General features: G+C 43.6%; 4 protein-coding genes across 9 annotated transcripts; 1 reads left to right on the plus strand and 3 right to left on the minus strand.

Annotated features, from left to right (window-relative positions):
- Positions 1-647: 647 nt before the first annotated feature.
- LOC118079423 (SLAM family member 5-like) lies at positions 648-19357 on the minus strand. Its single transcript, XM_060269727.1, has 6 exons — positions 19011-19357; positions 16469-16819; positions 15577-15876; positions 12500-12631; positions 10671-10762; positions 648-3605 (listed from the first exon to the last, which is right to left on the minus strand). Exons 1-6 carry the CDS (start codon positions 19138-19140, stop codon positions 3600-3602), a joined length of 1011 nt encoding a protein of 336 aa, XP_060125710.1. The 5' UTR covers positions 19141-19357; the 3' UTR covers positions 648-3599.
- Positions 19358-23263: 3906 nt separating this feature from the next.
- LOC132591361 (SLAM family member 9-like) lies at positions 23264-31388 on the minus strand. 2 transcript variants are annotated; one of them, XR_009556929.1, is made up of 7 exons: positions 30322-31388; positions 28786-29136; positions 27889-28188; positions 25933-26067; positions 25112-25203; positions 23850-23979; positions 23264-23648 (listed from the first exon to the last, which is right to left on the minus strand). XR_009556929.1 is itself a non-coding variant. In XM_060269747.1 (6 exons), exons 1-6 carry the CDS (start codon positions 30449-30451, stop codon positions 23625-23627), a joined length of 1032 nt encoding a protein of 343 aa, XP_060125730.1. In that variant the 5' UTR covers positions 30452-31387; the 3' UTR covers positions 23264-23624. The 2 variants fall into 2 exon arrangements, 1 of the variants encoding a protein (XP_060125730.1); XM_060269747.1 differs by lacking the exon at positions 23850-23979 and having other exon boundaries at positions 30322-31387.
- A 1057-nt stretch (positions 31389-32445) lies between these two features.
- On the minus strand, positions 32446-52055 carry LOC132591362 (SLAM family member 9-like). Of its 4 annotated transcripts, XM_060269749.1 has the most exons (7): positions 51732-52055; positions 47693-47856; positions 45776-46126; positions 45267-45566; positions 39325-39459; positions 38535-38626; positions 32448-35520 (listed from the first exon to the last, which is right to left on the minus strand). In XM_060269749.1, the coding sequence occupies exons 2-6, from the start codon at positions 47823-47825 to the stop codon at positions 38574-38576; spliced, it is 972 nt and encodes a 323-aa protein (XP_060125732.1). In that variant the 5' UTR covers positions 47826-47856; positions 51732-52055; the 3' UTR covers positions 32448-35520; positions 38535-38573. The 4 variants fall into 4 exon arrangements, with proteins under 4 accessions (XP_060125734.1, XP_060125732.1, XP_060125731.1 ...); XM_060269751.1 differs by lacking the exons at positions 47693-47856; positions 51732-52055 and adding an exon at positions 46271-47136 and having other exon boundaries at positions 32446-35520; XM_060269748.1 differs by lacking the exon at positions 51732-52055 and having other exon boundaries at positions 32449-35520; positions 47693-47958.
- LOC118079422 (SLAM family member 5-like) lies at positions 49569-57638 on the plus strand. Of its 2 annotated transcripts, XM_060269754.1 has the most exons (5): positions 49569-50024; positions 51110-51460; positions 52053-52352; positions 55290-55421; positions 57164-57638. In XM_060269754.1, exons 2-5 carry the CDS (start codon positions 51280-51282, stop codon positions 57295-57297), a joined length of 747 nt encoding a protein of 248 aa, XP_060125737.1. In that variant the 5' UTR covers positions 49569-50024; positions 51110-51279; the 3' UTR covers positions 57298-57638. The 2 variants fall into 2 exon arrangements, with proteins under 2 accessions (XP_060125737.1, XP_060125736.1); XM_060269753.1 differs by lacking the exon at positions 49569-50024 and having other exon boundaries at positions 50032-51460.
- Positions 57639-69996: the final 12358 nt, after the last annotated feature.

The raw sequence follows: 69996 nt of genomic DNA on the forward strand, positions 1-69996 counted from the left end.
GCAGCGTGGCATTTTCTTTGCTGTCCAAAATGGTTGTGTGGCTGCCACCACTGTGCAAGAAACACACAGAGAGGCAGTATTTTCATGCAGGAGAAGGCTATGGCTACCAGCCAGGATGGCTAAGCTCTGTCTCCACAGCCAGAGGCAGTGTTGCTTCTGAATACCAGTTGCTGGACAACACAGGAGGGGAAGAGCTGCTCTTGTGCCCAGATCCTGGTTGGCCACTGTGAGAATAGGATGCTGGGCTAGGCGGGTCACTTTTATTGGCTATTATCTGGAGGATCCTGTTGGCCAAAGGCCAACTGAACTGAACTTTGATTCCCCCTTGAGTCCTTCCGGTGAGAGCCGCAGGGCAATCACTTTATTAGATGGTAGTCTGATTGCTTTAGCTGGCATATGCCATAAAATATCCTAATGACCGGATAGCTGCCTCCAACGTTGGAGGAAAAATGTACAGCTGTTGTGCATCAAAGGGGAAGGAGGCTCTTTTAGTAAGGCTGCTATGACAACTCTGCTAGCGTGTAATCTCTGCCCACCCAAGTCGCCTCCAGGATGAAGTCTACTCTTTCAGTAAACTGGGGACCACACAGGCCTGGAATGAGATGCAGCTTGGCAGAGCCCCCACCTCCAGATCAGAAGGCACCAGATAATTAAACAAATGAGTTTATTAACCAATACAAAGTACAACAGCATTACATTTAAACATAAATAAAAAGAGCAAAAGACTTGGTTCATGTTTCAGGTAGGTTGTATTTTGCATGGCTTGGGGTGTCCATGTGGTTCTCTCCAGATGTTACTGAATGATTCCAATGCTTTAAATATGCTTTTCATTTTAAATAAAAAAATGTATTATTTTGCTATGTTGTTGTCTACCATCCTGGGCTCCTTTGGGAGGAAGGGTGAGAGAGGATCACGACAGATAACAATAGGAGCAACTCCTCCCATTAGACTCAGGAGCCAGTTTGACCAACCACCAGGGATAATGGGATGGGGAGCCTAACATCTGGAGGGCAGGGCAACACACTGCCTGCCCCTTTGATGCAGTTAGAGAGACCCACAGCAAAAGGCAGTAATTTTGACTCAGAAGCCAAAAGCTTCTCTCTCCTCCCTTCTTTGGCAGCCTCCGTATCCGGGCTGGACTGAAGACTTCCTCTTGGACTCGCCTCCAACATTAACACAATAGCACAACCTTGATTGAGGATGTAGGTAGGGCCAGAGGGTGGGTGACTATGGTGAACCCGTTGCTCACATGCATGTTTGCTTCCTTTGCAGTGCCATATTTACGTATAAGCTAAACAAGTTATAGCTTAGGGCTCTTGGGCCTCCCAAAAAAAATTCAAAGGGAAAAAACCCTGGATGTACATTTCCAAAATATAAGATAAAAAACTAATAAAATAAAACCTACATCATTTTAAGTTAGAGCTTAATAATTATTTCACTATTAATATACTTCTTCATAATTGCATTTCAGTCCAACAATTACTTTGACAAAATACATATTTTGTTACGTGCAAATGGCTTTGGATACCTATTAGGTCCATAAATTACCATGCAGGATATATTCAACACAAAGAACAGCGACAATTTGTGGTTGCCAAAGGACAGCTGGACATATAAAGGGCCCCATTATAAAGGGCTTAGCGCTTCATCAAACCTAAATTGGTCCCTGTTCATTTGAAGGGGCTAATCCTTGCCACACCCCCACACCCCACCTACAGCTACTTACAGAGGTGGACCAATGGCATTAAGGCAGCTTTGCAAGAATAAATACATATATCACACTCCCTTTCAAAAATGGGAACACAAACTATAGTACAAAATACACTCATGTAACTCCCAAGACAACAGCAAATAATAAACAAAAGTGAGAATTGGAACAATATGTTGCAGAAGTAGTCCCGCCTTCGTTTCCAACAAGTCCATTTCAGAGGCCTCCAACTCCCAACTTTTGTCTAGAATACTGTGCCAATGAACACACCAAGGCCCCTAAACCAGCCATTTCCCCTATATCTATCCATCCATCTATCTACAGTTGAACGGAATCTGTTCCGGAAGTCCGTTCGACTTCCAAAATGTTTGAAAGCCAAATTGGGGCTTCTGATTGGCTGCAGGAAGTTCCTGCAGCCAATCGGAAGCATCGTCAGACGTTCAGGTTCCAATAACTTCCAGGGTTGCAGCGTTCGGGATCCAAAACGTCCGGGTTCCAGGGCGTTTGACAACCAAGGTATGACTGTATCTGTCTGTCTGTCTGTCTGTCTTTTCTGTGAACTTTGGTTCCCCTTAGCCCAGCTGTGTCTCCCTCTTTGGTGTGGTTGCAACAGAAGCCACTCATTATGATGTCTGTGTATTAAAAATGGAGAAAAGGAGGAAAAACAGTAGCATGGAAAAGCAAACCCATGGTCCACAGTCCTCATGACAAGGCTTAAGTCGATAGCTGTTTGAAAGAAGAGAAATCTTTTTTTCCTCTTCAAAAACAGAGAATCGGAAGGTAAAGCAGCCATTAGCAAGGCTCTTCTCAAAAGTTTTCTCCTCTTCCAATCAAAGAGGTTTCCATTTTTCTTCCTGATTCTCAGAGCTCTTTCAGAAGTTCTTAGAAATTTGGTGGCTTTGAGGCTGATCTTATCACTGCCAGGTGACTGAGGGCTTTTTCTGAGTAAAAGTTTCCCTGGAACTTCAGAGGCCCCCAAGCTGTCAGCACTTCTGGACCTCAGACACGCCTTGTGATGCCTTGATCTGCAAAAATACCATGAGAATGGTGGTTTTTGCTATGTGTGGGACTATTTATGAGGCTCTATCACCATGGGCAAATCCGCTTGGTTTTTGTTGTCATCGTCCCCAGGAAAATGCCTCTGTGAATTGAACTTCTGTTGCAGAAACTGTTCCCCCCAGATTGACCCTCTCTGGCAGAGGAAGTAGGAACAATTCTCTTTCGTTCTTAGCGAAGTACATTTCTAATGATAAATCATATGCTATGATAGAAGGTCTGATGATGTATTGTCAATAAAATAAAAAAAGAGAAACAGAAAAGGGAAGTTACTTTAAAAAAGAAGCTTTGCCCTGTTCTCAAACAAAAGGGAATCGGAATTAGACAGATATAATTCATGCCTGCATCTTCCCTAGAAATCTGCAGTACTAACATAATGATTGTACATAATATAAAAATGGAACACTTAAGTGGTTTATAAGCTCCATATGGTGCCTATATGTCTGCCTTTCTGACAATTCATTAATGGTTCCCTTTTTCTTGCGGGGGGACCAGAAATTGCCTTTGCACAGACTTCCTCTTGGCCCAGCACACCTAGTGAGCTGTTTAAAATAAATAAATAAACAGGTAATTTGGAATGTCTGCAAATACGTATTTGATTCAAGACGGCAAATGGACCAAATTTAAAACAGAGTAAGATGCTCTGATTCGGGATGGAGAAAGGGCTGGATTTTACAGACGGTGGGAAAAGCAAGCAAGCAAGCTCTTTAACCAATTGCAAAAATGTACTTGGCAAGGAGTGGAGTAAATACAGCAGCGATTCCTGATATTTCCAACAGCCCAGGCCTCCGTGGTAATGGAAAAATGCCTTGAAAATTTGGAATTCCCCATTTTATCAGACCTGCAGGGAAAAGGAAAACAGAAAGAAATGTACAATCTTTCAGAATGACCTCAGTTTTCTGTTTCCTAGGCTAGAACCATTAAGCTTTAATATCTCGTGTCCACAGTTGTTCCATCATGTAATGGAGAGCAGAGTTAGCAAACAAATAAGAAATATAGCAATTCATTTTTGATTGCTCTGTTAGCCCCTCAGTAAAGCAAACATCAAGGGAGTAATGCCCATTTTAACATGTTTTCTTGCTCCCTCATCAGCAAGTTTTCACCATCACCACCAATAATTTCCTTAAAATGCAAATTTAATAAGCAGTTTACGAAGGAGGAAAAATCGAAAAATAAAAATGTGTATACAGAATTTGAAACCAGAAATACATAGCTAAAAACAGAGAAGCCATTGATAAAAACATTCAGTAAATATCAATGAATACCAAAACACAACAATGCGATGAATCTTATGAGCCCCAGAATGCCTGCTTAAATAGAAGCGTCTTTAAGAGGTGTTTAAAGCTTGCCACTTTTCTCCTGTTGGGGCTCAATAAGAGCAACTTAGCATGTACCCTCCAACATTTCTCTGATGAAAATAGGGACGTTCCATTCCATAATGATAATTTTACTATTTATATCTGGGTTGCCCCAGCCGCTCTGGGTGGCTCCAACATACTGTATATAAAAACATAATAAAACATTAAACATTAAAAAACCTTCCCTAGACAGCTGTATCTTGGAAATTGAATGGAATCCATTCCGGAAGTCCATTCGACTTCCAAAACGTTTGGAAACCAAAGCACGGCTTCTGATTGGCTGCAGGAAGCCAATGTTCGCAAACTGGAACACTCACTTCTGGGGTTTAAGGCGTTCGGGAGCCAAAACATCCGAGTACCCAAGGCGTTCGGGATCCAAGGTACGACTGTACAGGATTGCTTTCAGACGGCTTGGAGTAGGATAACTCCATACCATCCAACATTTCTCCAGTGAAATGTCCTAAGTCTCCCAATAGACTGCAATCTACGCAGAGAGTTAAAAACTGGCAGTGATCTACCCCCATTTCTGGGGTGCAGGGCTAAGATGTGTTTTTTTAGGAAGGAAAGTGGTGTTTTTTGGGGTGCAGGTCAAAGTTGTTGAGCTTTTTTTAGGGAGGAGGAAAGCCCTGGGTTGAGCTTCTTTGGGGGAGCCGGTAATCTACTACTGTTGGACATGCCTGTCCTAAGGGAAAGTGGGACATTCCAGGATCAAATCAGAAACCAGGACTGCTTCTCTAAATCATGGACGTCTCTGGAAAATAGGGACACTTGGAGGGTCTGTTAGCATGAATTTCCTCTGTTCCAAATTGCAGCCTCACCTTGCTCACGTGACCTGTTCAGAATGACGTGCGGGAAGCTGCAGCATTGCATATACTGTGGTATCGTGCAGATGAGCATGTTCCTGAAAGAGGGAAACAAAATAATATCCTTTACAGGCCCTGTGCTAAAACCACTTGGATGATGCACATTGAATGGCCAAGATTCACATGTGTGATTCTCTTCTTATATCATTTATAGTAGCCTTTGGGAGCCACTGAGAATGGAGGCATGGCGGCTATGCAAGACTTTGGATCTTGCAAACGCTGCTCATCTTTCCCAGTCCTTGCATGAGATTTTGAGAAGTGGACCTGGGACCTTCTTTCAGGCAACGTGTGGGCTCTGCCATTTAGATGTGGCATGCCCCCTGAAGATACGTCTGCAGTCGTCTAAGATGCTCCAAACCAGTGATGGCCAAACTTGGCCTTCCAGCTGTTTCGGGACTACAACTCCCATCAGCCCTAGCTAACAGGACCAGTGGTCAGGGATGATGGGAATTGTAGTCCCAAAACAGCTAGAGGGCCGAGTTTGGCCATCACTGCTCTAAATCAAGAAAGGACAGGCAGAGTATTCTAGGCAAGGTGGAGTGCAAAAAGGAAAGAGGTCTACAAAAGCAAGGATGAACAGAGGGTGTGCGATGATGGACAGGAAGAAAACTGGCTTGCTGATAGCAGCTTCCAGAGAGGGAGCAAGGGGTTTATATTGAGGAACCGAACAGGGGAAAGTGTTGAATTGGGTTTGGGCAACCTGTGGCCCTCTAGAAGTTGTTGAATGAGACCTCTCATCCTCCCAGACCACTAGCCGCACTGTCTCGGGTGACAGGAGCTGCAGTCCAGCAACACCAGGGGACCAGAGGTTTTAGGAATAAAGGAGGGATGGGGAACTGGTGACCTTCCAGATGTTGTTGGACAGCTCCCAGCAGCATCTGGACATGGTCCACAGATGTTCCCCATTCATGCTTCGCTGCCTAGACCTGTGATGGCCAAACTTGGCCCTCCAGCTGTTTTGGGACTACAATTCCCATCATCCCTGACTAATGGTCCTGTTAGCTAGGGATGATGGGAGTTGTAGTCCCAAAACAGCTGGAGGGCCAGGTTTGGCCATCACTGGCCTAGACAATTGCCTCCGGGCTCTCTGCTCTCCTACTTTCATTGCTCGCCGTGTTCTGGGAGAAGGGGGGCCTGGAATGCTCTCTAGTGATAACATGTCAGCCAGCTGTTCCTGTTCTGCTTCTCCCATTTCTTCTCAGCTTTTAACCTCTTCTGTCTCTGAGCTGTGACCCTCTGCAAACCACCATTGTAAATCTATACTGTCCTCCTCTTCTCGGGAAGGTTCAGGAGGAGGGGGAGGCGCTCTCCACCATTCCTCCTCAGTTCAGTCCCTGATATCAGGATAATGAGGAGCCATGGAAACTAGCAACTTCTGCAGGGTTATAGACATTCCCCATCCCTGCATCAAGCGGTCCTTCCCTAGGACCAGTGCTCAGTGTAAACTGTGGGGCGTAGTGGCTGCTTCTTATGAAACACAAAGCCACTCTTGGTCTTGTCCACTCAGTCTGCCAGAACCTGTTTTCACATGCAGAGGAAGTCCCTGACTCACCGAGGGTTTGAGATCCATCGGCTCCTCTCGCTTGGTTTAGCTGGCCAGTCAAAGCCATTTCCCAGGATTGTGGCCGCTGTCGCATTCTGACAGCTTCTGGGAGCCACAGGCGAGAGCTGAGTGCAGGACAAAGTACCCCGGAAAGAGCATGACATGTCCCCCACCAGAAGTACTACCTCTCCCATGCTACCCTCAAGGTTGCATATATTTGAAAATAAAATCATATATCCCAAAGACTCCACAGTCTCCATTCACCTTCATTCGCAAGGAAACTGAACCCCTGAAATCCCCCCACCCGTTTGGAGACTGGGGTGTATGCAACACCAAGCCTTCAAGACTCACCCTGCCAGCAACCTACCCCCTAAGCTATTATTACATGTTTTCCCATCCTAGTGTTTATATAGTACATAAAAAATGGGTCGTATCCAATGTTGGTTCTACTCAAAGTAGATCCACTGAAACTAAAAGGTGTGATGCAACCCAGTGAGTGCTGCTCTGTGTATGCCTAACAATGGATTTATATCCAGCAGCTGCTAAGGGGTCATTTCCGGATATATTCAGGTGCTCTTAAGGCATTGTGCAAATATCATTTTCCTACGCAAACATAATTGCCTGGAGGAAGTTGAATGTTTTCCATCTGTCCACCGGTTTGCAGCATAAATAAGCAAAGTGTGTTTCTAAGCCACGCTCAATAAGGTGATTACCGACTTAGAAAGAACCAGCTGTTATCTCGTTACTTCCTCGTTACTTTATTTTCACAACAGCGAATATATTTCCCCTGTTTCTTTTCAGAAGTGCCAAACCTCTGCTACAACCTCAAAGGCCCCTAAATGGGAAGCCTTGCAGTATTTGAAACTTTCACTTTTGTACAAATAGATGTGCAGTTTAGCATTAGCTGAAAAAATAGCTTATAAATTATGTGTTGCCTAAGGCTTGGAGGGACCTGAAAAGTTCTAGGCTGCTTAACAGGATTTAATATTACAGTGGTGCCTCGACTTACGAATTTAATCCGTTCCGAAGGCACCTTTGTAGGTAGAAAAATTCGTAAGTCAAAAAGCGCCACTGGAAACGCGATTTCCCATAGGAATGCATTGGAAACGAAAAAATTCGCAAGCCGAAAAAACCCTATCTAAAACCGCCGCGGTTTCCGTTCGGACGTCGAGAAATTTGTAAGCGTTCGCCCATTTGCCCCATTCGTAAGTCGAAAAATTCGGTTGTCGAGTCGTTCGTAAGTCGAAGTACCACTGTATATACAACGAATACATACCCGGAAAAGCATTTATTAGGAGAAATGCGTACTAAGATTGTGGTGAATTTTCATGGGGACTTTAAAAAACAAAACAAAATCACAAGTGGATGCAGAAATGTGTTGAAATAACCTTGAGATTGGCAAAATCAGAAATCGGAAGAAACAGAATTTAATCTATCCATTGCTAATTCTCGTGCCAAGCTTGCAAGATACACCCCAACTGTAGCTTTATAAGGGGTCAAAGTTAAGGTTAGATATATAATCCTGCTTAATATTTTGATGCTTGCCTTTAGCACAGACTCACTTAAAAGCATAGGGAAGAAGATATTAACAGTAGGCCCCAAGTTTGACTCCATCTATATTTTAATAGAAGAGAAGAAAAGACTCCCTGGAAAAGACCCTGATGTTGGGAAAGATTGAGGGCACAAGGAGAAGGGGACGACAGAGGACGAGATAGTTGGACAGTGTTCTCGAAGCTACGAACATGAGTTTGACCAAACTGCGGGAGGCAGTGGAAGACGGGAGTGCCTGGTGTGCTCTGGTCCCATGGGGTCACAAAGAGTTGGACACGACTAAACGACTAAACAACAAACAATATTTTAATAGAAGAGAAGACAAGACTTCCTGGAAGACCCTGATGTTGGGAAAGATGGAGGTCACAAGGAGAAGGGGACGACAGAGGACAAGATGGTTGGACAGTGTTCTCGAAGCTATGAACATGAGTCTGACCAAACTGCGGGAGGCAGTGGAAGACGGGAGTGCCTGGCTTGCTCTGGTCCATGGGGTCACGAAGAGTCGGACACGACTAAACGACTAAACAACAACAACAACAATTTTAAGAAAAGTTAACCTAAGCTGATAGGACGCTCTCAGCACCTGTGAGTGAGGGTTTGCAGTCTTCTATTCCAAGAGACTGGGCTTCCTGTGAGTTTCCTCCGAGCCAGAAAGTAGCTCTGAACAATGTTTGGGGAGATGGGTAAGTGCTGTGGTTATTTATTTTAAATTTGTGGAAGCTTCCTCTGAATCGCATTGTTTTCAAGGCAGCCCTCACTTCCAAAACAGAAACAAACACGCAAATTACAAACGAAGGAAGAGAGAAAAGAAAACAACTATAAACAGAAATGTTTATTCTAAGCAACTGTAGAACAACAACAGACTGAAAGAGCCAGTCGATTCCTGTCCTGTGATTCAACAAGTTGGGGGGGGGCCTTGTTTTCGTTTGGCAACCTGCATTCATGAGGACAGACTGCAGGTGCAGAGAGGCAGGGAAGGACGAGGGTTTCAGTACTGAGACATCTTCATCCTCAACTACCACCTGCAACCTCAGCATAGGGGCATTAAAACAAGCATCTCTCCTGATGACCAGTGTACAGAGCAGGTTGGAATGGGGTGGGGAGGCAGGGGTGTAAGGCAAAAGGCTCTGGTTCAGATCTCTGGACCTCTTGAACGAGGAGCAGCCGCCAGAACGAGCACCCACACAGCAGAAATGACATTTCCCATCTCTTCCTGCTTTGCATTTGCTGCTGCTATCTTCGCAAGGGAGGAGAGCTGATGGCCTGCTTGTGGGAGAGGGCTCAGCTGGCGGGAGGGAGAGTGCAGAATGGCTTGCTGAACACGAGCAAAGATGGCAAGGAGATTTAAACGTACATAATTTTGCCACCTCAATTGTGACTTCACTAGTGGAGTCTGGCGAAATGAGGGAGAAGTGTAAAAGTTACCAGGGACTCCCTAGAGTTGCCAGACTCAGTAGAGGACAGGACTTCTGTGCCTTTAATTGTCCTGCTCTCTTTTGAGTCTGGAAACCTTAAAGAGGAACCAGCAGACCCTTTGTTTAATTTCCAAGCAAAGGGTCTGCTGGTTTCTCTTTAAGGTTTCCAGGCTCAAAAGAGAGCAGGACAATTAAAGGCACAGAAGTCCTGTCCTCTATTGAGTCTGGCAACCCTACCAGGGACTAGGAAATTCCCAGGTGTCAAAAAAGATTATTTATGTATGCCACCACCGTGGCCTATGTTTCCTTAGCCCAAAAATGGAAAACGAGCGAGGTCCCAACTAAAGAAGGATGGCAACTTAAGCTGATGGAATATGCACAGCTTGCGGACCTAATTTATAGAATAAGAGAACAAGAAGAACATAAATTTAAAGAAGTTCGGAAAATGTTTGTTGAATATGGGGGGGGAATTGTGTACATTTAAAATCGTGGGCAGCATGAAGACAAATTCAACAATGTAAATAAGTTTTGATGGATGTAAGAATGGAATACTGAATGGTTTAGCTTATGTAAAATATGCAGGGATTTATGATATTCAAAATGAACCATGGAAAGAGAAGAAGGGAAGTCATTGATACTTTAAGGTTGTTTAAATGAATATTCTAAAGTGTGAAACAAACAATTTAATTAAAATTAAAAATTAAAAATAGGTAGACATTTATATCTCTATATCTCTATATTGATATTGATAGAGATATATAGCTATGTATATGTATAGTCACCAGGGACTCAGCTACATTGGTTAAAAAAAGGGGTTTAAATGAATTGTAACTGTGACACCAGATGGCGTTGTAGAGCTCCATCTTTAGACAACGTGATTTCTCCTTACGAGGTTTACAACACATTTTCCTGAAACGTTTTTTTTGATGTGTCTAGATCCAGCTCAGATCTGCCCAAAACATTAATTAAAATGGGTGCCATATATAAGGAGTGAACGCCCAATAATATGAACAGTACAGTAATACATGCTCAAGTGTTTTAACGCAGAGCAGACACATAGAAGTGGAGTGTAAATATTTCGCTTCCAATAGTGAAGATGGTAGGGGGTTAAAGGGGGGTCTTACGAACAAGGTCATATCACCACCACCACCATTCTATTCTGCAAGAAGTTCTCACCTGGTCATCATTGCCTTCCGGGGGGCTCCTCTTTACAACCTCTGAGTACTGAGGCTCAGGAAGTGCCTCCTCTGTTGGCATCATGGAGGTAGCTGCAGTGGAGAACGTAAGACATTTATACTCCATGGGGTCACCCACACCTGCCTCAAAGGTTCAGGTAGTAGCCGTGTTGGTCTGACGGAGTCGAAATAAATAAATAATAATAAAAATAATAAAATTGTCCATTAGCACCTTAGAGACCAACCAAGTTTGTTCTTGGTATAAGCTTTCGTGTGCATGCATACTTCTTCAGGTACACTGAAATAGAAGTCACCAGACCCTGATATATAGTGGAAGGGTGGGGTGTAGGGTTGCCAGACTCAATAGAGGACAGGACTTCTGTGCCTTTAATTGCCCTGCTCTCTTTTGAGTCTGGAAACCTTAAAGAGAAACCAGCAGACCCTTTGCTTGGAAATTAAACAAAGGGTCTGCTGGTTCCTCTTTAAGGTTTCCAGACTCAAAAGAGAGCAGAAGTCCTGTCCTCTATTGAGTCTGGCAACCCTAGTGGGGTGGAGTATTTCTCAGAAGGGTAGTAGGAGATGGGTGGATGACTCAATGGGTATGGTAAACCTGTTGACGACTGTTAACGACTGCAATTAGTCATAGGGAAAAAGCAAGGGATAGGATGCAGATGACCAAAAATAGCTTTAGCATATGTAATGAGATATTTAGCATTTTTAGCAATTTTAGTGTACAGTGGACCCTCTGGATATGAACTTAATTCGTTCCGGGGGTCCTTACATACCCCGAAAAAGTCCACATGAGGTGCCGCTTCTGCGCATGCGCGCGACACTTCCGGGTTTGCAACCCCAAAATTATGATACCCGAAGGTGTGCATGCACACGCAAGCTTATACCCAGAACAAACTTGGTTGGTCTCTAAGGTGGTACTGGACAATTTTTTTATTTTTTTTATTTATTACGACTGCCTCTAAGGGTACAGAACCATGTATTGGAACCCTAAACCCCCACTGAAAGGTACTCAAGTTTCAGAGATAAACTGTGGGGGGCAGGATGGCCATCCCAATGGATCATAGAATCATAGAATTGGAAGAGACCACAAGGGCCATCCAGTCCAACCCCCTGCCAAGCAGGAAACACCATCAAAGCCTTCCTGACAGATGCCTGTCAAGCCTCTGCTTAAAGACCTCCAAAGAAGGAAACTCCACCACACTCCTTGGCAGCAAATTCCACTGCCGAACAACTCTTACTGTCAGGAAGTTCTTCCTAATGTTTAGGTGGTATCTTCTTGTAGTTTGAATCCATTGTGCTGTGTCCGCTTCTCTGGAGCAGCAGAAAACAACCTTTCTCCCTCCTCTATATGACATCCTTTTATATCATAGCTGCCAAGTTTTCCCTTTTCTCACGAGGAAGCCTATTCAGCATAAGGGAATTTCCCTTAAAAAAGGGATAACTTGGCAGCTATGTTTTATATATTTGAACATGGCTATCATATGACCCCTTAACCCCTTCTCTTCTCCAGGCCAAAATATGCCCATCTCCGTAAGCCGTTCCTCATAAGGCATCATTTCCAGGCCTTTGACCATTTTGGTTGCCCTCCTCTGGACACGTTCCAGCTTGTCAGTATCCTTCTTGAACTGTGGTGCCCAGAACTGGACACAGTACTCCAGGTGAGGTCTGACCAGAGCAGAATACAGAATACAGAATACCTCCCTTGATCTAGATGCTATACTCCTATTGATGCTGCCCAGAATTGCATTGGCTTTTTTAGCTGATGCTTTGGTTGGTTCCCTCAAGACTTTCCTTCTGCTCTTACAAAAAGATTCCTACCTCTGTTGGGCGGCATCTTTCTTCTTTTCTTCCAGGTCTTTATCCCAAATCCAGCCAAGAGGAGCAAAATTATAAAGAAAATGATGAGAAAACTCCAGCTCCCACTCCAATGCAGTCCGAATGGTTTGCCACCTGTAAAGATTGGATAAATAATAGGTTTTTGTTGTCGTTGTTATTGTTTTAAATAAGGTGCAAGATATTGGAAGACCACCAAAATGTTGGGCAATACGTGTTCTGAAGGGAGAACCCATGGCTTATTGGTGGGTTGCAGGGACAAGGGTCTCAGCCAGAGCTATGCTCAAACAGCTTCTTGAAAGCCTCCACTTATCTGATGGGATCAGAGCTATCTCAGCACTATAGAAACTTATTTCTGTAGACAACTACAGCCACAAGAAAGCCACATATATTTTTCCTTTTTATGTTTGTATTTGTGTATTTTGTGCTGCATTGTGTTGTATTTTGTTTATGGTTTTATTATGTGTTATTATCAAATGCAATAAATTTTTTTAAAGAAAGGAAGAAAGATCTTTGCCTAAAATGGAAAGAAGAAGTAGTTCCAACGGGAAAAGAATGGTTACAGAAAATAATGGAATGTGCAGAAATGGCGAAACTTATCAGAAGAAGTAGAAATCAAGACAACAAACTTTTTATTATTATTAAGGAACAAAAATGCTTTATTGAATGTTCACAAACAAATTGCAAACAGGTCATTAAGACATTAGCAGGACTACTGTGAAAACTTTCAGTTTTTAAAACAGATATAGAGGAATAAATAGTATATTGCGGGGTAAAATAGTTTCACCCAGTGGTCGTCTATTCCTGATCACTTCACCTGGTTCCTATTTCTGTCCTTGCTGCTTTCTCATTATTATATGTACTTGGAGATTATTATTACTACTACTACTACTATTATGTGGTTTATAAGATGTGCTGAGAGTGCTCGAACGGCTGTGAAATCCTTTCATTGTTAGAGAACTCAATTCATTGCCAAAGCTGCTGTTTTCCATGGAAAGAAAACCCATATGTCGTAATCCCCAAATGTTTTCTCATGCCAGATGTTGGCTTGATGGCTGCCAATGAACGACCTTCTTTCTGCTCTGAGAAAGCAAGCTCAAATAATGGTTAGTCCCAATGCATTTTAGACTTGGAGACAAAAACACAGCTGAGTCTGTGAAGTGGAAAAGAAGTTGAATGTTTTGGACTTTGTAGGGAAATCTGTCCCACAGCTAGCTTGTTGGGCTACACTATCTCTGGATTTAATAGAACAACAATAAAATTTATTGTGAAGACCAAGCCTTTACACAAATATCTACACAACAATATTAAAATTCATTGCATGCAGCCCCAGCAGTGACCTCATCCCACAAAACAAAAAGAAGGTACAACAAAAATGAATTATGGAGACGTTAAAGGGATCTTTTCCTTGGCAGCCAAAAATGTTTCCCTAGCTTTCATGGCCTTAATCACATAGACCACTACCACGTGGGAAATCTGTGGGTTGGCATCAACTAATAAAAATTTTATGCGATCTTCGGGGTTATTTATTGAATTGGGTATGATTTGCAGAATCCCACCTCTAAAGCTCGAGTAAAGAGGACAGCTAAGAAGGTAATGTATAAGGTCCTCTTTAGTTCTCATGGGGCAAGGGCACAGGTGGTCCTCTACTAGAATTATGGCAAATCTGCCAGCCAAGTATGCGGTAGGTATTGTTTGAAGCCGAGCCATAGTAAAAGCTCTCTGAAGACTGGGATCAGAAAGTAGTTGGCACAAACTTTAACTGCTTTTTAGCCGGGGAAACCAAACTCTGGGTTTAATATATACGTATCCAGGGAGACTTTCAGATAACCACTGTTATAAATGTGCTTTTAACTATAATGCCGTTATCTGGATGAGAAGAGCCACATAAATTACGGTGCAGACAAAGAGGCCTGTGTTTAAAGTGTCTGTTATAGCTTTTGAAGCTTGTGAAAGCTGCAATTTTCGGATGATAAAATGCAGCTGGAGAGGGGATTCTTTTCCCACAAGTTTCTCTGTTAAAAAATGTCCACAAGGCTTAAACGGAGAGATACTGGACCACCTGTCCATATTTTTGGGTGGGGGGGAATATGGGAAAATGTTGTAAGGTAAAAAGGAAGGAAGGAAGGAAGGAAGGCAGGGCGGAAGGTAGGTAGGTAGGTCCTGGTGTTCTTGTTAAAGTCGCCAGATAATTTTAAATCACCAGAGAATGCACTTTCTAACATGCAATTTTAGTAACAATGATTGTTTTAAAATTACAGTCGTACCTTGGAAGTTGAACAGAATCCGTTCCGGAAGTCCATTTGACATCCAAAACTTTCGGAAACCAAAGTGCGGCTTCTGAAGCTCCTGTAGCCAATCAGAAGCCACAGAAGTCGCGTTGGATGTTCAGGTTCCAAAAATCGTTCAAAAACAGGAACATTCACTTCCTGGTTTCGATCGTTCGGGAGCCAAGGCATTTGAGATTCAAGGCACTACTGTACTGGTTTTAGTTTTATCTGAAAATTTTATGTAACTTGCTTTTGAGGGCTGCTTTTAAAAGTATGTTTTAATGAATATTCTAGATTCCTTTGTAAACCACTAGCATAAAGAGAGAGAGAGAAGAAACGGATAAGACAATGCCCTGAATTCCACCTCTTGGCTTTCGGCAGGAATCGTGCCATTGTCCCCAACTGACCTCGGCTTCCACCTCCTTCTCAGTTCTTTGTGACCTTCTTGAATCCAATTGTAGCTTTATTGATTTGTTTGTTAGAACTCTGTTAGAATTTTGCAAGCTAGTTATGAGGATCGATTCCTAAGTTTGCACTGGTTCATGAATCTCTCTAGATTTCCATTTGAAAAATTTAAAATCTTTCCATTTCGTTAAGGCTCATTTTGAAATTAACACGGAAGGGAAGTGTTACACCCCAGTCTACTACCCAGCTAATGCATAATGAGGAAGGGGAGGAGGGCAAATAACTGTTCAGCTTACACAGTGTTTTAGGCGCTTTTAAAGATTAACTTAATGGTTTTTTAATTAAGTGGTTTCTGCAGTTTTCTAAATAAAATGGAGAGTTGCTCACCTTCAGTTTGGCAGATGTGCTGCAAGTTGAAGGAGATGCTTTTCTGATCAGCTGGATTGGTGACCAGGCAGGTGATGTTGGGATCTGAGGAGTTGAGCTTCCAGAACAAGTGGAGATCTTTGCCATTGCCAGAGAGGTGGTATGACTTTGAACCATCTCCGAAGTCTCTCAAGGCGTCCCCTCTTTCCCAGGAGATGTTGATTTCCCCCTTTTCAGCCACCTGACACTGCAGGGTCACGTTACAGCCATCTGGGCTGTTGGAGACAATTTGGGAGAGGATTTTTGGTTCTGGGACTGGTTCTGTGGAAAAACAGATAAAAAGCTCATGTGTTTCCCAGCACAATTCAAAGTGTTGCTGCTGACCTTTAAAGCCCTAAACGGCCTCAGCCTTGTAAACCTGAAGGAGCATCTCCACCCCCATCATTTAGCCCAGACACTGAGGTTCAGCTCCAAGGGTCTTCTGGCGGTTCCCTCACTGCGAGAAGCGAAGTTACAGGGAACCAGGCAGAGGGCCTTCTCGGTAGTGGCGCCCACCCTTTGGAACGTGCCCCCCCATCAAATGTCAAGGAAATGAACAACTATCTGACTTTTAGAAGACATGTGAAGGTAGCTCTGTTTTGGGTAAGCTTTTAATGTTTTAGCGTGTTTTTAATATTCTGTTTGGAGCCGCCCAAAGTGGCTGGGAATAAATTATTATAATATTATTGTTATTATTTATTTAATCATTATTAATTATTTAATTCATTATTCTTATTATTGTTATTGTTATCTGTGCCCACCACGGGTGTCAGCGACTGCCCAGCAACAACACTGCTGAATGAGAAAAAGACTGGCTCCTTTTCCAGGCTCTATTGCACAATAAATAGACACAGGTGAATAAAGAACTACTTACCATACACAGAGAGGTGGAAGGTGTAATCTTCATACTGTGCAGAAATAAACCTCACTTTAATGGAATATTTCCCACTGTCATCCATTTCCAAGTCTTTGATCCTCAGGGTGGTCTCATTGGCCATCTCCAATCTTGAACCAAACCTGTCCCTTGGATTGAGCCTCTGCAGTTTTCCTTCCATCAATTCAGCCAGCTGAATTCCCGAACCATTTCTCCCCTGGAAATCCCACTCAATCTTTTTCAGTGTTTTCTCGGGGGGAATACTTACAGGGAGCAACACAGAGCCTCCCAGGATCCCATTCAGCCTCTCCCTCTCCTGGTGAGGATTCTGCACTCTGAAACTTGCAGTACCTTAAAAAGTTCAGGGAGGTGGAAAAGAAGGGAGGAAAAGGGAGAAACAAAGTCAAAGAAAGGGACAATGGATGGAAAAGTCTGTCAGAATCATTGATTTAAAGCTTTGCTTTTAATGTGTGGATTTATTTGTTATTTTTACATAACAAAATGTATAAACCTCTTGATTTTAAATTAAACCAGGGCTGGCCAACTCCCAATAGACTGTGATCTACTCACAGAGTTAAAAACTGGCAGTGATCTACCCCCTTTTGGGGGTTAAGTTGTTAAGCTTTTTTTAGGGAAGAGGAAAGCCCTGTTTTTTTGGGTGCAGGCAATGTTGTAAGCTATTTTACAGAGGAGGAAAGCCCCATTTTTTAGGAGGGCACTATCTACCCATAGATCACTATCTACCTGTTGGACATGCCTGAATTAAACAAACAAACAACCTGCCAAAAAGGACAAAACTTAAAAACAGGTGTTTTAAAACTTCAAGATATAATTAAAACAAAGACTTAAGCTAATAGCAGTTTTAAAAAGATTTCTGGAATGTAGTATTTCATGAAACTGAGAATATAAATAATCAATATATAGAAATGGATTGTGTTATGCAGTTTCTCAAACAGCAATAAAAATATGAGAAGTAAAGTGTTGATCAGTCAACTTTTAAAGGAAGGCAAAGTGAAGAACTATCTGTTTTTGGAGGATTTAGAAGAAGCTACACCAGAATACTGGTATATTAAATGGTTGAGGAGACAGCTTCAATTGAAAGGGTGATCAATAAATTGAAATTGCCTGGGAGGGCTAAACAGAGGGTACGTTTTGGATTAGAATAGTTTAATTCTGCAATATATATGAACAGAAGAGTGAGCAATGTAATGCCACCATCTCGGTCTGTGACTTTGTGGAACTCATTATAGTTTAATTGATTGATTAATTAATTAATTGTAATTTACTGTACACCCTTCACTCTAAGGTCCCAGGGTGACTTGTTATGATTCTCTGTATTTCATTCCTACACAATGATTAAAACACATTATTAACATTAAAACATAATATTGCACAATATCTTTTGTGATTTCTGCTTGCCTAATAATTTCAGGAACTGACCTTTACTCAAGCTTTTAAGTTATGCTCTTTGTATGTCTCTGTGGATAAAAAGACAACAACAATAAAAAAGGTTTCTGAATCCTGGGAGCCCCTGCCCTCGATTAAAGCACATGCCAAATTCTGTATGTCTGGTTAGAATTGCCTGGACAGAAAGGTTTTAAGCAGGCGCCACAAAGAGCGCCTTTAGGAGGCAAGGAGTTCCAATGTGCAGGGGCTGCTACAATAAAAGACTGATTTCATGCAGGTGTGAAATGAATATTATGTGGCACTTGTAAGCAGTGCCAATTCCAGAGCATATATGGGTTAAGGTGATCCTTCAAATAAACTGGTCAGCTGTTGAGTGAGGGCTTTTTGTACAAGTCTTAAATTTGTACCATGCCTTAAATTTGTACCAGTCTTAAATTTGTACCATGCCTTAAATTTAGCCCTGCAACAGACCGCCAGCCAATGTAGATCTCTGAGGAGATGTGTTAAATGGGGTCAGGGTCTCACTCACACCAATAATTATGCAGCAGCTTCCTGCACTCACTGCAGCTTTTCGTTCAAGTGCAAGAGGAGACCCACTCAGAGTGCATTGGATATCCTTATTCAATTCTGAAAGGTGCTTTGTCAGACTGCAGAAGCATCATTGCAACCTGCCTTTTTGAACACAAAGCAGCCAGATATTTGCCTTCAAGAATTAACCCAGGACGGAGTCTTTGAAGAATCGCTTGCGGGACCAGCTTTCCCCGGCTAAAACGGAAATGAAATTTCCTGCAAAGAAGATTCAATCCCTCCACCTCCATTCTGAGAGGAAGAAAACCGAGGTATCTCACTGTATTCCAACCCTAAAATGCACTTGCTTGAGAAGGAAGTCGTACCGTTTCAAACGATTTAATAGACGGCGGCCTCTGCATCCATCCTTTACAGCACGGCGAGTCTCCTGGCTTCATCTCCTCTGTTGTTTACGCTCTGCTCGTATTGTAGCTTATTTTAGATATTCCCAGAACAGAACCATGGCGGCATTGTGAGGCCGCTTCAGCAGACAGAGAGCCCTTCTACACGAACGTCTTTTCCTGCAAAAACACCCGCATATCACCTTATCAAGCCTTGGAGGACTTACCAGTGAGAGAAGAAAGCAAAGACAGAGTCAGAAGAAAGAGCTCCAGGCTTCTTTTGGAGCCATTCGCAGCCCCTCTTTGCCGGCTGCGTGGAGGATTCCTCTTTAAGATACACAGACGTGGGTCGTTCATCGTAAATCCATTCAGAAGATGGGACTGAAAGCTGTACGAAGTGATGAGATATTGAGCATTTTTAGAAAGAGAAAAATTGAGCAGCTTCTCCTGTCTCTGTGTGCCTAAAAGAGGAAGGCGGGGGTGTTTATGGAGATGAGAGGGGTGGTTACGAACTAGCGCTTGCAGCCAGCCCCTTTTGTTCGACCTCCAGCTGTTTTTTAGCTCCTCCTTAGCAGAGTCTGCCAATGCACAGAATCATGGAATTGTAAGAATTGGGAGAGACCCCAACAGTCCAGCTCTAGGGCCAAAATGAGAGATATCTCCCTCCAAGACTCTTGGAGTTCTTGCTCTCTGTCTTCACCAGAGATGGAGAAAAATGCATTTCCCCCCAGGCCCCATGACCCTCTCTGCATGTCACACCCATTCCCAGACCTGCTTTGTGTGTAGAGAAACTCCCTGGTTTGCAAGGGCCAAATTCACATTCATTCTCCAGCCTGATTTGCCTCTCTTCTGGCCACCAGGAGGACCTGTATTCAGAGGCACCCTGCCTCCAACAGCAGAGGGAGAACGTAAACCTTGTGGCTGGCAGCCACTGAGAACCTTCTGCTCCATGATTTTGTCTCATCCACTTTTAGAGCCACCCAAGCTGCTTCCCTTGGCTGAATCTGTTGCACAACCTTAGCATCTATCTCTGCGCTCAAGGTAGCTCTATTTTAAAAATTCAGAAACCCACAATAGGGTGCTAATGCTTTTCATCTGGGCAGCTAAAAGATGAGAAACACATGTGCAAGTTTCCAGCTACTACAGCATCAAACAAAGGACAGCAGGTGGGTGGGAGAAATTTGCCCGCAAGTGTAGCCGCCTCTGTTTACACTTTGCAAAAAGACTAAGGAGGGAGGAGCAGGCAGGCATTCAAATCAGGCTGCAGGTATCAGGCCGCACTCGGGCCTCTTAGGAAGCAGTCATCTCTCTCTCTCTCTCTCTCTCTCTCTCTCTCTCTCTCTCTCTCTCTCTCTCTCTCTCACACACACACACACACACACACACACAGAGAGAGAGAGAGAAGCTGTTTCCCTGCCCCTAAAATCCAAAAACCAGCCATCCCCTCTCAGACCTCTGCTGCATCCGTAGGTGAAACACAAAAAAGTGATTCACATGTGATATTCACTTAGAGCTTATCCACACCTACGCTTTGCCCTGCTCTTTCCAGAGATCCACACCTTTTAAAGCATTTCTATCCCTGCCCAAGCATTCCCCCCTATGAAAACCCACTCCCTGAAGCTGAATCAGAGCAAATGTCAATCCAGGTCTTCCAGGGACCGATGTTTGTTCCGACTGAGCTTTAAAGAGCGGGTTTTCGCGGGGAAAGATCCGGAGCTAAAAAGAAAAATATCAACCTAGAATCATAGAGTTGTAGAGTGGGAAGGGACCACGAGGGTAATCTAGTCCAACCCCCTGCAAGGCCAGAATCTTTCACCCAATGTGGAGCTTGAACCCACGATCCTGGGATTAGGAGTCTCCTGCTTTGCCAACTGAGCTATGAGCACACCCTCCCACACTTGTGCATGTGTACCAGAGGCAGCCTGTGCGCCTGTGATCTGTTCAGTGGGTGGAAAAGCCTGTGAAGGATCTTTTGGAAGTGAAACTTCTCCTTCCAGTGTTGGCTCCAGCACCTGATCCCAAGTGCAGTGCTGCCACAGAAGGAACCCTGTTAAAAAATCCTCCTCTAGCCCAGAGAGGGAAAGACTAGGGAAGAATGGCAAACCAAGTTGATGGACTATGCGGAAATGGTTAAACTGGAAAGCTCAGGAACCAAGAGCACAAGAACTTTAAAAAAAAGAATGGGAAAGATTCACAATTTATTTAGGTGACCATTGTAAGCAGATGAAAGCATGAGCAGGATTTTAATCTCACTTGTAAGGTAACAAAGACTATGGATAATTCAGATATATAAAAACATGGATAACAGATTGATATGCAGTTGTAAATGTTGACTTTAGGACCCATGTGGGGGGGGGGGAGTCTTGCGCTTTAGAGTAATCTCTTTATATGGGTTTGCAATAGATTTTGTTATAAATTTGTATTTTAAAAATCAAATAAAGACTTTTTAAAAAACAACAACAACCCTCCTCTCCAAAATAATCTGAAGAAGTGTGCATGCACACGAAAGCTCATAAGAAACTTAGTTGGTCTCTAAGGTGCTACTGGAAGGATTTTTTTTATTTTGTTTCTCCAAAATAATGCATTTTTATGCTATAGCCACCAGGTGGCAGCAGCTCCTGAATGCAAAACGCAGTGTGCAGCTCCCCCAGCGTGTAGGTTCGTAGCAGTGCAGTTTTGTGCTGGACGAAATTCAGTCCGACTCCAACTCTTCAGTCAGTTCAGTCCTTTACCGACAGGCCCAAAGCATTCAGGCAGTTTCACAAAATACACTCTATACAGGCTATGTCACTAATAGCAGGCACAGGCTTCAAATGCAATGCAAGGACAACTCACAGCATACAGATGGCACAGAGCTCAGTATCAATCTGGCAGAGCTTCCTTGCAGTGAAGCGAAGGAGGATATTCCTTAACAGCAATTAAAGGAACCTCAACATATCCATAGGAAACCCTGGAAAGCAGCAGCCGGTCAGGGTGGACAATACTTTTTTTTATAGTTTTGTTTCTGAATTCCAACAGTTTACAAATGGATCCATACTTTCCAGATACACATTCATTTCACTTCCCCTCCATGGTTTCCCCCCGTAATTTCTAAAATTGCTGCTCATTACATCAAAGTGCAAGTAGATAAATAGGGACCGCTCCGGCGGGAAGGTAAACGGCGTTTCCGTGCGCTGCTCTGGTTCGCCAGAAGCAGCTTTATCATGCTGGCCACATGACCCAGAAGCTGTCTGCGGACAACCGCCTGCTCCCTCGGCCTATAGAGCCAGATGAGCGCCGCAACCCCAGAGTCGGACACGACTGGACCTGATGGTCAGGGGCCCCTTTACCTTTATAGATATCTTACACTTTAACTTTTCCACACTATTCTCCAACAAGTTGCTGCTCTGCATTCAGATCCTACCTGTGATTTTACATGTTTACAATAATTCTTTAGATATTCAACAAAAGGTTTCCACTCCTCCTTAAAATCTGCCTCTTCTTGATCACCAGTTTTCATAGTTAAATTGGCCTATTGGGCATATTCCATCCGTTTTAACTGCCACTCTTCTTTAGGAGGTATGTCCTGCACATAAAGTCCTCTTGCATACAATAATAAGTTCATCCCATTGTGCCTAAAAGAAATACTTCAGGGTTTTTTGGGAGGGAGGGAGGGGAGTGTCACCTTAAGTATTTATTTTTTTTACCTCACTATAATAAATCATCTCACAGAAACCCTTTGCCACTTTACATGCCCACCACATATGGTAAAAAACACCACCTGCTTCTTAACATTTCCAGCACATACCTGACTGATCTGTACATTCTTGCTAGCTTACTCAGCATCAGATACCATTTATAAAATCATTTCCATGAAATGTTCTTTCAAAGCATAACGTACTGCAAATTTAACATTTCCGCAATTCCGCCCCCCCCCCCCGCCTCCATTTCCAGGGCATACAATACTGAACAAGATGGAGGCAACCTCTAATCTCTGCCGAGTGGTCATGTTTCCCTTGGGAGTTCAGACTTGGCAGAGACTGATATATCATTTATTTTATGCCAGGAGATCTTCAGGAGAAGAAAAGCCTATACAAATGCAGAGTGGAGTCCCTAAGACGGTTGGGTGGTGCCCTGTACACCTCCTTCTGGCAACTCCTGCAGCCAGTATGTTGCCAAATTTATTGCTCTGCTTTCCTTTGGGCCACATCAGCAAGGCCAAGAAGGGGGGGGGTCAGGCTTGCCCCACAGGGAGGTGACTTTGGTGCTGCAAACACAGTGGATCGGCTTCATCCCCAGAGGAACACTTCATTTTCTCTCAAGGCAGACAGATGCCAACATAGACACCTAGGTGGAATCTACACACATATAAATAAAATGTTCTGAAAATGCATTTTTTAAAAACGGTTTTAAAAAAGACATTCAATTTTACATACTTCTTCTTCTTTGGCAATTACTCGTAGCCGAGTAAGACTGTCTTCCATAAACACGGTTTTAACAATGAGTCCGTAAGTGACTGTGGAGGCCAATTCTGGATCCACACGTCCTTCCACAGTGGGGACGTTGGTTTCCGGGCGGGAGTTGGTCACGGTGTGGATTTGCCAAGTGTGCCTTCCTCTTAGCACATTTCTCCCTTGCGTCCTGAGATCGAGTGTCTTCAAAGCCCAGGAAACCTTAAGACTCACCATTGCCATCTAGCATCACATTGTATATTGCACGTAAAACACACTTAAAACGTTTTATTTACTGCTGTGTAGCTGAGTCCCAAGAGTCGTCCATGGAGAGAGAGATCACAGCAATACATCTCTGGGTTGCCATCTTTCCCGCTAGATACTCGGTGGTGCTTCTACAATGTTATCACGTCACTGCCATCTAGAGGGGCAACTCTGTAATGCAACAAAAGTGGGATGAAAAGTTGGAGGGTTTCAGCAAGAAGTTACAGGCCATGCACTGATTGGAAAGGAAGCAGTACGTCCGTGTTAAATTTTTTGCACGTGCCTTTCTCTATATGAAGCTGCCCTGGTCTGTGGCCCCACTGTGATGACAGTCTGCCACTAGAGGGTGGAAGAGGCACAGGACCTACTTACCGTAAGACTTGGAATCCCAACATTTCTCCGATGAAAATACTGTAAGGATGTCCTATTTCAACATCATCATCATCATTTTACTCTTTATACCCTGTCTGTCTGACTGGGTTGCCGCAGTCACTCTGAGTGGCTTCCAACATATATAAAAACACAATAAAGCAATAAACAGTAAGTAAGAAAGAAAAAACTTCCCTATGTAGGGCTGCCCATGTAAGGAGCAAAAAGTTTGCATGTATAGAGGAAAGGCCAAAGATGGTTGCCACATGTACTGGCAGAAGTCTCAAGACCCTCTTCTATGTGGGACTATTATGGGGACTGTGGGACTGCTATTTTTCTGGTGTGTCATCAAAGGCTTGCTAAAAACTTGCTAAATACATAAGAAAATTAATTTGGTGCCGGGGGGGGGGGGCGGCAGTGAAGGAGGAAGCCAGAAACTTATGTTTTAATGCTCAGGGAAGGGGAGAGGCAGATAAATATAGCAACTCTCTTACCCCAGGGAACTTCTCATATTTGATAATGCCTAAACTGATGCAAGTTGGACTGTAAAGGCAAAGCCCTTTGGGGATTCAAACATGAACAGATGATGATGAAGAAACTAGTCAGATGAGGAAAGCCAAGGGAATGGTTGGGGTTAAAATTGTGGTAGATTCATTTGTAGTGTCAGTAAAAAGGTAAAGGACCCCTGGATGGTTAAGTCCAGTCAAAGGCAACTATGGGGTTGCGGCGCTCATCTCGCTTTCAGGCCAAGGGAGCCGGTGTTTGTCCACAGACAGCTTCCTGGGTCATGTGGCCAGCATGACTAAACCGCTTCTGGTGCAATGGAACACCATGACGGAAACAAGAGCCCACGGAAACACCGTTTCCTTAATCACACTTCTGAAAATAGCATTTCCTCCTTCTTCTTTCAGCAATGTGATTTTTCCTTATGAGGTTTACAACGCATTCTCCTGAAACTTTTTAAAATGTTTCTAGATCTAGCTCAGATCTGCCCAAAAGATTAATTAAAATGGGTGCCATTTATAATGAGTGTACGGCCTATCATATGAAAAGTACAGCAAAACATGCTCAAGTGTTTTAATGCAGAACAGGCACATAGAAGTGGAGTGTAAATATTTCCCTTCCAATAGTGAAGATGGTAAGGGCTTAAAGGGGGTCTTATGAACAGGCTCATATCTCCACCACCACTGTGATTGCCACAACCATCTCCATCACCAGCTCAATTTCCATCACCCCCACCATTCTATTCTGCAAGAAGTTCTCACCTGCTCATCATTGCCTTCCGGGGGGCTCCTCTTTACAATCTCCGAGTACTGAGGCTCAAGAAATGCCTCCTCTGTTGCCATCATGGAGGCAGCTGCAGAGGGGAAGGTAAGACATTTACTCCATGGGGTCACCAACACTTGCTTCTAAGGGTACTGTCAGGCTCTGGGGACCCGGCTTCCTCCCCACCCTTTGGCCGTAAATAAGCAGGACAAACAGAAAAGAGTCCCTTACAATTTAAAGAGTCTTTAATGACCACAGCAAAAGAACAAAGCTTCCATTCTCAGATGAAGGTGTTCCTAATTTAGGATTCCACCCACTTCCCCCCTAGTCACTTCCGTCTTGCAACCTGCTCTCGCAACCATCATGCTTTTTCTGTAGCCATCTTATGTGCTCTATGTGATCTTGGACTGATAGGCTGAACACTTTCCAGCGAGAAAGAGACTGTTAACTCTCTCTCTTTCAACTGTTCTTCACTTTGCTGTTCAACCCCCAGTTCTTCCCAACTTTTGTCTTCAGAACTATGCCCCTCTGCAAACCACTCTTCCAAATCTATACTGTTCCACTGCTCCTGGGCAGCTTCAGAATCCTGGTCAGGAGTAGGGGGAGGGGGAGGGGGAGGCTCCCACTATTCCTCATCAGAGCTGTACTCCTCAGCCTGGTCTCTGACAGATACAGAACCATGCATAGGAACCCTAAACTCCCACTGAAAGGGACTCACGTTTCACATAGATAAGCTGTGGGGGGGGGGGCAGGGTGGTCATATTAACGGATGCTTTGGTCTGTTCTCTCAAGACTTCTGCTTTTACGAAAAGCTTCCTACCTTCGTTGGCGGGCATCTTCCTTCTTGTCTTCCAGGTCTTTATCCCAAATCCAGCCAAGAAGAGGAGCAAAATGATGAGAAAACCCCACCTGAAATGCTCCACCACAAATGTGAGTTGACGGCCACCTGTTAAGACTGGATAAATAATAGGGTTGTGTGTGTTGTTGTTTTTTTAAAAAAGGTGGAAGATATTGGAAGACCACCAAAATCTTGGGCAATACATGCTCTGAAGGGAGAACCCACAGCTCATTGGTGGAGCACCCATGTTCCAGGATCAAAGGTCTCAGCTAGAGCTGTGCACAAACAGCTTCTTCAAAGTCTCCACGTATCTGATGGGATCAGAGCTACCTAAGCAAGACAGAAACCTATTTATGTATACAGCTACAGCTGCAAGAAAGACATATGCCCAAAAATGGGAAGAAGAAGTAGTTCCGACGAGAGAAGAATAGTCACAGAAAACAATGGAATATGCAGAAATGGCAAAACTTACCGGAAGAATTAGAAATCAAGACAACAAACTTTTATTAAGGAATGGAAATGGTTTATTGAATAATTACAAATTGCAAATAGATTAAGACTTGCAGTTTTTAAAACAGATATAGAGGAATAAGAATAATATTGCGGGGCAAAAAACCAAAAACATGTACGTTGGAGTTTTAGCTGAAAAATTCACCAAAGGGGAAATGGTTAAGAAAAAACTCCCAGCTGGTGAGAAAGATAAGATCAGATGAAACTATTAGATGAACAAAGGTAAGAAATAAAGCATATAAATTAAAAACATTTACAGATGACCTTGTGGTTACAGTAGAGGACCCCAAAAAGTCTCTACCGAAGGTGTTGGAAAAGATCCAGGATTTTGGACAGGAATGAGGTTTTATGTCAACTATGCCAAAATCGCAAAATTACAGTAACTGGGAAGCTCACAAGAAGTCAAGAACTTTAAAAAGAATGGGAAAAGTTTATAATTTATTTACGAGACCACTGCAAGCAGGTCAAAACATTGGCAGAATTTTAACGATACTTCAAAGTAATGGAAAGCAAGGATAAAAACCTGGATAAATATTGATATGCTATTGTAAATATTACCATTAGAACCCATGGAAGGGATGGAGGGAAGTCAGGAGATTTTAAAAAGTATAAATCTTCCACAAAAAAACAATTCAAAATCCAAATATCAAGATTACTCTGAATCTTGATATTTGGATTTTGAATTTTTGTGTGTGGAAGATTTATACTTTTTAAAATCAAATTATATATATATATATATATATATATATATATATATATATATATATAAAAGAACTTTAATAATAGAAATTTAAAAGAAAAAGAAAAAAGAAAACATTTAAACATGCGATTTTAGTAAGAATAATTGTTTTAAAATTACTGATTTGATTTCTATCTCAAAATTTTATGAAATTTGCTTTCAGGTTTGCTTTTAAAAGTATGTTTTAATGAATATTCTAGATTCCTCTGTAAGCCACAAGCAGAGAGAGAGAGAGAGAGAGAGAGAGAGAGAAGAAGAAATGGATAAGACAATGCCCTGAACTTCACCTGCTGGCTTTCGGCAGGAATCGTGCCATCGTCCCCAACTGACCACGGCTTCCACCTCCTTCTCAGTTCTTTGTGACTTTCTTGAATCCAATTGTAGGTTTATTGATTTGTTTGTTTGAACTCTGTTAGAATTTTGCAAGCTAGTTATGAGGACAGATTCCTACGTTTGCACTTTCCATCTCGTTGACCCCATGATAAGGCTCATTTTGAAATTAACACGGAAGGGAAGTGTTGGGTGTTCAACACCCCAGTCTACTACCCAGCTGATGCATAATGAGGAAGGGGAGGAGGGTAAATAACTGCTCAGCTTACACAGTGTTTTAGGCGCTTTTAAAATTAACTTCATGATTTTTTAATTAAGTGGTTTCTGCAGTTTTCTAAATAAAATAGAGAGCTGCTCACCTTCAGTTTGGCAGATGTGCTTCAAGTTGAAGGAGATGCTTTTCTGATCAGCTGGATTGGTGACCAGGCAGGTGATGTTGGGATCTGAGGAGTTGAGCTTCCAGACCAAGTGGAGATCTTTGCCATTGCCAGAGAGGTGGTATGACTTTGAACCATCTTCTAAGTCTCTCAAGGTGTCCCCTCTTTCCCAGGAGATGTTGATTTCCCCCTTTTCAGCCACCTGACATTGCAGGGTCACGTTACAGCCCTCTGGGCTTTTGGAGACAATATGGGAGAGGATTTTTGGTTCTGGGACTGGTTCTGTGGAAACAAATATGAAAAGCTCATACGTTTCCCAGCACGATTCAAAGTGTGGGTGCTGACCTTTAAAGCCCTAAATGGCCTCAGCCCTGTAAACCTGAAGGAGCATCTCCACCCCCATCGTTCAGCCCAGACACTGAGGTTCAGCTCCAAGGGCCTTCTGACAGTTCCCTCACTGCGATAAGCTAAGTTATAGGGAACCAAGCAGAGGGCCTTCTCGGTTGTGGCACCCACCCTGTGGAACGCGCCCCCCATCAAATGTCAAGGAAATGAACAACTATCTGACTTTTAGAAGACATATGAAGGTAGTTCTGTTTAGGGAAGCTTTTAATGTTTTATTGTGTTTTTAATATTCTGTTGGGAGCCGCCCAAAGTGGCTGGGTATAAATAATAAATTATTATAATATTATTGTTATTATTTATTTAATCATTATTAATTATTTAATTCATTATTGTTATTATTGTTATTGTTTTCTGTGCCCACCATGGGTGTCAGTGACGGCCCAGCAACAACACTGCTGAAGAAGACAAAGCCTGGCTCCTTTTCCAGGCTCTATTCCCCAATAAATAGACACAGGTGAATAAAGAACTACTTACCATACACAGAGAGGTGGAAGTTGTAATCTTCATACTGTGCTGAAATAAACTTCACTCTAATGGAATATTTGCCACTGTCATCCATTTCCAAGTCTTTGATCCTCAGGGTGGTCTCATTGGCCATCTCCAATCTTGACCCAAACCTGTCCCTTGGATTGATCCTCTGCAGTTCTCCTTCCCTCAATTCAGACAGCTGAATTCCCAAACCATTTCCCCCCTGGAAATCCCACTCAATCATTTTCAGTGCTTTCTCGGGGGGAATACTTACAGGGAGCAACACAGAGCCTCCCAGGATCCCATTCAGCCTCTCCCTCTCCTGGTGAGGATTCTGCACTCTGAAACTTGCAGTACCTTTAAAAGTTCAGGGAGGTGGAAAAGAAGGAAGGAAAAGGGAGAAAAAAAGTCAAAAAAGGGACAATGGTCGGAAAAGTCTCTCAGAACCACTGATTTAAAGTTTTGTGATTTCTGCTTGCTTATTAATTTCAGGAACAAATCTTTACTCAAGCTTTTAAATTATGCTCTTGGTATGTTTCTGTGGATAAAAACCAAATAAAATGGTTTCTGAATCCTGGGAGCCCTCGCCCTCGATTAAAGCACATGCCAAATTCTGTATGTCTGGTTAGAATTGCCTGGACGGAAAGGTTTTAAGCAGGCGCCACAAAGAGCGCATTTAGGAGACAAGGGGTTCCAATGTGCAGGGGCTGCTACAATAAAAGACTGATCTCATGCAGGTGTGAAATGAATATTATGTGGCACTTGTAAGTAGTGCCAATTCCAGAGCATATATGGGTTAAGGTGATCCTTCAAATAAACTGGTCAGCTGTTGAGGGCTTTTTGTACCAGTAGCAATGCCTTAAATTTAGCCCTGCAACAGACCGCCAGCCAATGTAGATCTCTGAGAGGTGTGAAATGGGGTCAGGGTCTCACACCAATAATTATGAAGCAGCTTCCTGCACTAACTGCAGCTTTTAGTTCAAGTGCAAGAGGAGACCCACTCAGAGTGCATTGGATATCCTTATTCAATTCTGAAAGGTGCTTTGTCAGACTGCAGAAGCATCATTGCAACCTGCCTTTTTGAACACAAAGCAGCCAGATATTTGCCTTCAAGAATTAACCCAGGACGGAGTCTTTGAAGAATCGCCTGCGGGACCAGCTTTCCCCGGCTAAAACTGAAATGAAATTTCCTGCAAAGAAGATTCAATCCCTCCACCTCCATTTTGAGAGGAAGAAAACCGAGGCATCACACTGTATTCCAACCCTAAAATGCACTTGCTTGAGGAGGAAGTCGTACTGTTTCAAACGATTTAATAGTCGGCGGCCTCTGCATCCATCCTTTACAGCACAGCGAGTCTCCTGGCTTCATTTCCTCTGTTGTTTACGCTCTGCTCGTATTGTAGCATATTTTTAGATGTTACCAAATAACAGAACCATGGCGGCATTGTGAGGCCGCTTCAGCAGACAGAGAGCCCTTCTACACGAACGTCTTTTCCTGCAAAAACACCCGCATATCACCTTATCAAGCCTTGGGGGACTTACCAGTGAGAGAAGATAGCAAAGACAGAGTCTGAAGAAAGAGCTCCAGGCTTCTTTTGGAGCCATTCGCAGCCCCCTTTCGCCTGCTGCGTGGAGGATTCCTCTTTAAGACACACAGACGTGGATCGTTCATCGTAAATCCATTCAGAGGATGGGACTGAAAGCTGTACGAAGTGATGAGAGATTGAGCATTTTTAGAAGGAGAAAAATTGAGCAGCTCCTCCTGTCTCTGAGTGAAAGAGAAGGTGGGGGTGTTTATGGAGATGAGAGGAGTGGTTACAAACTAGCGCTGACGGCCAGCCCCGACCTCCAGCTGTTAAGATCTCCTTCTTAGCAGAGACTGCCAATACTGTACACAGAATCATGGAATTGTAAGAATTGGAAGAGACCCCAACAGTCCAGCACTAGTGCCAGAATGAGAGGTATCTCCTTCCAAGACTCTTTGAGTTCCTGCCCTCTGTCTTCACCAGAGATGGAGAAAAATGCATTTCCCCCAGGCCCCATGACCCTCTCTGCATGTCACACCCATTCCCAGACCTGCTTTGTGTGTAGAGAAACTCCCTGGTTTGCAAGGGCCAAATTCACATTCGTTCTCCAGCCTGATTTGCCTCTCTTCTGGCCACCAGGAGGACCTGTTCAGAGGCACCCTGCCTCCAACAGAAGAGGGAGAACGTAAACCTTGTGGCTGGCAGCCACTGAGTACCTTCTGCTCCCATGGTTTTGTCTCATCCACTTTTAGAGCCACCCAAGCTGCTTCCCTTGGCTGAATCTGTTGCACAACCTTAGTATCTATCTCTGCGCTCAAGGTAGCTCTATTTTAAAAATTCAGGGTGCTAATGCTTTTCATCTGGGCAGCTAAAAGATGAGGAAACACATGTGCAAGTTTGCCTGCAGGTGTAGCCACCTCTGTTTACACTTTGCATAAGACTAAGGAGGGAGGAGCAGGCAGGCATTCAAATCAAGCTGCAGGAATCAGGTCGCACTCAGGCCTCTTAGGAAGCATATCTCTCTCTCTCTCTCTCTCTCTCTCTCTCTCTCTCTCTCTCTCTCTGTGTGTGTGTGTGTGTGTGTGTGTGTGAGAGAGAGAGAGAGAGAGAGAGAGAGAAGCTGTTTCCCTGCCCCTAAAATCCAAAAAACCAGCACCTCAGACCTCTGCTGCATCCGTAGGTGAACACCAAAGTGATTCACGTGTGACCATGGAATCATAGAGTTGGAAGAGACCACAAGGGCCATCCAGTCGAACCCCCTGCCAAGCAGGAGACACCATCAAAGCATTCATGACGTATGGCTGTCAAGCCTCCGCTTAAAGACCTCCAAAGAAGGAGACTCCACCACACTCCTTGGCAGCAAGTTCCACTGTCGAACAGCTCTTACTGTCAAGAAGTTCTTCCTAATGTTTAGGTGGAATCTTCTTTCTTGTAGCTTGAATCCATTGCCCCGTGTCCGCTTCTCTGGAGCAGCAGAAAACAACCTTTCACCCTCTTCTATATAACATCTCTCTATATATAAATGTAAAAATCATGAAATTCCGTTTGACACTTTTCTCCGTAACCGCTTGACTGATCGTCCTGAAATTTTGACACAACGATCCAGGCCACTCCTAGAGCGTTGTTGGGGGCAAAAATCCCTCAAATGGCACACCTGCCCAGGTGCAGACCTGCTTTTCCACCAAGTCAAACAGTGCCCTCAAGTGGCGTAGTACCCTCCTCCACCCCTCCCTTCCTGTGAAATCTAAGCCACACCCACAAACCAAATGACATCATCATCAACCAAGCAAATCAAACCCCCAAAGCGGCCATTATCACACCACTAGGCTTTTCTTTTATGTAGGCCCCTTTCAGGCTGCCAGGCCTCCGCTAGGCCCGGGGGGGGGGGGAATAACCCACAACAACGCACTTGGGGGCACGACAAGGGGTTTTTACTTTACCATTTAGCACCACTACCCCCCCCCCAAAAAAAACCACCAAAAAACCAACATTGCCAAGTGGAGGTTGGGGCCTGCCTTGGGGGGGGGGGTGGCATAGGCCGCAGCACAGCCTTTGATTTATGTAGGCCCCTACACGGCAAGGGGTTTTTACTTTACAATTTAGCAACACTACCCCCCCCCCAAAAAACCCCCCACCAAATAACCACAAGACAAAAATAAATAACATCCTTCAAAACGTCATGAGATACGCCGGTCACGGAGAGGGGGAACACACAAACAGAATAGATCATGGATCGGGACACATGGGGCCAGTCAAAGGGATTAGCCACAACGTCTGACGTAGTCAAAACAAAATAAAAAAATTCCTTCCAGCAGCACCTTAGTTGGTCTTTAAGGTGCTGCTGGAAGGAATATTTTTATTTTGTTTCAGCTGAAAACAGGCCTTTTCCAGCAACAAGGTCCAATGAATAGAAGGCAGGGATACATAATGGGTCAGAACAGGGTGTGGGGGGGAGACACAGGGATGAAACCTGCCCTCTCCACAATATCTCACCTCGGCTTTGCAGACTAGGCCGCTTTCCAGACTAGGCCAAGTAGAGGTGGGGGGGGGTGGCGAATCGAGGGCAGGGATACGTAATGGGTCAGAACAGGGGGGGCACAGGGATGAAACCTGCCCTCTCCACAGTATCTCGCTTCGACTCAGGGGGACTCTGAGGCTCAGGGGGATCTGAAGGGGGGCAATTACCCTCCATTTCACATATACCACGACTGAATGCAACCCTCTGCGTCTTTTTTAAAAAACAACAACCATGCACTTTCTCTCCCCAGTTTAAGTCCTCAGATATTTGCAGTGCCCAATTCCAACCCCCTCAATTTACAATCCCCTACCTTCCCCTTGCCACTTCCTGGGGTTTTTTTATGGAACTGAGCAACTCGGTTGCTTCAGAACGCACCTTCTGTTGTCAGGCCCTTGCAGGGCCAGACAGAGGCCAGGGCCAGGTAGATAATGTGACCCTGTTTTTAACCCTTTTGTTACTTTTTTTCATTTTACTGATTGTGAATATGCTGACCGAGGCCCCCATTGGATTCGGAGGCCCGCACCAAGTGGCCCATATGATCCCCCTCCTTCTGTCTGGGCCTGTCTGTTGCTACAGGGCTGTGGGGCTTTTTTGACCCCCCGCCCTGGTCAGGATTTTAAAAGTAGTTCTCTGGGTCCCAGGGCGCATCATCACCCCCGATCCTTAATCTAAATAAATAGAAATGTTCACGATGCGTGCACAGGGGCCAATGTATGGAGATACAGGGGGAGGGGACAACAGAGGGCTCAGACAAAAGTAAATACTGGGAAATGGAAACTAGAAACTGACAGTTCCTTCTCCAAACATAGCTGCCAAGTTCGGGCCTGAGAAATAAGGGACTGGACCGGAAGTAACGCTGCTGCCATTTTGGAACTGGGCGGAGCATGCTCAAAAGCTACTTTTGATGCTGCTCTTCCCTATTCCAAAATGGCTGCCGCACCAGAAGTTGCACTGCAGCCATTTTGGAACTGTAAGCAGATGAAAACATGAGCAGTGTTTTAATCTCACTTGCAAGGTAACAAAGACTATGGATAATTCAGATGTATAAAAAACATGGATAACAGAATGATATGCAGTTGTAAATGTTGACTTTAGGACCCATGGGGGGAGAGTCTTGAGCTTTAGAGTAATCTCTTTATATGGATTTGCAATTGATTTTGTTATAAATTTAGAATATCAGAGCAAAACAGCAGCCAGTAGGCTTGGCCTTTATTAAAGAGAAATACTGTCACGACACAAGGTGAAGCAAGATGGAGACCCCGAACAAAGGGGGTCTTCCCTTTTTATTGGCATCCCACCACCAAGGTACACCCCTAAAGATCACTAATATGTCATTGATACATCACCAAAAGGAGGGGTCCAGAGGTAGAAATTGGAGTACCTGGCCAGCTGCTCCTGGCCTCTTCTCATCCCCTCCCTGTTACATTCCACGGGGCAAAGAGAAGTTTCACAGTCATTATGAAGGTAATAGCTGTTCTTTGATTTGATCCTGAGTCAATTCAGTTTGGGAAGAAAATCCATTGTGTAAAACATAGTCTGGCACAGTTGGAGGTGGGAATTCCCTTGCCATTTCCAGCACATACCTGACTGATCTGTACATTCTTGCTAGCTTACTCAGCGTCAGATACCATTTATAAAATCATTTCCATGAAATTTTCTTTCAAAGCATAACGTACTGCAAATTTAACATTTCCGCATTTCCGCCCCCGCCTCCATTTCCAGGGCATACAATACTGAACAAGATGGAGGCAACATCTAATCTCTGCCGAGTGGTCATGTTTCCCTTGGGAGTTCAGACTTGGCAGAGACTGATATATCATTTATTTTATGCCAGGAGATCTTCAGGACAAGAAAAGCCTATACAAATGCAGAGTGGAGTCCCTAAGACGGTTGGGTGGTGCCCTGTACACCTCCTTCTGGCAACTCCTGCAGCCAGTATGTTGCCAAATTTATTGCTCTGCTTTCCTTTGGGCCACATCAGCAAGGCCAAGAAGGGGGGGGGGTCAGGCTTGCCCCACAGGGAGGTCACTTTGGTGCTGCAAACACAGTGGATCGGCTTCATCCCCAGAGGAACACTTCATTTTCTTTCAAGGCAGACAGATGGCAACATAGACACCTAGGTGGAATCTAAACACATATAAAAAACATTCTGAAAATGCTTTTTTAGAAAAAGCAGTTTTAAAAAATACATTCAATTTTACATTCCTCTTCTTCTTCTTCTTCTTCTTCTTCTTCTTCTTCTTCTTCTTCTTCTTCTTCTTCTATCACTTGTAGCCGAGTAAGACTGTCTTCCATAAACATGGTTTAAACAATCAGTCCGTAAGTGACACTGGAGGCCAATTCTGGATCCACACGTCCTTCCATAGTACAGACATTGGTTTCTGGGTGGGAGTTGGTCATGGTGTGGATTTGCCAAGCGTGCCTTCTTCTTAGCACGTTTCTCCCTTGCGTCCTGAGTTCGAGTGTCTTCAAAGCCCAGGAAACCTTAAGACTCACCATTGCCATCTAGCATCACATTGTATATTGCACGTAAAACACACTTAAAACGTTTTATTTGCTGCTGTGTAGCTGAGTCCCAAGAGTCCTCCATGGATAGAGAGATCACAGCAATACATCTCTGGGTTGCCATCTTTCCCGCTAGATACTCGGTGGTGCTTCCAAAATGTTAACACATCACTGCCATCTAGAGGGGCAACTCTGTAATGCAACAAAAGTGGGATGAAAAGTTGGAGAGTTTCAGCAAGAAGTTACAGGCCATGCACTGATTGGAAAGGAAGCAGAACGTCCACCTTAATTTTTTGCACGTGCCTTTCTCTATATGAAGCTGCCCTGGTCTGTTGTCCCACTGTGATCAATCTGCCACTAGAGGGTGCAAGAGGCACAAGGACCTACTTACCGTAAGACTTGGAATCCCAACATTTCTCCGATGAAAATACTGTAAGGATGTCCTATTTCAACATCATCATCATCATTTTACTCTTTATACCCTGTCTGTCTGACTGGGTTGCCGCAGTCACTCTGAGTGGCTTCCAACATATATAAAAACACAATAAAGCAATAAACAGTAAGTAAGAAAGAAAAAACTTCCCTATGTAGGGCTGCCCATGTAAGGAGCAAAAAGTTTGCATGTATAGAGGAAAGGCCAAAGATGGTTGCCACATGTACTGGCAGAAGTCTCAAGACCCTCTTCTATGTGGGACTATTATGGGGACTGTGGGACTGCTATTTTTCTGGCGTGTCATCAAAGGCTTGCTAAAAACTTGCTAAATACATAAGAAAATTAATTTGATAATGGCTAAACTGATGCAAGTTGGACTGTAAAGGCAAAACCCTTTGGGGAATCAAACATGAACAGATGATGATGAAGAAACTAGTCAGATGAGGAAAGCCAAGGGAATGGTTGGGATGAAAATTGGGGATAGATTCATTTCAGGCCGAGGGAGCTGGTGTTTGTCCACAGACAGCTTCCTGGGTCATGGGGCCAGCATGACTAAACCGCTTCTGGTGCAATGGAACACCATGACGGAAACAAGAGCCCACGGAAACACCGTTTCCTTAATCACACTACTGAAAATAGCATTTCCTCCTCCTCCTTTCAGCAATGTGATTTCTCCTAATGAGGTTTACAACGCATTCTCCTGAAACTTTTTAAAATGTTTCTAGATCTAGCTCAGATCTGCCCAAAAGATTAATTAAAATGGGTGCCATATATAATGAGTGTACGCCCTATCATATGAAAAGTACAGTAATACATGCTCAAGTGTTTTAATGCAGAGCAGACACATAGAAGTGGAGTGTAAATATTTCCCTTCCATTAGCGCTCGGTATGGGTTTCTCGATCTCTGGGAACCCTGGCCCCGCCGAGGAAGGGGTGAGCCGCCTGGGCGATGTGGCCACCCGGAAAACCCCCCGATTTGGCTTTCGGGGGTCGTGAAGATCCAGCGGTGCTCCCTAAGTCCTGGCTGATGCCCGGCAGCTTGACGTTTGAGCTCCGAGAGCAGTCAGTCCGGGACGGAGCCTTGGATCCATTCGCTACCTCAGTGGAGTGAAGCCCTAAGCCATCGCTTCAGAGCACCAGATACCTTCAAATTAAGAATTAGATCGTGAGTAACAAAGATTCTTCAAAAATTTGGAATGAATTTGGACTTTGGAGGGGAATTTTAAAGTAAACGGAGGTCGTTCCCCCTACCGAGGGAATAAGATGCAATTGACAAGCCTGCAGCCATAGCACTGGAACGGGACTTTGAACTTTGCTAAAAGGAAAAATTGTATCCCTCCCCGGGGTAGCGGAGCCAAGGGGAGATGAAGGATTTATTACGTGGATTTCTGCAAAAATTTGGACTGATTTTTAACGAGCTCTCCGGCAGCCCTGTGATGGGAACTTGGAGGCTTGGGCCAACTTAGCTTTGATTCCGTCTCTGACACAACAGCCTATTCGCCATATTGTAACCTGAGAAGACAAAGGATATAGATAGACAAAACAATCTGGCAAGATGTGGGAGAATGAGCTACAAAGTGTCTGGGGAAAAATTCAAGAAGTTGCGATGGGAGTAAAGGAGTATCGAAGACTTACAAAGTTACTGATTGAACCCCTGCACCAGTTCTCCCCAACTGTCAGCTTAGAGGCACAGCAGGAAATTTTGGAGGATCAGAATCTGAACTTATTAGAAGAAGAGGATCAAGAGGAGCTCTATACTTTGAACGATGTGCAACCGGTGGGAGAGGATGCACGGGACCTTCGTTACAATAAAAGAGCTATATTGGACATAGATTTCCAGGAGCTGCTTCTCTCAGTGAGAGAGGGAGGGCAGGTCCCTGGTAACAACAACCAAGCAGTGCCGAAGAAAGTGACCTGGATCCAAACCTCCTTAGTGAGAGAAGGGAGGCAAGATCCAGGCGAAGGACTTTTTAAATGGCGAGACAAGAAAAAGAAGAAACCAGTGGGGGGTTGGCAGAGGGGGTGCTGGGTGGAAGAAGTTGGGCTGGAGTGGGTAAGAGATGGAGTGGGTTGAGATGGAGTGTAAATGAGGGACTAATAAAATGGCTTAGACTTGGATTGTACACAGGAGTTGGTTCAGGATTTCTGGGGACTGGTCACAGGGTGAAGGAGGGAAGATTGTAGAATTCATGGAGTTAAGTGAGATGCTAGAATATGAATTGTATAAGTTAGAATAATTTTAGTGAATAAATAAAAGGCTAAAGGGAATATTTAGAGTAAAAAGAAATTTATTATGTGGTAAAAATAATTTTTATATATGGTATTAGAATAAGAATAAAACGGAGATGTTTGTAATTGGTAAATAATGAAAAATGAAAAATTGCCAAATAGAGGTTGCATTAGACTCGGAAAGGGAGGAGTGAGGAAGTCACAATTAGAATAGAGTCAGGAATATTAGTTGGATTTTTCTTTTTGCTTTGTCTTTTTCCTTTCTTTTTTCCTGTTTTGCTTTTTGCCTTTTTTGTAATTTTTTTCTTGTTCTTTTTTCTTTCTTTTTTCTTTCTTTTTTGATGGTTGTTTATGATATGATGTAAGATGGTAATGTGAATGTAAATTTTAAGTTGAAAATGTCAATAAATATAATTTTTAAAAAATTAAAGGGGGTCTAATGAACAACGTCATATCACCACCACCACTGTGATTGCCATAACCATCTCCATCACCAGCTCAATTTGCATCACCCCCACCATTCTATTCTGCAAGAAGTTCTCACCTGCTCATCATTGCCTTCCGGGGGGCTCCTCTTTACAATCTATGAGTACTGAGGCTCAAGAAGTGCCTCCTCCGTTGCCATCATGGAGGCAGCTGCAGAGGGGAAGGTAAGACATTTACTCCATGGGGTCACCAACACTTGCTTCTAAGGGTACTGTCAGGCTCTGGGGACCCGGCTCCCCCCCCCCTTTGGCCGTAGATAAGCAGGACAAAGAGAAAAGAGTCCCTTACAATTTAAAGAGTCTTTAATGATCACAGCAAAAGAACAAAGCTTCCATTCTCAGATGAAGGTGTTCCCAGTTAAGGATTCCACCCACTTCCCCCCTAGTCACTTCTGTCTTACAACCTGATCTCGCAACCATCGTGCTTTTTCTGTAGCCATCTTATCTGCTCTATGTGATCTTGGACTGATAGGCTGAACACTTTCCAGCGAGAAAGAGTCTGTTAGCTCTCTCCCATCTGTTCTTCACTTTGCTGTTCAACCCCCAGTTCTTCCTAACTTTTGTCTTCAGAACTATGCCCCTCTGCAAACCACTGTTCCAAATCTATACTGCTCCACTGTTCCTGGGCAGCTTCAGAATCCTGGTCAGGAGCACGGGGAGGGGGAGGCTCCCACTATTCCTCATCAGAGCTGCACTCCTCAGCCTGGTCTCTGACAGATACAGAACCATGCATAGGAACCCTAAACTCCCACTGAAAGGGACTCAGGTTTCACAGAGATAAGCTGTGGGAGGCAGGATGGTCATATTAACGGATGCTTTGGTCTGTTCCCTCAAGACTAAGTTTCCTACCTTTGTTGGTGGGCATCGTCCTTCTTGTCTTCCAGGTCTTTATCCCAAATCCAGCCAAGAGGAGCAAAATTACAAAGAAAATGATGAGAATACTCCACGTCAAAAGTTCCACCACAAATGTGAGTTGACAGTCACCTGTAAAGACAGGAAAAATAATAGGGTTATGTTGGTTTTTTTTAAAAAAAAGGTGTAAGATATTGGAAGACCACCAAAATCTTGGGCAATACATGCTCCGAAGGGAGAACCCACAGCTCATTGGTGGAGCACCCATGTTGCAGGAACAAAGGTCTCAGCTAGAGCTGTGCACAAACAGCTTCTTCAAAGTCTCCACGTATCTGATGGGATCAGAGCTACCTAAGCAATACAGAAACTTATTTATGTATGCAGCTACAGCTGCAAGAAAGATATATGCCCAAAAATGGGAAGAAGAAGTTCCGATGAGCGTTCTGATGGAAGAATTAGAAATCAAGACAACAAACTTTTATTAAGGAATGGAAATGGTTTATTGAATAATTACAAATTGCAAATAGATTAAGATTTGCAGTTTTAAAAACAGATATAGAGGAATAAGAATAATATTGCGGGGTAAAAAATAAAAAAAACATGTATATTGGAGTTTTAGCTGAAAAATTCACCAAAGGGGAACTGGTTAAGAAAACTCCCTCAGCTGGTGAGAAAGATAAGATCAGATGAAACTATTAGAGGAATAATGGTAGGAAATAAAGCATATAAATTAAAAAAGCATTTGCAGATGACCTTGTGGTTACGGTAGAGGACCCCAAAAAGTCTCTACCGAAGGTGTTGGAAAAGATCCAGGATTTTGGACAGGAATGAGGTTTTATGTTAACTATGCCAAAATCGCAAAATTACGAGCTCAGAAATCAAGAAGTCAAGAACTTTAAAAAAGAATGGGAAAAGTTTATAATTTATTTACAAGACCACTGCAAGCAGGTCAAAACATTGGCAGAATTTTAACCAGACTTGCAAAGTAATGGAAAGTAAGGATAAAAATCTGGATAAATATTGATATGCTGTTGCAAATATTACCATTAGAACCCATGGAAGGGATGGAAGTCAGGAGATTCAGAGTAATCTTGATATTTGGATTTTGAATTGTTTTTTGTTGAAGATTTATACATTATATATATATATATATATATATATATATATATATATATATATATACTTTAATAATAGAAATTTAAAAGTAAAAGAAAAAAGAAAACCTTTAAACATGTGATTTTAGTAAGAATAATTGTTTTAAAATTACTGATTTGATTTCTATCTCAAAATTTTATGAAATTTGCTTTCAGGTTTGCTTTTAAAAGTATGTTTTAATTAAAATTATACATCAGCGAACTTACCCTTGCTTCCCGAGGAATGGTTTGAAGCCAAGCGTAATGATAAAGCTTTGATTAAAAAGAAAAAGCTTCAGGCCCAAAGGGGGGAGTGGCAGTGTTTATTAGAGGCCTCTCGAAGGAAAGACTCAGCCAGTTTTGGGAAAATAGTCACGAAAAGCTGGCAAGACTCCCCAATTGAAATTGAATATACCAGGGGTGGCCAACTCCCAAGAGACTGTGATCTACTTTCAGAATCAAAATCTGGCGGTGATCTACCCCCATTTTGGGGGGTTCAGCTCAAAGTTGTTGAGCTTTTTTTAGGGAGAAGGAAAGGGGGGTGACCAGATTTGGTAACCTTTTTGGGGGGAGCACTGCCCAAATACTTTTCTTACGGGGGACAAGGGACAACAGAAACTTAGAGATTTCTTGGGAGAGAATTGCATAAAAGCACTCACAAAACTGTACGTCGCACAAACTCCTTTACCCACTCCATTAACCTACCTATCAAGATTTCTTAAAAAATACATGCCTTCATCCATTGTTAGTGTGACACCTGCATCACCATTTTGGTAACCAACTGTTCAATATCAGACGAGTACTGTGTCAGGGCCAGCTTCAGGGAATCCTTAAGGTGCTCATCTGTCATGTTTGAACGTTGCTCTCTCTTTCTCCCCCACCCCCTCAGCTAGGGGCACCCATCCACCTCCCTCCCTCTCTCTCTCCCTCCCTCTCTCTCTCCCCCACCCCCTCAGCTAGAGGAACCCATCCGCCTCTCTCTCTCTCTCTCTCTCTCTCTCTCTCTCTCTCTCTGGCTCCCAGTGGCTCAAAGAGACAGGGACAGGGGGAAAATTCCTCTGTGAGCAAACTCACACACACCCCTCCCCCCTCTACCCTCGTTCTACCAGAAACGTCCTGGGGATCTACCGGTAGATCCCGATCTACCTGTTGGCCATGCCTGGGATATACCATATCTGTTGGGGCATGGGAGGCTCACTTCCTATCTTTATATACATCAAATCAACATCTGCTGGCCCTGCCCCCGGCTCCGAGTGATATTAGCACTGAATGGCCCCCAGTAACAACTGAAGAGATCTATAGGCTTATCCAATCTCTTAAACCTGGAGCCCCCGGCGCAGACAATATTTCACCAGAACTCCTCAAGGCTAATGTTGAATGGTGGGCCCCTGTGTTAGCTGCCCTGTTTACTAGCAGAGATCAATCGGCCACTATCCCTGAGGACTGGGGATTAGCAATCATCATCCCATTATTTAAGAAAGGGAGCAGATCAGATCCGGCAAATTACAGGCCAATCAGCCTCCTAAGTATTATTAGTAAATTGTACGCTGCCCACGTGAAATATACTCGAAGTCGAGAGTGAATTTCATGCTCTTTATTCAGCTCATAGTCATCAAGGAGAAGAAGAGAAGAAAGGCTCTTTTCCCAAAACCATCTGCATATATACATTATTTACACAATGGGCCTTGCGTGATTGGCTACTTCAGGGCTACACCTGTGGGCCAATCAAGTTGTGGATTGACTTCTGCCTGATTGGCTGCTCCTACAGGCCAATCAGGTTGCAGATTCACTTCTGCCAGCCGCCTGATTGGCTGCTCCTGCAGGCCAATCAGGTTGCAGATTCACTTCCACCTGGAGTTGGATTGGGTAGCTCCTGCGGACCAATCAGACTGCTGATTCTGAATCCTATTGTTCTAGGATTCAGCTCAGTACATAACACCACGTATGTGACAAACTAGTGGACTGGATGGAATGAGATCACATTCTTTCAGAAGCACAAGCTGGTTTTAGGGCAAATCGGTCAACCTTAGACCAGGGCCTTGTTCTCCAACACCTTGTAGAGAAATATGCATTAAGAAAAGGAGGTTCCCTATATGCAGCCTTTATAGACTTCAAATCTGCTTTTGATTTAATATCGAGGGATAGACTTTGGGAAAAGCTAAGCGTTTTAAATATAAACAGACGCTTACTGTATCTCATCCGCAGTCTATATGAAAATACTCAGATTCGGGTAAGGTGTGACCGATAGGGCCATCTATCCAAAGAAATCCAAACCCACCAGGGGGTCAGACAAGTGTGTGTCCTTGCGCCTACCCTATTTAACTTCTATATCAACCTCTTTAGTAGAAAATATGGAGAAAGAAAATGCCCATCCCCCCAAATTGGCTGGTACGCCCCTCCCGGTCCTTCTATATGCGGATGACGCAGTTTTAATTTCTTTTTCTTGTGTTGGATTCAGAAAACTTCTGAGATCTCTTACCAAATACTGCAGTGTCAAACAGTTAACAATTAACTATAACAAATCCAAAGTCATGGTGTTCTCTAAAAAAAGGAGGAGGCAAAAATGGAGAATTGACAATCGCTCAATAGAACAGGTAGCATCCTTTAAATACCTGGGTATAACTTTCCAGGAAAGGGGCTCTTGGCGCCATCAGATTAAAAATACTATTGCAAATGCAGAAAGATCTACCAAAGCGCTAATAAGATTTTCCTTCGGGAAAGGGGGCCAACACATACCGGCAGCCTCCCAGGTCTTTGCTGCAAAAATACTATCACAATTGTTATATGGATCCCAGATCTGCAGCTTTAAAAACCTTACTCTCTTAGAGGCATTTCAGACTAAGCTTTTTCGTTGTCTGCTAGGGATCCCCCCTTGTGTATCTAACATAGCGGTCCATTTGGAGGTTGGACAAATCCCTGTCAGTGCTCAGATATGGATATTGAAGATCCATAATTGGTTAAAGCTTATTTTCTTGCCGGTCGGGTTGGCACCCTTAACCTTATTAGACACCTACCAATCTAAATGGAAAGCTACATTGCTTGAAAAGCTGAAAGGCTTGGGGACCCCACAGCAGACCCTGATAGCGGCAGGCATTGAGAAAGCTAGGACTATAATTCGCCAGCGTACCTGGGACGTAAAATTACAATGCCACATGAGTGAAATGATCAAACATTCAGCAATAAGGGACTATGGGAGAGGTTTCTCTCCAGCTAACTACCTGTCAGGTCTTCAGATACCCAAATACAGACGGTCTTTTACCCTTGTTAGATTTAATGTTCTCCCTTCTGCCTTATTGCAGGGCAGATTTGAGGGTAAACTATATACAGCACGGGTCTGCCCTTGTGGCTCAATGGAAGTAGAAACTGCTTCACATGTACTATTATGTTGTCGTTTTTATGAGGATATAGGTAAAGGTAAAGGGACCCCTGACCATTAGGGTCCAGTCGTGACCGACTCTGGGGTTGCACGCTCATCTCACATTATTGGTCGAGGGAGCCGGAGTTTAGCTTCCAGATCATGTGGCCAGCATGACAAAGCCGCTTCTGGCAAAACAGAGCAGTACATGGAAACGCCGTTTACCTTCCTGCTGTAGCGGTTCCTATTTATCTACTTGCATTTTGACGTGCTTTCAAACTGCTAGGTTGGCAGGAGCTGGGACCAAGCAACGGGAGCTCACCCCGTCACAGGGATTCGAACCGCCGACCTTCTGATCAGCAAGCCCTAGGCTCAGTGGTTTAACCACAGCGCCACCTGGGTCCCTATGAGGATATACGTTTGACTTTTGACGTTTTGACTTTTATTACACCTGTTTTGCAAAAGTCCATGAAAGAATCCGAACACCATAGTTTAAAACTTCTGTAGAAGACAAGAATCCCGAGACCACATTAAATGTAGCCAAATTCTGTGTGTCTGCAATCAATCGCAGGATGCAAGTGGTATCCCATAATGATCAAACCCCTAAATGTTAACTACAGGGGATACGCTAATAATTAATTTTAATTTTTATATTTAAATCCTTGTCATATTCGTACTGTCCTTTGTATTTCTGATATGTTTTATGATCTGTGATATTGTGCGTGTTGATGCTGGTCTGCGACTGTACTAATAAAATTCATTGTTATGTTTTAATGAATATTCTAGATTCCTCAGTAAGCCACAAGCATAAAGAGAGAGAGAACGGATAAGACAATGCCCTAAACTTCACCTGTTGGCTTTTGGCAGGAATCGTGCCATCGTCCTCAACTGACCTAGGCTTCCACCTCCTTCTCAGTTCTTTGTGGACTTCTTAAATCCAATTGTAGGTTTATTTATTTGTTTGGTAGAACTCTGTTAGAATTTTGAAAGCTAGTTATGAGGACCGATTCCTAAGTTTGCACCAATTCATGAATCTCTCTAGATTTCCATTTGAAAAATTTAAATTTAAAATTTTCCATTTCGTTAAGGCTCATTTTGAAATTAACACAGAAGGGAAGTGTTGGGTGTTCAGCACCCAAGTCTACTACCCAGCTAATGCGTAATGAGGAAGGGGAGGAGGGCAAATAACTGCTCAGCTTATACAGTGTTTTAGGCACTGTTAAGACACTGTTCTCTTGGACAGTGTTCTCGAAGCTACGAACATGAGTTTGACCAAACTGCAGGTGGCAGTGGAAGACAGGAGTGCCTGGCGTGCTCTGGTCCATGGGGTCACGAAGAGTCGGACACGACTAGACTAAACAACAACAACAAGGCACTGTTAAAGATTAACTTAATGGTTTTTTAATTAAGTGGTTTCTGCAGTTTTCTAAATAAAATAGAGAGTTGCTCACCTTCAGTTTGGCAGATGTGCTGCAAGTTGAAGGAGATGCTTTTCTGATCAGCTGGATTGGTGACCAGGCAGGTGATGTTGGGATCTGAGGAGTTAAGTTTCCAGAACAAGTGGAGATCTTTGTCATTGCCAGAGAGGTGGTATGACTTTGATCCATCTTCTAAGTCTCTCAAGGCATCCCCTCTTTTCCAGGAGATGTTGATTTCCCCCTTTCCAGGCACCTCACACTGCAGGGTCACATTACAGCCATCTGGGCTGTTGGAGACAATTTGGGAGAGGATTTTTGGTTCTGGGACTGGTTCTGTGGAAAAACAGATAAAAAGCTCATACGTTTCCCAGCACAATTCAAAGTGTTGCTGCTGACCTTTAAAGCCCTAAACGGCCTCGGCCCAGTATACCTGAAGGAGCATTTCCACCCCCATCGTCCAGCCCAGACACTGAGGTCCAGTGTCTGGGATGGAACAAAGAAAGTGAATACAGTGTGAATACAATGAATAAAGAGCTACTTACCATACACAGAGAGGTGGAAGTTGTAATCTTTATACTGTGCCGAAGTAAACTTCACTCTAATGGAATATTTGCCACTGTCATCCATTTCCAAGTCTTTGATCCTCAGGGTGGTCTCATTGACCATCTCCAATCTTGGCCCAAACCTGTCCCTTGGATTGCTCCTCTGCAGTTCTCCTTCCCTCAATTCAGCCAGCTGAATTCCCAAACCATTCCCCCCCTGGAAATACCAGTCGATAGTCTTCAGTGTTCCCATAGGTGGAATATCTACAGGGAGCAACAGAGAGCCTCCCAGGATCCCATTCAGCCTCTCCCTCTCCTGGTGAGGATTCTGCACTCTGAAACTTGCAGTACCTTTAAAAGTTCAGGGAGGTGGAAAAGGAAGGAAGGAAAAGGGAGAAAAAAAGTCAAAGAAAGGGACAATGCTCGGAAAAGTCTCTCAGAACCACTGATTTAAAGCTTTGTGATTTTGTTTGCCTATTAATTTCAGGAACAGACCTTTACTCAAGCTTTCAAATTATGCTCTTGGTATGTTTCTGTGGATAAAAACCAAATAAAATGGTTTCTGAATCCTGGGAGCCCTCACCCTCGATTAAAGCACATGCCAAATTCTGTATGTCTGGTTAGAATAGCCTGGACGGAAAGGTTTTAAGCAGGCGCCACAAAGAGCGCATTTAGGAGGCAAGGGGTTCCAATGTGCAGGAGCTGCTACAATAAAAGATTGATCTCATGCAGGTGTGAAATGAATATTATGTGGCACTTGTAAGTAGTGCCAATTCCAGAGCATATATGGGTTAAGGTGATCCTTCAAATAAACTGGTCAGCTGTTGAGGGCTTTTATGCCTTAAATTTAGCCCTGCAGCAGACCGCCAGCCAATGCAGATCTCTGAGGAGAGGTTTTAAATGGGGTCAGGGTCTCACTCACATCAGTAATTATGCAGCAGCTTCCTGCACTAACTGCAGCTTTTAGTTCAAGTGTAAGAGGAGACCCACTCAGAGTGCATTGGATATCCTTATTCAATTCTGAAAGGTGCTTTGTCAGACTGCAGAAGCATCATTGCAACCTGCCTTTTTGAACACAAAGCAGCCAGATATTTGCCTTCAAGAATTAACCCAGGACGGAATCTTTGAAGAATCGCTTGCGGGACCAGCTTTCCCCGGCTAAAACCGAAATGAAATTTCCTGCAAAGAAGATTCAATCCCTCCACCTCCATTTTGAGAGGAAGATAACCGAGGCATCACACTGTATTCCAACCCTAAAATGCACTTGCTTGAGAAGGAAGTCGTACTGCCAAGGGCGTCTTGCCATAGGGGGCAGTGGCGCAGGGAACCACGGCGCCAAGTTCTGGAGGGCACCAAGGAAGAGGCGAGGCTAGATGCGGCACCTCCCGGCAACAGCTCGCTGCCCTCCGCCATGTCACGCAGCGCCCGGAGCCTCCTCCCTGCTGGCGGAGCGCCCTCCAACTGCTGCCCGCCTCCTCCACCCCCGCCGGCAGTGCCTTCCACACAGCCTTTGCCTGCCTCCGCCATGCCACAGCCGCCCAGTGCCCGGAGCCTCGTCCCCACCGGAGCCGCCCTCCAGCTTGCCCGCCAGGAGGGAAACGGGGGGTGGGTGGCGCTGAAGGAATTTCTGCACCACAGCGTTGGGTACCCTTAAGACGGCGCTGCGTACTGTTTCAAACGATTTCAGTCGGCGGCCTCTGCATCCATCCTTTACAGCACAGCGAGTCTCCTGGCTTCATCTCCTCCGTTGTTTACGCTCTGCTCGTATTGTAGCTTAGTTTAGATGGTACCGGTACCAAATAACAGAACCATGGCGGCATTGTGAGGCCGCTTCAGCAGACAGAGAGCCCTTCTACATAAACGATTTTCCCTGCAAAACCCCCCACATATCACCTTATCAAGCCTTGGAGGACTTACCAGTCAGAGAAGAAAGCAAAGACAGAAGAGTCAGAAGAAAGAGCTCCAGGCTTCTTTTGGAGCCATTCGCAGCCCCCTTTCGCCTGCTGCGTGGAGGATTCCTCTTTAAGATACACAGACGTGGATCGTTCATCGTAAATCCATTCAGAGGATGGGACTGAAAGCTGTACAAAGTGATGAGAGATTGAGCATTTTTAGAAGGAGAAAATTGAGCAGCTTCTCCTGTCTCTGTGTGCCTAAAAGAGGAAGGTGGGGGTGTTTATGGAGATGAGAGGGGTGGTTAGGAACTAGCGCTGGCAGCCAGCCCCGACCTCCAGCTGCTAAGACCTCCTCCTTAGCAGAGTCTGCCAATACACAGAATCATGGAATTGTAAAAACTGGGAGAGATGCCAACAGTCCAGCTCTAGTGCCAAAATGAGAGGTAGCCTATCTCCTTACAAGACACTTGGAGTTCCTGCCCTCTGTCTTCACCAGAGATGGAGAAAAATGCATTTCCCCCAGGCCCCATGGCCCTCTCTGCATGTCACACCCATTCCCAGACCTGCTTTGTGTGTAGAGAAACTCCCTGGTTTGCAAGGGCCAGATTCACATTCATTCTCCAGACTGTTTTGCCTCTCTTCTCGCCCACCACTGACCTGTGGTCCTCAGGTTGATCAAAGTTTCCCATCCCTGCCTTAAGCTGACCAGGCCCCCCTCTTCTTTCTCTGGCTCCACTTTCAAAACTTCCCTTCACTTTCCAGGGCTGATGTACAGCTTCAAAATTCCAGCCGATCACAATCATTAAGAACTCTGTGAAAAGTGCCCCTGGGCATGTGCTGAGAACTTTCCCTTTCTCACCACTAAAGCACTGCTCTCTCCGGGCGTAACGCTGGGCTACTGGATCCCCAGACAGAGTATTGGGCTTCAGTTTATCTCAAGGTTGAAGATGGAGTATGATGCTTGTAATGAACGGGGGCTCCTACTTGCCCCTCCCAGCCAATCTCCTGACTTGGGCAGCTGGTGGGGAGCACACAACTCGGCATGTCTCTTGTGAACCGTAGTCAAAACAATTCTCAGTAGTTCGCTACCACCACCCTTTCTTACTCGCACATGGCCAGAGAGTCTAAAAGGGATAGCTCTCCGCCTTGTTACTAGGTTGCAAGCCTCTGGCTACTCCTTATGAAGCAGGCAGAAATTCAACTGGTTTGGTTTCTCTACTGAAAACCAGCCCCACTCACTTGTGCAGCCTAACACTCAGTTAGTATGCAACCAATTGGTTAAGGGACTGGACTAGTTACCCCATCCTGGACAAGCACTCAAGGTCCAAACAATATTCCTTTTCAAGGATTTATTTAAAAGGTGTAAAACATACAACTTAAAATAGCAGTGCACATTTCTTATAAGGTTACAGATATAGAAAATAATAAAAGTAAGCAGGTAATTTTGCTCTATTCAAGAATATATATGTAAGGCAGTAAATATCATCCTTTTGCAAAGCAGTCAGAAGGCAGAACCCCCAGGCCCCCCTTCCCCTCTTTGTGGTGAACCAAAAAGTTCCCCAAGTGCAGACGGCTATGGTGTAGCTGCAAAGATCCTAACTATCGCTTCTGCAAAGCCAACCGCGGGGCTGCTGAGCAAGGCTGAGACCCTGAGGCCTCTTCTGGTTTCTCACCCCTCCCTCTCGCGCCTGAAGGCCACCACCTCTCGGCAGCCACAAGTAGGCTACTCTCTGACCACAACGCCCAAATGACAGGCTTGGCCGTCGCTTGGAGCAGCCGAACAGTGCAGATTTCTCCATCTTCTGCTCTCGGGTTGACAAGACAGCAGGCGGTGGGAAGGTTTGCGGAGAGGAGAGAGGCTCTCCAGCCCCAGTTAGTGCAGGAAGCTGCTGCATAATTATTGGTGTGAGTGAGACCTTGACCCCATTTAACACATCTCCTCAGAGATCTGCATTGGCTGGCGGTCTGTTGCAGGGCTAAATTTAAGGCATTACTACTGGTACAAAAAGCCCTCAACAGCTGACCACTTGATTTGAACCCATATATGCTCTGGAATTGGCACTGCTTACAAGTGCCACATAATATTCATTTCACACCTGCATGAAATCAGTCTTTTATTGTAGCAGCCCCTGCACATTGGAACTCCTTGCCTCCTAAATGCGCTCTTTGTGGCGCCTGCTTAAAACCTTTCCGTCCAGGCAATTCTAACCAGACATACAGAATTTGTGCTTTAATCGAGGGCATGTGCTTTAATCGAGGGCAGGGGCTCCCAGGATTCAGAAACCTTTTTTATTGTTGTTGTCTTTTTATCCACAGAGACATACAAAGAGCATAACTTAAAAGCTTGAGTAAAGGTCAGTTCCTGAAATTATTAGACAAGCAGAAATCACAAAAGATATTGTGCAATATTATGTTTTAATGTTAATAATGTGTTTTAATCATTGTGTAGGAATGAAATACAGAGAATCATAACAAGTCACCCTGGGACCTTAGAGTGAAGGGTGTACAGTAAATTACAATTAATTAATCAATCAATTAAACTATAATGAGTTCCACAAAGTCACAGACCGAGATGGTGGCATTACATCGCTCACTCTTCTGTTCATATATATTGCAGAATTAAACTATTCTAATCCAAAACGTACCCTCTGTTTAGCCCTCCCAGGCAATTTCAATTTATTGATCACCCTTTCAATTGAAGCTGTCTCCTCAACCATTTAATATACCAGTATTCTGGTGTAGCTTCTTCTAAATCCTCCAAAAACAGATAGTTCTTCACTTTGCCTTCCTTTAAAAGTTGACTGATCAACACTTTACTTCTCATATTTTTATTGCTGTTTGAGAAACTGCATAACACAATCCATTTCTATATATTGATTATTTATATTCTCAGTTTCATGAAATACTACATTCCAGAAATCTTTTTAAAACTGCTATTAGCTTAAGTCTTTGTTTTAATTATATCTTGAAGTTTTAAAACACCTGTTTTTAAGTTTTGTCCTTTTTGGCAGGTTGTTTGTTTGTTTAATTCAGGCATGTCCAACAGGTAGATAGTGATCTATGGGTAGATAGTGCCCTCCTAAAAAATGGGGCTTTCCTCCTCTGTAAAATAGCTTACAACATTGCCTGCACCCAAAAAAACAGGGCTTTCCTCTTCCCTAAAAAAAGCTTAACAACTTAACCCCCAAAAGGGGGTAGATCACTGCCAGTTTTTAACTCTGTGAGTAGATCACAGTCTATTGGGAGTTGGCCAGCCCTGGTTTAATTTAAAATCAAGTGGTTTATACATTTTGTTATGTAAAAATAACAAATAAATCCACACATTAAAAGCAAAGCTTTAAATCAATGATTCTGACAGACTTTTCCATCCATTGTCCCTTTCTTTGACTTTGTTTCTCCCTTTTCCTCCCTTCTTTTCCACCTCCCTGAACTTTTTAAGGTACTGCAAGTTTCAGAGTGCAGAATCCTCACCAGGAGAGGGAGAGGCTGAATGGGATCCTGGGAGGCTCTGTGTTGCTCCCTGTAAGTATTCCCCCCGAGAAAACACTGAAAAAGATTGAGTGGGATTTCCAGGGGAGAAATGGTTCGGGAATTCAGCTGGCTGAATTGATGGAAGGAAAACTGCAGAGGCTCAATCCAAGGGACAGGTTTGGTTCAAGATTGGAGATGGCCAATGAGACCACCCTGAGGATCAAAGACTTGGAAATGGATGACAGTGGGAAATATTCCATTAAAGTGAGGTTTATTTCTGCACAGTATGAAGATTACACCTTCCACCTCTCTGTGTATGGTAAGTAGTTCTTTATTCACCTGTGTCTATTTATTGTGCAATAGAGCCTGGAAAAGGAGCCAGTCTTTTTCTCATTCAGCAGTGTTGTTGCTGGGCAGTCGCTGACACCCGTGGTGGGCACAGATAACAATAACAATAATAAGAATAATGAATTAAATAATTAATAATGATTAAATAAATAATAACAATAATATTATAATAATTTATTCCCAGCCACTTTGGGCGGCTCCAAACAGAATATTAAAAACACGCTAAAACATTAAAAGCTTACCCAAAACAGAGCTACCTTCACATGTCTTCTAAAAGTCAGATAGTTGTTCATTTCCTTGACATTTGATGGGGGGGCACGTTCCAAAGGGTGGGCGCCACTACCGAGAAGGCCCTCTGCCTGGTTCCCTGTAACTTCGCTTCTCGCAGTGAGGGAACCGCCAGAAGACCCTTGGAGCTGAACCTCAGTGTCTGGGCTAAATGATGGGGGTGGAGATGCTCCTTCAGGTTTACAAGGCTGAGGCCGTTTAGGGCTTTAAAGGTCAGCAGCAACACTTTGAATTGTGCTGGGAAACGCATGAGCTTTTTATCTGTTTTTCCACAGAACCAGTCCCAGAACCAAAAATCCTCTCCCAAATTGTCTCCAACAGCCCAGATGGCTGTAACGTGACCCTGCAGTGTCAGGTGGCTGAAAAGGGGGAAATCAACATCTCCTGGGAAAGAGGGGACGCCTTGAGAGACTTCGGAGATGGTTCAAAGTCATACCACCTCTCTGGCAATGGCAAGGATCTCCACTTGTTCTGGAAGCTCAACTCCTCAGATCCCAACATCACCTGCCTGGTCACCAATCCAGCTGATCAGAAAAGCATCTCCTTCAACTTGCAGCACATCTGCCAAACTGAAGGTGAGCAACTCTCCATTTTATTTAGAAAACTGCAGAAACCACTTAATTAAAAAACCATTAAGTTAATCTTTAAAAGCGACTAAAGCACTGTGTAAGCTGAGCAGTTATTTGCCCTCCTCCCCTTCCTCATTATGCATCAGCTGGGTAGTAGACTGGGGTGTAACACTTTCCTTCCGTGTTAATTTCAAAATGAGCCTTAACGAAATGGAAAGATTTTAAATTTTTCAAATGGAAATCTGGAGAGATTCATGAACCGGTGCAAACTTAGGAATCAGTCCTCATAACTAGCTTTCAAAATTCTAACAGAGTTCTAACAAACAAATCAATAAACCTACAATTGGATTCAAGAAGGCCACACAGAACTGAGAAGGAGGTGGAAGCCGAGGTCAGTTGGGGACGATGGCACGATTCCTGCCGAAAGCCAAGAGGTGGAGTTCAGGGTGTTGTCTTATCCGTTTCTTCTCTCTCTCTCTTTATGCTAGTGGTTTACAAAGGAATCTAGAATATTCATTAAAACATACTTTTAAAAGCAGCCCTCAAAAGCAAGTTACATAAAATTTTCAGATAAAACTAAAACCAGTACAGTAGTGCCTTGAATCTCAAATGCCTTGGCTCCCGAACAATCGAAACCAGGAAGTGAATGTTCCTGTTTTTGAACGATTTTTGGAACCTGAACATCCAACGCGACTTCCGTGGCTTCTGATTGGCTACAGGAGCTTCAGAAGCCGCACTTTGGTTTCCGAAAGTTTTGGATGTCAAATGGACTTCCGGAACGGATTCTGTTCAACTTCCAAGGTACGACTGTAATTTTAAAACAATCATTGTTACTAAAATTGCATGTTAGAAAGTGCATTCTCTGGTGATTTAAAATTATCTGGCGACTTTAACAAGAACACCAGGACCTACCTACCTACCTTCCGTCCTGCCTTCCTTCCTTCCTTTTTACCTTACAACATTTTCCCATATTCCCCCCCACCCAAAAATATGGACAGGTGGTCCAGTATCTCTCCGTTTAAGCCTTGTGGACATTTTTTAACAGAGAAACTTGTGGGAAAAGAATCCCCTCTCCAGCTGCATTTTATCATCCGAAAATTGCAGCTTTCACAAGCTTCAAAAGCTATAACAGACACTTTAAACACAGGGCTCTTTGTCTGCACCGTAATTTATGTGGCTCTTATCATCCAGATAACGGCATTATAGTTAAAAGCACATTTATAACAGTGGTTATCTGAAAGTCTCCCTGGATACGTATATATTAAACCCAGAGTTTGGTTTCCCCGGCTAAAAAGCAGTTAAAGTTTGTGCCAACTACTTTCTGATCCCAGTCTTCAGAGAGCTTTTACTATGGCTCGGCTTCAAACAACACCTACCGCATACTTGGCTGGCAGATTTGCCATAATTCTAGTAGAGGACCGCCTGTGCCCTTGCCCCATGAGAACTAAAGAGGACCTTATACATTACCTTCTTAGCTGTCCTCTTTACTCGAGCTTTAGAGGTGGGATTCTGCAAATCATACCCAATTCAATAAATAACCCCGAAGATCGCATAAAATTTTTATTAGTTGATGCCAACCCACAGATTTCCCACGTGGTAGTGGTCTATGTGATTAAGGCCATGAAAGCTAGGGAAACATTTTTGGCTGCCAAGGAAAAGATCCCTTTAACGTCTCCATAATTCATTTTTGTTGTACCTTCTTTTTGTTTTGTGGGATGAGGTCACTGCTGGGGCTGCATGCAATGAATTTTAATATTGTTGTGTAGATATTTGTGTAAAGGCTTGGTCTTCACAATAAATTTTATTGTTGTTCTATTAAATCCAGAGATAGTGTAGCCCAACAAGCTAGCTGTGGGACAGATTTCCCTACAAAGTCCAAAACATTCAACTTCTTTTCCACTTCACAGACTCAGCTGTGTTTTTGTCTCCAAGTCTAAAATGCATTGGGACTAACCATTATTTGAGCTTGCTTTCTCAGAGCAGAAAGAAGGTCGTTCATTGGCAGCCATCAAGCCAACATCTGGCATGAGAAAACATTTGGGGATTACGACATATGGGTTTTCTTTCCATGGAAAACAGCAGCTTTGGCAATGAATTGAGTTCTCTAACAATGAAAGGATTTCACAGCCGTTCGAGCACTCTCAGCACATCTTATAAACCACATAATAGTAGTAGTAGTAATAATAATAATCTCCAAGTACATATAATAATGAGAAAGCAGCAAGGACAGAAATAGGAACCAGGTGAAGTGATCAGGAATAGACGACCACTGGGTGAAACTATTTTACCCCGCAATATACTATTTATTCCTCTATATCTGTTTTAAAAACTGAAAGTTTTCACAGTAGTCCTGCTAATGTCTTAATGACCTGTTTGCAATTTGTTTGTGAACATTCAATAAAGCATTTTTGTTCCTTAATAATAATAAAAAGTTTGTTGTCTTGATTTCTACTTCTTCTGATAAGTTTCGCCATTTCTGCACATTCCATTATTTTCTGTAACCATTCTTTTCCCGTTGGAACTACTTCTTCTTTCCATTTTAGGCAAAGATCTTTCTTCCTTTCTTTAAAAAAATTTATTGCATTTGATAATAACACATAATAAAACCATAAACAAAATACAACACAATGCAGCACAAAATACACAAATACAAACATAAAAAGGAAAAATATATGTGGCTTTCTTGTGGCTGTAGTTGTCTACAGAAATAAGTTTCTATAGTGCTGAGATAGCTCTGATCCCATCAGATAAGTGGAGGCTTTCAAGAAGCTGTTTGAGCATAGCTCTGGCTGAGACCCTTGTCCCTGCAACCCACCAATAAGCCATGGGTTCTCCCTTCAGAACACGTATTGCCCAACATTTTGGTGGTCTTCCAATATCTTGCACCTTATTTAAAACAATAACAACGACAACAAAAACCTATTATTTATCCAATCTTTACAGGTGGCAAACCATTCGGACTGCATTGGAGTGGGAGCTGGAGTTTTCTCATCATTTTCTTTATAATTTTGCTCCTCTTGGCTGGATTTGGGATAAAGACCTGGAAGAAAAGAAGAAAGATGCCGCCCAACAGAGGTAGGAATCTTTTTGTAAGAGCAGAAGGAAAGTCTTGAGGGAACCAACCAAAGCATCAGCTAAAAAAGCCAATGCAATTCTGGGCAGCATCAATAGGAGTATAGCATCTAGATCAAGGGAGGTATTCTGTATTCTGTATTCTGCTCTGGTCAGACCTCACCTGGAGTACTGTGTCCAGTTCTGGGCACCACAGTTCAAGAAGGATACTGACAAGCTGGAACGTGTCCAGAGGAGGGCAACCAAAATGGTCAAAGGCCTGGAAATGATGCCTTATGAGGAACGGCTTACGGAGATGGGCATATTTTGGCCTGGAGAAGAGAAGGGGTTAAGGGGTCATATGATAGCCATGTTCAAATATATAAAACATAGCTGCCAAGTTATCCCTTTTTTAAGGGAAATTCCCTTATGCTGAATAGGCTTCCTCGTGAGAAAAGGGAAAACTTGGCAGCTATGATATAAAAGGATGTCATATAGAGGAGGGAGAAAGGTTGTTTTCTGCTGCTCCAGAGAAGCGGACACAGCACAATGGATTCAAACTACAAGAAAGAAGATACCACCTAAACATTAGGAAGAACTTCCTGACAGTAAGAGTTGTTCGGCAGTGGAATTTGCTGCCAAGGAGTGTGGTGGAGTTTCCTTCTTTGGAGGTCTTTAAGCAGAGGCTTGACAGGCATCTGTCAGGAAGGCTTTGATGGTGTTTCCTGCTTGGCAGGGGGTTGGACTGGATGGCCCTTGTGGTCTCTTCCAATTCTATGATTCTATGATCCATTGGGATGGCCATCCTGCCCCCCACAGTTTATCTCTGAAACTTGAGTACCTTTCTGTGGGGGTTTAGGGTTCCAATACATGGTTCTGTACCCTTAGAGGCAGTCGTAATAAATAAATAAAATAAAAAAATTGTCCAGTACCACCTTAGAGACCAACCAAGTTTGTTCTGGGTATAAGCTTGCGTGTGCATGCACACCTTTGGGTATCATAATTTTGGGGTTGCAAACCCGGAAGTGTCGCGCGCATGCGCAGAAGCGGCACCTCATGTTGTGGACTTTTTTGGGGTAGGTAAGGACCCCCGGAATGAATTAAGTTCATATCCAGAGGGTCCACTGTACACTAAAAATGCTAAAAATGCTAAATATCTCATTACATATGCTAAAGCTATTTTTGGTCATCTGCATCCTATCCCTTGCTTTTTCCCTACGACTAATTGCAGTCGTTAACAGTCGTCAACAGGTTTACCATACCCATTGAGTCATCCACCCATCTCCTACTACCCTTCTGAGAAATACTCCACCCCACTAGGGTTGCCAGACTCAATAGAGGACAGGACTTCTGCTCTCTTTTGAGTCTGGAAACCTTAAAGAGAAACCAGCAGGCCCTTTGTTTAATTTCCAAGTAAAGGGTCTGCTGGTTTCTCTTTAAGGTTTCCAGACTCAAAAGAGAACAAGGCAATTAAAGGCACAGAAGTCCTGTCCTCTATTGAGTCTGGCAACCCTACACCCCACCCTTCCACTATATATCAGGGTCTGGTGACTTCTATTTCAGTGTACCTGAAGAAGTATGCATGCACACGAAAGCTTATACCAAGAACAAACTTGGTTGGTCTCTAAGGTGCTAATGGACAATTTTTTTATTTTTATTTTTATTTATTTATTTCGACTCCGTCAGACCAACACGGCTACTACCTGAACCTTTGAGGCAGGTGTGAGTGACCCCATGGAGTAAATGTCTTATGTTCTCCACTGCAGCTACCTCCATGATGCCAACGGAGGAGGCACTTACTGAGCCTCAGTACTCAGAGGTTGTAAAGAGGAGCCCCCCAGAAGGCAATGATGACCAGGTGAGAACTTCTTGCAGAATAGAATGGTGGGGGGGGGGGTGATAAGACCTTGTTCGTAAGACCCCCCTTTAACCCCCTACCATCTTCACTATTGGAAGCGAAATATTTACACTCCACTTCTATGTGTCTGCTCTGCATTAAAACACTTGAGCATGTATTACTGTACTGCTCCTATTATAGGGCGTGCACTCCTTATATATGGCACCCATTTTAATTAATGTTTGGGGCAGATCTGAGCTGGATCTAGAAACATTAAAAAAACGTTTCAGGAAAATGCGTTGTAAACCTCATAAGGAGAAATCACGTTGTCTAAAGATGGAGCTCTACAGCGCCATCTGGTGTCACAGTGTTATAATGCATTTTAAACCCCTTTTTTAACCAATGTAGCTGAGTCCCTGGTGACTATACATATACATAGTTATATATCTATATCAATATCAAGATATAGAGATATAGATATAGATGTCTACCTAACTATGATGCCTTATGAGGAACGGCTTACGGAGATGGGCATATTTTGGCCTGGAGAAGAGAAGGGGTTAAGGGGTCATATGATAGCCATGTTCAAATATATAAAACATAGCTGCCAAGTTATCCCTTTTTTAAGGGAAATTCCCTTATGCTGAATAGGCTTCCTCGTGAGAAAAGGGAAAACTTGGCAGCTATGATATAAAAGGATGTCATATAGAGGAGGGAGAAAGGTTGTTTTCTGCTGCTCCAGAGAAGCGGACACAGCACAATGGATTCAAACTACAAGAAAGAAGATACCACCTAAACATTAGGAAGAACTTCCTGACAGTAAGAGTTGTTCGGCAGTGGAATTTGCTGCCAAGGAGTGTGGTGGAGTTTCCTTCTTTGGAGGTCTTTAAGCAGAGGCTTGACAGGCATCTGTCAGGAAGGCTTTGATGGTGTTTCCTGCTTGGCAGGGGGTTGGACTGGATGGCCCTTGTGGTCTCTTCCAATTCTATGATTCTATGATCCATTGGGATGGCCATCCTGCCCCCCACAGTTTATCTCTGAAACTTGAGTACCTTTCTGTGGGGGTTTAGGGTTCCAATACATGGTTCTGTACCCTTAGAGGCAGTCGTAATAAATAAATAAAATAAAAAAATTGTCCAGTACCACCTTAGAGACCAACCAAGTTTGTTCTGGGTATAAGCTTGCGTGTGCATGCACACCTTTGGGTATCATAATTTTGGGGTTGCAAACCCGGAAGTGTCGCGCGCATGCGCAGAAGCGGCACCTCATGTTGTGGACTTTTTTGGGGTAGGTAAGGACCCCCGGAATGAATTAAGTTCATATCCAGAGGGTCCACTGTACACTAAAAATGCTAAAAATGCTAAATATCTCATTACATATGCTAAAGCTATTTTTGGTCATCTGCATCCTATCCCTTGCTTTTTCCCTACGACTAATTGCAGTCGTTAACAGTCGTCAACAGGTTTACCATACCCATTGAGTCATCCACCCATCTCCTACTACCCTTCTGAGAAATACTCCACCCCACTAGGGTTGCCAGACTCAATAGAGGACAGGACTTCTGCTCTCTTTTGAGTCTGGAAACCTTAAAGAGAAACCAGCAGGCCCTTTGTTTAATTTCCAAGTAAAGGGTCTGCTGGTTTCTCTTTAAGGTTTCCAGACTCAAAAGAGAACAAGGCAATTAAAGGCACAGAAGTCCTGTCCTCTATTGAGTCTGGCAACCCTACACCCCACCCTTCCACTATATATCAGGGTCTGGTGACTTCTATTTCAGTGTACCTGAAGAAGTATGCATGCACACGAAAGCTTATACCAAGAACAAACTTGGTTGGTCTCTAAGGTGCTAATGGACAATTTTTTTATTTTTATTTTTATTTATTTATTTCGACTCCGTCAGACCAACACGGCTACTACCTGAACCTTTGAGGCAGGTGTGAGTGACCCCATGGAGTAAATGTCTTATGTTCTCCACTGCAGCTACCTCCATGATGCCAACGGAGGAGGCACTTACTGAGCCTCAGTACTCAGAGGTTGTAAAGAGGAGCCCCCCAGAAGGCAATGATGACCAGGTGAGAACTTCTTGCAGAATAGAATGGTGGGGGGGGGGGTGATAAGACCTTGTTCGTAAGACCCCCCTTTAACCCCCTACCATCTTCACTATTGGAAGCGAAATATTTACACTCCACTTCTATGTGTCTGCTCTGCATTAAAACACTTGAGCATGTATTACTGTACTGCTCCTATTATAGGGCGTGCACTCCTTATATATGGCACCCATTTTAATTAATGTTTGGGGCAGATCTGAGCTGGATCTAGAAACATTAAAAAAACGTTTCAGGAAAATGCGTTGTAAACCTCATAAGGAGAAATCACGTTGTCTAAAGATGGAGCTCTACAGCGCCATCTGGTGTCACAGTGTTATAATGCATTTTAAACCCCTTTTTTAACCAATGTAGCTGAGTCCCTGGTGACTATACATATACATAGTTATATATCTATATCAATATCAAGATATAGAGATATAGATATAGATGTCTACCTAACTATTTTTAATTTTAATTCATTTTTTTGTTTCACACTTTAGAATATTCATTTAAACAACCTTAAAGTATCAATGACTTCCCTTCTTCTCTTTCCATGGTTCATTTTGCATATCATAAATCCCTGCATATTTTTACATAAGCTAAACCATTCAGTATTCCATTCGTACATCCATCAAAACTTATTTACATTGTTGAATTTATCTTCATGCTATCCCACGTTTTCAAATGTACACAATTCCCCCCCCCCCCGATATTCAACAAACATTTTCCAAACTTCTTTAAATATATGTTCTTCTTGTTCTCTTATTCTATAAATTAGGTCCGCAAGCTGTGCATATTCCATCAGTTGTCATTCTTCTTTAGTTGGGACCTCGTTCGTTTCCCATTTTTGGGCTAAGGAAACATGGGCCACGGTAGTGGCATACATAAATAATCTTTTTGACACCTGGGAATTTCCTAGTCCCTGGTAGGGTTGCCAGACTCAATAGAGGACAGGACTTCTGTGCCTTTAATTGCCCTGCTCTGAGCCTGGAAACCTTAAAGAGAAACCAGCAGACCCTTTGCTTGGAAATTAAACAAAGGGTCTGCTGGTTTCTCTTTAAGGTTTCCAGACTCCTGAGAGTTTCCAGACTCAAAAGAGAGCAGGGCAATTCAAGGCACAGAAGTCCTGTCCTCTATTGAGTCTGGAAACTCTCAGGAGTCCCTGGTAACTTTTACACCTCTCCCTCATTTCGCCAGACTCCACTAGTGAAGTCACAATTGATGTGGCAAAATTATGTACGTTTAAATCTCCTTGCCAACTTTGCTCATGTTCAGCAAGCGATTCTGCACTCTCCCTCCCGCCAGCTGAGCCCTCCCCCCACAAGCAGGCCATCAGCTCCCCTCCCTTGCAAAGATAGCAGCAGCAAATGCAAAGCAGGAAGAGATGGGAAATGTAATTTCTGCTGTGTGGGTGTTCGTTCTGGCGGCTGCTCCTCGTTCAAGAGGTCCAGAGATCTGAACCAGAGCCTTTTGCCTTACACCCCTGCCTCCCCACCCCATTCCAACCTGCTCTGTACACTGGTCATCAGGAGAGATGCTGAGGTTGCAGGTGGTAGTTGAAGATGAAGATGTCCCAGTACTGAAACCCTCGTCCTTCCCTGCCTCTCTGCACCTGCAGTCTGTCCTCATGAATGCAGGTTGCCAAACGAAAACAAGGTTTCCCACCCACCCCCAACTTGTTGAATCACAGGACAGGAATCGACTGGCTCTTTCAGTCTGTTATTGTTCTACAGTTGCTTAGAATAAACGTTTCTGTTTATAGTTGTTGTCTTTTCTCTCTTCCTTCGTTTGTAATTTGCGTGTTTGTTTCTGTTTTGGAAGTGAGGGCTGCCTTGAAAACAATGCGATTCAGAAGAAGCTTCCACGAATTTAAAATAAATAACCACAGCACTTACCCAAACATTGTTCAGAGCTACTTTCTGGCTCGGAGGAAACTCACAGGAAGCCCAGTCTCTTGGAATAGAAGACTGCTTCCTTCGTGAACAAACGCGTTCACCCAAGTACCTGCAAACCCTCACTCACAGCTGCTAAGAGCGTCCTATCAGCTTAGGTTAACTTTTCTTAAAATATTTGTTGTTGTTGTTTAGTCGTTTAGTTGTGTCTGACTCTTCGTGACCCCATAGACCAGAGCACGCCAGGCACTCCTGTCCCGCACTGCCTCCCGCAGTTTGGTCAAACTCATGTTCGTAGCTTCGAGAACACTGTCCAACCATCTCGTCCTCTGTCGTCCCCTTCTCCTTGTGCCCTCCATCTTTCCCAGCATCAGGAGTCTTCTCTTCTCTTCTATTAAAATATAGATGGAGTCAAACTTGGGGCCTACTGTTAATATCTTCTTCCCTATGCTTTTAAGTGAGTCTGTGCTAAAGGCAAGCATCAAAATATTAAGCAGGAGCATATATCTAACCTTAACTTTGACCCCTTATAAAGCTACAGTTGGGGTGTATCTTGCAAGCTTGGCACTAGAATTAGCAATGGATAGATCAAATTCTCTTTCTTCCGATTTCTGATTTTGCCAATCTCAATGTTATTTCAACAAATTTCTGCATCCACTTGTGATTTTGTTTTGTTTTTTAAGTCCCCATGAAAATTCACCACAATCTTAGTACGCATTTCTCCTAATAAATGCTTTTCTGGGTATGTATTTGTTGTATATACAGTGGTACTTTGACTTACGAACGACTCGACAACCGAATTTTTCGACTTACGAATGGGGCAAATGGCCGCACGCTTACAAATTTCTCGACATCCGAACGGAAACCGCAGCGGTTTTAGATAGGGTTTTTTCAACTTGCGAATTTTTCCATTTCCGATGCATTCCTATGGGAAATCGCGTTTCCAGTGGCGCTTTTCGACTTACGAATTTTTCGACCTACGAAGGTGCCTTCGGAACGGATTAAATTCGTAAGTCGAGGCACCACTGTAATATTAAATCCTGCTAAGCGGCCTAAAACTTTTCAGGTTCCTCCAAGCCTTAGGCAACACATAATTTATAAGCTATTTTTTCAGCTAATGCTAAACTGCACATCTATTTGTACAAAAGTGAAAGTTGCAAATCCCGCAAGGCTTCCCATTTAGGGGCCTTTGAGGTTGTAGCAGATGTTTGGCGCTTCTGAAAAGAAACAGGGGAAATATATTCGTTGTTGTGAAAATAAAGTAACGAGGAAGTAACAAGATAACAGCTGGTTCTTTCTAAGTCGGTAATCACCTTATTGAGCATGGCTTAGAAACACACTTTGCTTATTTATGCTGCAAACCGATGGACAGATGGAAAACATTCAACTTCCTCCAGGCAATTATGTTTGCGTAGGAAAATGATATTTACACAATGCCTTAAGAGCACCTGAATATATCCGGAAATGACCCCTTAGCAGCTGCTGGATATAAATCCATTGTTAGGCATACACAGAGCAGCACTCACTGGGTTGCATCACACCTTTTAGTTTCAGTGGATCTACTTTGAGTAGAACCAACATTGGATACGACCCATTTTTTATGTACTATATAAACACTAGGATGGGAAAACATGTAATAATAGCTTAGGGGGTAGGTTGCTGGCAGGGTGAGTCTTGAAGGCTTGGTGTTGCATACACCCCAGTCTCCAAACGGGTGGGGGGATTTCAGGGGTTCAGTTTCCTTGCGAATGAAGGTGAATGGAGACTGTGGAGTCTTTGGGATATATGATTTTATTTTCAAATATATGCAACCTTGAGGGTAGCATGGGAGAGGTAGTACTTCTGGTGGGGGACATGTCATGCTCTTTCCGGGGTACTTTGTCCTGCACTCAGCTCTCGCCTGTGGCTCCCAGAAGCTGTCAGAATGCGACAGCGGCCACAATCCTGGGAAATGGCTTTGACTGGCCAGCTAAACCAAGCGAGAGGAGCCGATGGATCTCAAACCCTCGGTGAGTCAGGGACTTCCTCTGCATGTGAAAACAGGTTCTGGCAGACTGAGTGGACAAGACCAAGAGTGGCTTTGTGTTTCATAAGAAGCAGCCACTACGCCCCACAGTTTACACTGAGCACTGGTCCTAGGGAAGGACCGCTTGATGCAGGGATGGGGAATGTCTATAACCCTGCAGAAGTTGCTAGTTTCCATGGCTCCTCATTATCCTGATATCAGGGACTGAACTGAGGAGGAATGGTGGAGAGCGCCTCCCCCTCCTCCTGAACCTTCCTGAGAAGAGGAGGACAGTATAGATTTACAATGGTGGTTTGCAGAGGGTAACAGCTCAGAGACAGAAGAGGATAAAAGCTGAGAAGAAACGGGAGAAGCAGAACAGGAACAGCTGGCTGACAATATTATCACTAGAGAGCATTCCGGGGGGCCCTTCTCCCAGAACACGGCGAGCAATGAAAGGAGAGCAGAGAGCCCGGAGGCAATTGTCTAGGCCAGTGATGGCCAAACCTGGCCCTCCAGCTGTTTTGGGACTACAACTCCCATCATCCCTAGCTAACAGGACCATTGGTCAGGGATGATGGGAATTGTAGTCCCAAAACAGCTGGAGGGCCAAGTTTGGCCATCACAGGTCTAGGCAGCGAAGCATGAATGGGGAACATCTGTGGACCATATCCAGATGCTGCTGGGAGCTATCCAACAACATCTGGAAGGTCACTAAAACCTCTGGTCCCCCTGGTGTTGCTGGACTGCAGCTCCTGTCACCCAAGACAGTACGGCTAGTGGTCAGGAAGGATGAGAGGTCTCGTTCAACAACTTCTAGAGGACCACAGGTTGCCCAAACCCAATTCAACACTTTCCCCTGTTCGGTTCCTCAATATAAACCCCTTCCTCCCTCTCTGGAAGCTGCTATCAGCAAGCCAGTTTTCTTCCTGTCCATCATCGCACACCCTCTGTTCATCCTTGCTTTTGTAGACCTCTTTTCTTTTTAAGCTCCACCTTGCCTAGAATTCTCTGCCTGTCCTTTCTTGATTTAGAGCAGTGATGGCCAAACTCGGCCCTCTAGCTGTTTGGGGACTATAATTCCCATCTCTTAGAGTTTTTAAGTGTCAGGTGTGACTGCAGCCTGAACACAGCAGAGTTTGCGCAGGTTTTTCCGGAAGCTTCTGGCGGTAACTGAAATGACTAGACGTCTGGACGCAGAATAAACTATTTACAGGATTTATTAAAATAAAAGAAAACAGAGTTTCTATATACAAAGCAAAGCAAAATAAATCCTCTCCTTTCTGTCTCTCTCTCAACCTATACAGCAATTTCTCTCCTACACTCACCACGACACATACTGAACTGGCTTTCACAGATAACTAGTCTCAGTGTTGAACCTCAACCAATAGAAACGCTGTTGCTAAGGTAGAAGCAGACCTTGGCTTTCTGCCAAATGTTATTAGTTTGACCTAGATTCGATTGACCTAGATTAGTTTGAGTGAAGAAGCAATCTGATGGTGTTTTATGCTACTGACTCAGCAAAAACCCGAACACCCCCTCTCAGATTCTTCTGAACCAATTAACTCTTCACTTGCTTTTTCTAGCAAACCTAAACCTTTACACATTTGTTTATTCTTGATCTTTGACAACGGTTTAGTTAACACATCAGCAATATTTTCCTCACTAGATACATAAGTACATTTAATCACATCATTCTGTACACAGCAACGTACGTTTTGGTATTTCACTGCAATGTGTTTCGAACGTGATTTCAAACCTTCTGTATTACTCAAAGTTATGCATGCTTGGTTATCCACATAAACTTGTACAGGTTGTTCACAATTTACATTTATATCTGTTAACAACTGCTTGAAATAAATCACTTCGTTGCATAATTCATTAATTGCAGCAAATTCCGACTCAGTGGACGATCCACTTACTACGTTCTGCTTCCTGGACCGCCAACTAATTAACGCCCCACCAAACATAATGACTAAACCAGTAACAGATTTTCGATCTGGCAGATTTCCCCAGTCACTAACACAGTAACAATACAGTACTTCATCTCCTTCTGAATTTAATTGTAAAACATAGCCAATTGTTTGCTTAAGGTACCTTAGTACTTGTTTCACTGCTTTCCAGGCATTAAGCGTAGGTTTTGAAACCAGTCTGCTTAATATGCCAACTGCGTAACTAATATCTGGTCTGGACCACTGTGCCAGATATAACAAACTCCCAATAACTGAATGATATAGTTCAGGGTGTTCAAACAATGAGCTCTCATCTGTGTGAAGTGATTTTATAAATCCAGGCTCCATAGGTACTGCAGTTCCTTTGCAGTCTTGCATCCTATAGTTAATTAAAAGCTGCTTGATTTTACTCTGCTGATTTATCAAACAACTACCATCCTTGGCCCAGCACACTTCCAAGCCTAAATATGATCGAACTGGACCTAGGTCCTTTACTTTGAATTTGCTAGACAGTTGTTTTGCAAACCTTTTTGTCTGTTTGTCTGACCTGCAACCATATAAGACATCATCAACATATATTAGACACAACTCTTGTTCATTTCCAGTTCCACGAACATAGACACAATTGTCTGCTACACTCTGTTTGAAATTTAAAGATACCAATGCTTCGTGAAGACATTTATTCCAGGATCTAGCAGCCTGCTTAAGCCCATAGAGAGCTTTATTTAACTTTAACACTCTATTGCACCCTGTCTCAAAGCCAGGTGGCTCAGTAAGGTAAAGTTCTTCAGTTAAAGATGCATGTAAGTATGCAGCTTGTATATCAAAATGATTGAGTTTCAGCTTTCTTTTAGCTCCTATTGTCAGAAGTAACCTTACACTTTCAGGCCTGACAGTCGGGGCAAAAGTCTCGTCAAAGTCCAGTCCAGGTCTTTGAGTATACCCCTGTGCTACTAAACGAGCCTTGTGTTTGTACCCTCCTGTTACTAGAGGCTTAAGCTTATACACCCATCTGCAGCCCACAATTTTAGCCCCCTCAGGCTTTGCTACTGGTGTAAAAACTTTATGCTCATTTAGAGAAGACATCTCTTCCTGCATAGCCTGTAACCACATGTTAGCCTGCTCTTCTGGCAAACTCAGCACTTCCTGATAGCTTTGTGGCTCCACTAAAACATTAAACACGTTAGCCATATCAGGAGAATAACGTTCTGGTGGTACACCTTTGTTTTTCCTCTGAGATCGCCTGGGAGAAAAAGTTTCTACAGTCTCACTTTCCCCCTCAGAACTTCGCCCCCCTTTCGGTTCCTTAGCAACGGGTGAAGTCTGACTAGTTTCTTGCTGTGAGGATATCTTATCTGTACTTTTCTCCCCCTCATTCTCAGACTCTCCACTCTCAGGCTCTTTTTTACTAACACTGTGTCCTGTGTTAGCATGTAATTTCTCCCAACCACTATGCTCACAAAAAGTGGCATTTCTGGAAATTACAATCCCATTTGCTCCTTCTGCGAACCTATATCCTTTTCCAAGCTCCTGATAACCCACAAAAATTAGCTGCTTGGTTTTAGGCTCTCCTTTCTTGCGTACCTGTTTGGGAATAAGTACCCATGCTTTTGACCCAAACACATGCAAATGGTCTACTTTAGGTTTCTTTCCAAACAATTTGAAATAAGGAGTTGTACCAATGGTTTGATGGAATAGTCTGTTCTGAAGATAGCAAGATGTAACCATGCTTTCCGCCCAAAAGGACATTGGTAACCCAGCATCTTCAATCATAGAAAACATCATAGTTTGTAAAGATCTATTTTTTCTCTCCGCAACTCCATTTTCTTCAGGAGAAAAAGCGTTTGTTTTTCTATGCCCTATGCCCCGTTTATGCAACCAATCACGGAAAGCATTTGACAAAAATTCTCCACCTTTATCCGTCTGAATCCTTTTCAGTTTGAGAGAAAAAAACCTCTCCACAGACGCCACCCAGCCTTTGAACTTGGTAAACACGTCTCCCTTGCTTTTCATGGGATAAACCCAGGAATAACGCGTTGCGTCATCCACAATAGTCAAAGAAAAACGTGCTCCACCTCTGCTAACAGCAAATGGACCAATTACATCCATATGAACAAGCTGTAGCGGTGTATCGCTCACTCTATCACTTCTGGGAAATGATACTCTCTGGGTTTTAACTTTTTTGCAAACATTGCAATCCAAAAATTTATTACAATTCTTCAGTTTGCACCCATCAGCTAGCATAGGCATTTTTAAAATACTTTTCCAGCCAGCATGTCCCATTTTTCTATGTAATAAATGCACACAGTTGTCATGCACAGCTTTGTTACCCAACACAGGCTGAGATTCACTGACTACTGCTGAAATTGGAGAACCTGCTTTAAGCATAAACAAACCTCCCTCTGACTTAGCAGTTCCCAGAATCTCACCATTCTTTTTGATAACACAGCTGTTTTCTTCAAAATATACTTTGAAACCAGCTTTTAGCAAACAATCTACTGACATTAAGTTGCTTCTTAGTGAGGGCACACATAACACATTCTCCAGGCACTCACGCAGACAAGGAACAAACACTGAACCCCCCGAATGTACCTCAGAAGTTCTCCCGTCAGCGAGAGCAATTTGGCTACGTTGTGCCACGCTCTTTGAAACAAACAACTCGTCAGAATTTACGATGTGACGAGTGGCACCTGAGTCAACCACCCAGACAGTTTGTTTCTCATTAGCAACCTTGACCACGGCTGTCACAAGATGAGCCGACTGTTTACGCTTGAAAAATTTCTTCTGCCGCTGTTGCTGCTGCTGTTGCTGCTGCTGATCTTGTCGCTGATACTTCGTCACCTCTGGGCACCCGCGTTTTAGATGTTTTGTCGATCCACACCGAAAACACCGCCGCACAGCATACGCTGACTCTTCACAGGAACGTGGTGGTTGCTGCTTCCCTTCTGGAACGGCATTCACATTGTTTCCAAGCCGACCGCTTGTCGATGCCTCTGCAGCCAACAACCTGTCCTCCCGTTTCTGCCATTCTTCCAGCAAACGCCCAGTAACATAACTAACAGTTAAATCATCTTCCTTCATTGCCTCAAAAGTCATTACTAAATTGTCCCAGCTTTCAGGGAGAGAGCTCAAAATGATAGACACTTTCTCCTCCTGGGCTAATGTACAGTCTCTTTCCTGAAGTTCTACAAACTTCATCTGTAAACTGTGCAGATGATCATGCATTGTCACTCCAGGCTGTAACATCGCCTTGTATAATGACTTACGAATAGATAACTTGGAAACAGCAGTTTCACGCACATGTAGGTTTTTCAATGCTGTCCACACACCTTTGGCTGTTTTAATCCCCCGTACATGCGGTAACTGGGAATCCTCAAGCCCCAAGATAATGGTGGCCCTTGCTCTTTGGTCTGCGTCCAGGTCTTCATCATCTGGCCTCGCAGGTGGCTTATTCACAGCCTGCCAGAGATGCTCCCTTTGCAGCACTGCCTGCATGCGTTCAGACCATAGCAAGTAGTTGCTGTCATTCAGACGCTCAAACGCCATCTGAAACGGTTGTGACGCCATCTGAGAGCAATGTTCCCTGGAACCTGGAACCAGCTACTCACGGCCTCCGAGAGAGAACAGGAAACACAGCATCCAGCACTTCCACGCTGCAGCTGTTGTCCAAACGATTCCACGCGTCCACGGCTTCACCAGCTCACTGATGCCAACACGCCAGCCAGGAACCAGCCAGTGTCCTTCCCATAACCTCTTAGAGTTTTTAAGTGTCAGGTGTGACTGCAGCCTGAACACAGCAGAGTTTGCGCAGGTTTTTCCGGAAGCTTCTGGCGGTAACTGAAATGACTAGACGTCTGGACGCAGAATAAACTATTTACAGGATTTATTAAAAGAAAAGAAAACAGAGTTTCTATATACAAAGCAAAGCAAAATAAATCCTCTCCTTTCTGTCTCTCTCTCAACCTATACAGCAATTTCTCTCCTACACTCACCACGACACATACTGAACTGGCTTTCACAGATAACTAGTCTCAGTGTTGAACCTCAACCAATAGAAACGCTGTTGCTAAGGTAGAAGCAGACCTTGGCTTTCTGCCAAATGTTATTAGTTTGACCTAGATTCGATTGACCTAGATTAGTTTGAGTGAAGAAGCAATCTGATGGTGTTTTATGCTACTGACTCAGCAAAAACCCGAACACCATCATCCCTGACCACTGGTCCTGTTAGCTAGGGCTGATGGGAGTTGTAGTCCCAAAACAGCTGGAAGGCCAAGTTTGGCCATCACTGGTTTGGAGCATCTTAGACGACTGCAGACGTATCTTCAGGGGGCATGCCACATCTAAATGGCAGAGCCCACACGTTGCCTGAAAGAAGGTCCCAGGTCCACTTCTCAAAATCTCCTGCAAGGACTGGGAAAGATGAGCAGCGTTTGCAAGATCCAAAGTCTTGCATAGCCGCCATGCCTCCATTCTCAGTGGTTCCCAAAGGCCATTATAAATGATATAAGCAGAGAATCACATATGTGCAGCTCTGCTAATCTTGGTCATTCAATGTGCGTCATCCAAGTGGTTTTAGCACAGGGCCTGTAAAGGATATTATTTTGTTTCCCTCTTTCAGGAGCATGCTCATCTGCACGATACCACAGTATATGCAATGCTGCAGCTCCCCGCACGTCATTCTGAACAGGTCACGTGAGCAAGGTGAGGCTGCAATTCGGAACAGGGGGAATTCATGCTAACAGACCCTCCAAGTGTCCCTATTTTCCAGAGACGTCCATGATTTAGAGAAGCAGTCCTGGTTTCTGATTTGATCCTGGAATGTCCCACTT

This window comes from Zootoca vivipara, chromosome 17, assembly GCF_963506605.1.
Source record: "Zootoca vivipara chromosome 17, rZooViv1.1, whole genome shotgun sequence".
Lineage (NCBI taxonomy): Eukaryota > Metazoa > Chordata > Lepidosauria > Squamata > Lacertidae > Zootoca > Zootoca vivipara.

Bases quoted from the DNA above. Each gene is read 5' to 3' on its own strand.
- LOC118079423 (XM_060269727.1), bottom strand. From the start codon at position 19,140: ATGAACGACCCACGTCTGTGTATCTTAAAGAGGAATCCTCCACGCAGC. The intron at 15,877-16,468 runs GTAAGTAGTTCT...GTTTTTCCACAG, and splicing joins CTTCCACCTCTCTGTGTATG to AACCAGTCCCAGAACCAAAA. The intron at 10,763-12,499 runs GTAGGAATCTTT...TCTCCACTGCAG, and splicing joins AAAGATGCCGCCCAACAGAG to CTACCTCCATGATGCCAACA.
- LOC132591361 (XM_060269747.1), bottom strand. From the start codon at position 30,451: ATGAACGATCCACGTCTGTGTGTCTTAAAGAGGAATCCTCCACGCAGC. The intron at 25,204-25,932 runs GTAGGAAGCTTT...TCCCCTCTGCAG, and splicing joins GAAGATGCCCGCCAACGAAG to CTGCCTCCATGATGGCAACA. The intron at 23,649-25,111 runs GTGAGAACTTCT...GTTGCATTACAG, and splicing joins CGGAAGGCAATGATGAGCAG to AGTTGCCCCTCTAGATGGCA.
- LOC132591362 (XM_060269749.1), bottom strand. From the start codon at position 47,825: ATGAACGATCCACGTCTGTGTATCTTAAAGAGGAATCCTCCACGCAGC. The intron at 45,567-45,775 runs GTAAGTAGCTCT...GTTTTTCCACAG, and splicing joins CTTCCACCTCTCTGTGTATG to AACCAGTCCCAGAACCAAAA. The intron at 38,627-39,324 runs GTAGGAAACTTA...TCCCCTCTGCAG, and splicing joins GACGATGCCCACCAACAAAG to CTGCCTCCATGATGGCAACG.
- LOC118079422 (XM_060269754.1), top strand. From the start codon at position 51,280: ATGGAAGGAAAACTGCAGAGGCTCAATCCAAGGGACAGGTTTGGTTCA. The intron at 51,461-52,052 runs GTAAGTAGTTCT...GTTTTTCCACAG, and splicing joins CTTCCACCTCTCTGTGTATG to AACCAGTCCCAGAACCAAAA. The intron at 52,353-55,289 runs GTGAGCAACTCT...CAATCTTTACAG, and splicing joins GCACATCTGCCAAACTGAAG to GTGGCAAACCATTCGGACTG.